Source organism: Papaver somniferum, chromosome 4 (assembly GCF_003573695.1).
Source record: "Papaver somniferum cultivar HN1 chromosome 4, ASM357369v1, whole genome shotgun sequence".
Classification (NCBI taxonomy): Eukaryota; Viridiplantae; Streptophyta; class Magnoliopsida; order Ranunculales; family Papaveraceae; genus Papaver; species Papaver somniferum.
Window position 1 is genome coordinate 52,910,184 of NC_039361.1, and position 72,089 is coordinate 52,982,272.

Genomic DNA, 72,089 nt, shown 5'->3' on the forward strand with positions numbered 1-72,089 from the left:
GGAAAAACTGTGCGTACTAGGTACGGACCCTTCCATCTGGAACGCAGTTTTCCTGGAAAAAGATGTAATCGGGAGTCATACAGCAAGACTTTCTGACCAGGAGTGAAGGATTTTAGGATACGCTTGTCATGAAACATCTTCATCTTCTGCTTGTACAGCTTGGCACTGTCATAAGCCTCATTCTAATTCTTCAACTCGTTGAGTTGAAGTTTCCGTTGTGCACCCGCCTTGTCGAGAGAAAAGTTAATTCTTGATGCCCAGTAAGCTCGATGTTCTAATTCCACAGGAAGTGCACGGCTTTCCATACACAGACGATAGGGGGACATGCCAATTGGTGTCTTATAAGCTGTTCTATAGGCCCACAAAGCATCATTCAATCTCAATGACCAATCTTTCCTGGACGGGTTGACCGTCTTCTCCAGAATGTGCTTAATTCCCTATTAGAAACTTCCACTTGTCCACTAGTCTGAGGGTGGTACGGAGTAGCAACCTTGTGAGTTATGCCATACTTGCGTACTAAAGACTCAAAGTACTTGTTGCAGAAATGTGAACCACCGTCACTGATATAGCTCTAGGGGTACCAAAACGTGAAAATATGTTTCCTTTAGAAATGAAAGTACCACCTTGTGGTCATTTGTTCTGGTTGCTATGGCTTCTACCCACTTAGAAACGTAATCAACTGCGACTAGGATGTACAACTTGCTGTCAGACATGGGAAATGGACCCATGAAGTCGATCCCCCAAACATCAAAAATCTCACAATCAAATGGGGTTCAATGGCATCATGTTTCTCCTCGAAATGCTTCCTAGTTTTGACAGCGTTCACAAGCAAACAATAATCATCAGCTCCTGAACAATGATGGCCAATAGAATCCACACTGCAAGATCTTTGCAGCGGTTTTCTTGGCACTGAAATGGCCTCCACATGCTTGGTCATGACAGAAAGATATCACATCTTTCTGTTCAGTGTTGGGGACACATTCCTAATGATTTGGTCTGGGCAGTACTTAAACAAATATGGGTCATCCCAAAGGAAATGTTTAACTTCAGCCAGGAATTTAGAGCGGTCTTGTCTCGACCAACGTGAGGGCATCCTACCTGTAGCGAGGTAGTTAACAATATCAGCAAACCAAGGAAGGTCTGAGATAGACATCAGCTGTTCATCTGGGAATGATTCTCTAATCAGCTCAAATTCATCAATAGACTCTAAAGTTAATCTAGACAAATGATCAGCAACCACATTCTCACAACCTTTCTTATCACGGATTTCGAGATCGAATTCCTGTAATAATAGTATCCATCGAATAAGGCGAGCTTTAGCATCCTTCTTGGAAAGAAGATACTTCAAAGCCGCATGGTCTGTGTATATGATGATCTTAGACCCTATCAGATAAGATCTAAACTTGTCTAATGCGAAAACGACGGCAAGCAATTCCTTCTCGGTAGTTGAATAATTGAGTTGGGCATCATTAAGGGTTTTGCTAGCATAGTATATCACATATGGTAGTCTATCAACTCGCTGTCCTAAAACAGCACCAACAGCATAATCAGAGGCATCACACATAAGTTCGAACGGAAGCTTCCAATCGGGTGGTCGGACTATAGGAGCGGTGGTGAGAAGGGTTTTTAATTCCTCCCATGCCTTCACACAAGCAGCATCGAAATTGAAGGCAACATCTTTGGAGAGAAGACTGCACAGAGGTCTGGAGATTTTGCTGAAATCTTTGATGAATCGCCGGTAAAAACCAGCATGACCTAGAAATGATCTGATCTCCTTCACAGAGCGAGGTTGTGGTAGATGTTGAATGAGGTCAACTTTAGCTTTATCCACTTCAATTCCTTTTTCTGAGATGATGTGTCCTAGAACTATTCCTGAATTCACCATAAAATGGCATTTTTCCCAATTTAGAACAAGGTTCTTTTCTTTACATCTGGATATCACGAGGGCAAGATGCTTCAAACATTCGTCAAACGAGGAACCAAAAACAGAGAAATCATCCATAAAGATCTCGAGAAAACTATCTATCATGTCAGAAAAAATGCTCATCATGCAACGCTGAAAAGTAGCAGGTGCATTACACAACCCGAAGGGCATACGTCTATAAGCAAACGTCCCAAATGGACACGTGAATGTAGTTTTTTCCTGATCTTCCGGAGCAATGTGAATTTGGTTATAACCGGAAAAGCCATCTAGAAAACAGTAGTGACTGTGTCCAGACACACGTTCTAGCATTTGGTCAATGAAAGGGAGCGGGAAGTGATCCTTCCTTGTTACTGTGTTCAACTTCCTGTAGTCGATGCATACTCGCCATCCTGTGGTTGTACGAGTAGGGACTAATTCATTCTTGTCGTTCTGAACTACAGTAATGCCTGACTTCTTAGGCACAACTTGAATGGGACTAACCCATTTGCTATCAGGTATTGGGTATATGATACCCGCATCAAGTAGTTTCAGGATCTCTCCTTTGACTACATCTCTCATGTTAGGATTAAGTCTCCTTTGCATTTCCCTCGATGGTTTGGCATTCTCTTCAAGGTTAATGTGGTGCATGCAAATGGTGGGACTAATTCCTTTGAGATCTGAGATGGTCCATCCTAAGGCCTCTTTGTGTTCCTTAAGTACTTCTAAAAGCTTACTTTCCTGTTCCGTGTCTAAACATGATGAAATAATGACAGGTAAAGTATCAGAAGAACCTAGGAATGCGTACTTCAACGTACTAGGCAATGTTTTCAATTCAAGCTTGGGTGGCTCAACAATGGATGGAACGAGCTTGGAATCAGAGAGTAAGGGTGGTTCCACTTCATATTTCTTTCAGTGACGTCCATTTGAGGTACAGATTCGAGCAGAGATAGGACGTCACTACAGTATGCATCATCATAGGAATCTGAGTTAAAGTTCTCCATACATGCTTGAAAGGGGTCGACGGATAGAATGTTAGTCAACGAATCTTGTATTAATCCTTCAATCATATTAACTTCATGCACATCATCATCATCAAGATTCACAGGTTGTTGACTAATATCGAACACATTCAATTCTACCGTCATGTTGCCAAAAGACAGTTTCAACACTCCATTACGACAATTAATGATGCGTTGGACGTAGCCAAGAAAGGACGTCCTAAGATGACAGGAATGTGACAGTCTGGGTTTTGTACAGGTTGAGTGTCTAAGACAATGAAGTCTACGGGAAAATAGAATTTGTCAACCTTGATCAAAACGTCTTCGACCACTCCACGAGGAATCTTGACAGATCGGTCTGCCAGTTGTAGAGTGATAGATGTTGGCTTCAACTCCCCAAGACCTAACTGCTCATAAACAGAATATGGCAGTAGGTTAACACTTGCACCTAGGTCTAATAACGCTTTATTGACCGTGTGTTCTCCTATAGTGCAAGAAATTGTTGGACATCCTGGATCCCTAAACTTGGGTGGAGTTTTGTTCAGAATGATGGAACTCACCTGCTCAGCTAAGAAAGCACGTTTGTGCACATTGAGCTTGCGCTTTTGAGTACACAAGTCTTTGAGGAATTTGGCATAAGCAGGGATTTGCTTGATTGCTTCAAGAAAAGGAATGTTGATGTTGACTCTCTTGAACAGATCTAACATCTCATGTAATGGGTACTTTTCTGTTGATAGATCAATCTTTGAGGAAATGGGGCAACAGGAGAATGAGTTGGCAAAGGGACATTCACAGCAGTAGAATTGTCAGGCTTTCCAACTTGCTCAGATTCTTTGGTTTTCTGGGGTTGTGGAGACAGCGTGGATTTGTATCAGATTCATTAGGTTCGCCCACTTTGTTCTCGATGACTTTACCACTTCGGAGGGTGGTAATGGCATGGACTTGATCTGGAGAGGTTTCCTTGCAGGATGAAGAGCCTGTTTGAAATACACTCCTTGGATTTTGTTGGGGTTGGCTCGGAAGTTTACCCTTTTCTCTCTCACCTATGGAATCACAGATTTGACCCATTTTGATCAAGACTTTTCTGACTTTGCACCAGACTCTGGAACATTTCCTCTAGGGCGGATAATCTCTTGTCGGTATTGTGTTGAGGATATGATTGTTGTTGAGAGTTTGATTGTTGTTGAGGGTTTCTCGGGTGTTGATAACCTTGATTGTTCTGATATCCCTGATTGTTTTGATAGCTCTGATTGGGTTGAGATGGTCCTCCCTGAGTGGGTCCTTTTGACCATGAAAAGTTAGGGTGGTTTCTCCATCCTGGATTGTAGGTCTGTGAATAGGGGTTATGTTCTTGTTTTTGAAACATGGCATGTGCCTGTTCAAGCCTAGATTCCTGGACTGCAAGCAAATCGGGACAATTTTGGAATTGATGGTTGGGATCGTTACAAGCGGCACATACAGACGAAGCGACATGTTCTCGGAGAGTAGTGGTGGAAGGTTTTGAATTTTTATGTAGTTCTAACTCTTCTAATCTCCTAACTATTGATGCCATGTTTGCTCTTCCCTCGAAATCTGCTTCAATCCTAAAAGCCTTCGCTTCGGATGTAGTCTTTCTGGGTTCACGGATGGATTCCCATGTTGTTGCGTCTTTTCAGCTACTTCAATCAAGAAGTCCCAAGACGCATCAGCAGTTTTGTCTACGAATAGACCATTACACATCGACTCAACCGTTGTTCGGGTGGACACATCTAGACCTTCATACAAAATTTGCACAAGTCTCCATTTTTCAAAACCATGATGGGGACATTGGAGCAATAATTCATTGAATCTCTCCAAGTATCTAGCTAAGGTCTCACCCTCTAATTGCACAAAGCTATTCAGACTTTGACGAATTGTCGCAGTCTTGTGATTCGGGAAAAACTTTTTGAAAACTCCTTTATGAGGTCATCCCATGTCATGATGGATTGAGGCTGTAAAGCATAAAGCCAGGCCTTTGCCTTATCTTTCAGGGAGAAAGGAAAGAGCCTTAACTTTAGGGTTTCGTCGGACATTTGAGTGAAACGCAGAGTTCCACAAATTTCCTCGAATTCTCTCACGTGGTGGTACGGGTTTTCATTCTCAACACCTCTAAAAATAGGAAGCATCTGTATTGTGCTCGATTTCAGCTCATAATGGCCATTATCCTCGGGTAGCACAATACAAGAAGGTTGACTGGCTCTAGTTGGGTACATATAATCCTTGAGGGTATGGAGTTCTCCCATTGTTTCGGTTTGATCTGGGCTGTCTACCTCAGAACTCAGAATTTCGATAGGTTCTTCTTGATTAATTCTAACAAGTCTGTTTGTTTGGTCTCTATAGGTCACAATCATGTCCTTGTAGGTACCTCAACTAACATGTTGGTCATACAGAGCAATCGGAAACAATTTTGGACCACAAAAAGGCCCAATATTTTGGTTTAAAATGGGTTTTGATGATTTGGTTTTGAGTGGGTTTTGGTTTTAATAAGGGATTTTGTTTTTGGTTTAAAATTGGGCTTTGGAAAAAATTTTGAACTAAACCTAGCATAAATTAGCACAACTCATAAAAGAAAATAAAAACAATAATAATAATTAAGACAAGCCCATAAAAGAAAAAGAAAAAGAAAAAGAAAAATAAAAGAAAAATAAAGACAAAAAATAATTACAGTCCCAAATAAAAAAAAAAGAAAAAGAAAATAAAGGGAAATAAAAATTATTACAATCCCAAATAAATAATTAAAGTAATTATTACAAGCCCGAATTTGAATTTAAATGAGGCCCAAGTGGGTTAACTCATGGGTTAGGCTTACTTGATTTTTGGAGGGAAGCCCAAAAATAGGCTTTTGGTCCCCTTTTAGTTGCACAACCCAGTTGGGCTTTAGGATCGTCCTAAGCAGCTCAGGCACAAGCCCACCTCAGTTGGACGAGCCCAGCAACTTGTTGAGATGAAGCAGCCCAGAAGCCCAGTTCGCAGATGAAGCAGCAGGCTTGGCTTGGCATCAGCAGGCTTGGTTCACCAGCTCCAGCAACAGCAACAGCAGCAGCCAAGGTTCCAGCAGCAGCAGCAGCTCAGGTGGCCAGCAACAACGCTCTGCAGCAACTCAGTGGCACCTGCAATGATAGTGATGAACTCAGACAACTCAGTGCAATGATTGCAGGTCAGGACAGCAAAGGAAATCAGCAGCAGCAAGCACCACTCCCCGGCAGCGGCGCCAAAAACTTGGTGCGATTGGAAAAGACACACAAAAGACTTGCAAGTATACAAGGCCAAGTTTTAGTATAGAAAGTAAGAATGGGATCAGTCCACAGGGAGTGGGAGCATACAAGAAATTATCCTAAGCTATCAATGGGTGCAAAGCACTATGGCAGTGAGCAAGGCAAGGTAATATGGCAGATGCAAAGAACCAAAACAGTTAACAAACCAAAGCAGTTAACACAAGATGGCAAAACAGCAAAGATTAAATGGCAGAGGATATAAAATAAAAATAGCAGGGAACCAAGGCTGTAAGCCAAGGGCAGGGGGAGTTTGTGCACTGATTTCAGTGCACAACAGCTACAAATTGCAAGAAATTAAACAAGCAAAACAGGTAAGGAGATAAACTGAACAGGAAGCAAAACAGAACTGAATTTAAGTGACTGTAAAAGGGATTGTGGCTAAGCTAAGGGCTTAGAATCCACCTTTGTGTCCTAGCCAAGCAATGTGATCCTAGGTTGAGTTGAAAATCCTATGCATACATCTAGAATGGGAGGAAAACTAATTTGCTCACTAGTTTGCTCCTAGCATTGACTGTCTTTTGACAGAACAATCAATCACAGGCACTATGAGCATCAATCTCTTCCCATTGCTCAATCAAAACAGACAACAGGATAATTATCCTAGCAATTCACCATTTGACAATGCACTAGGCTTCATCTGAGCCTCAGCCTAATGCAGTTTAGCTCATGTTAAACATGTAACTAGCAATAACATTCATTGAGTATGATAATTCAAGCAACATTCAACATTCGAGATAATTGAAAACAACATGCACACATTCACTGTTAACTGCATAAGAAGAACTGAAATTGGAATTGCATCAAAATAAATTTGTTTCAATTCTCTACTGGCTAGTCCAGAGATGCCCAATTTTACAACCCCTAACACCCTTTTATAGTTACAGCCCAAAAAAAAAAACTAAAATCCCCAAATCAGTGAAATTAGGGTTTTACAAAAAATCCTTACCTAATCTCTGAAAACGATTGATAGCTCTCACCCATGCTTCCTTGTCGTCTGCTGATACTACCCATGCCTTCGATTTATTCTCTAACCTCACCTATTTCATCAACTCCTAACCTAGGGTTCATGTGAGATGAAACGATTAGGAGGTGATGTAATAAGTGGCTAGAAAAGTAGGTCTAAGTGATGATGGCTCGAGTGGTGATGGTTGAATGATTTGGGGAGAAGATGGTGGAGTGATTTGGGGGAGAAGATGGTGGTGATGGAGACAGCGTCGCTGTTTCAGAAGAGGGGAAGAAGGAGATGGCTCGATGGGTTTTGGCAGAAGGGTGCGTTTGGTGCGGGTAATAGGGTTAGGTTGCTTAGGTGTTAAACGGGATCATCAAATTTGATGTTTTGTGAAGGGAATCCGTGGGATGATAACTTCTGAAACGGATCTAACGGCGAGATGGAGACAGATTATGAGCGACCGTTGGATGCAAAAATACAACGAAACTAACGGCTCAAGATGGAGTTAGGTGCTGTAGTGTTGGTAAGGTGCATCGAAATCTGATGCATGATGACGCAGCGACCGTTGGATGATGGAATGGATCCAATCTTACGGTTAAGAAGGAAAACGGGTTTGGGTATTGAATTTTGGGTTTAGGATATGGATTTGGGCTTAGGAATTGGATTTGGGCTTAGGTAATCTTGAGCCAACTTCTTCTTTAAGAACAATTTCTTCCTTTTTAAGCCCATTTTTATCCTTGAGTCTTCCATAACACATTCTTCACTTCTTTTCTGCTAGAGATTCCACCGGCTTTCTCCCGTGTCTTTGCTCTTTTGGCTCCGCAACTCATATAGTCTTTATTTGGTACCTAAAAATACAAAATTAATTAATAAAAATATTTATTCTTGAAAACAATGAAAATACAGAATATGGGATAAAATGTAGAATTAATGCACAAAAGATGAGTTAAATGCCAAGAAAAATATATAGAAATATGCACTTTTTAGCACTCATCAATGGCATAGATGAATATGTGAATGTATCTTTGTGGAGTGCTCTTGAAGTCTTCGGTGTACATTTACGGATTCATGTTGAAAAATTCCTACGGCTCGTGAAACTTCGACAGTGATGATGTTAAAATCAGAAATAACATGGTTGAGGGGAGTGAAAGCGTTTCATGCTGATAGTCCCCATGTGTATCCTATTTTATTACATCGCCTTGAATCCACGTCCACGTGATTTGATACAAGCTTATCGTACTCTTCTGGATGTGACGTTGGGATTCTCAGGATATCGCATGGACGAAATATTCTGGATAGCGAAGATGTAGGAATGAGAGAGTTATGTTGTTTATCATGGCTCCCTTTGTTTCTTCAAGAAAATGTTTCAGCCGCGTCTCTGGAGTTATCTCATGAGTCTTTGATGGTCGTCGATGGACTGCGAAGAGAAGTCCCCAGTCGCATTTTTCTTCAGTTTCTGAAGTTATTTTCCTCTGAGCAAGCTTGGGATCCTCCGTGGCCTCTTAAAGTGTTGAAAGCGTCTTCTAGACAGAGAGGTGGTGATGTTCTTGCGTTGCACCCTTGAAGAGTAGATGACCTTGTTGCGGCTATGGCCTTTTGGTTGACTGTGTCTTCTGAGATTTGACAGTTAAGGGATTCTGTGTATATCCTCAGTCCTCAAGTATGGTTTACATGTTTCCATATTTGTAGTGATTGCTGTTGTGGTGAAGCTCTGGCTGGTATCAACAAATGAGCGGCAACAATTCTTGGTAGCAGATGTAATCAAAAGAGACTACATTGTCGTGGTAACAAAGTAGGTTGGATGGAATTGTATGGGAATCCGTGGAAGTAAAAGGATTGGATGTAGTTGTACGGGCATACGTGGAAGTAAAAGGATTGGCTGGGTGCGTAAGCGAGCAAACTGTCCATGACTACGAAGATTGGTTGGCTGTGATCATGATCCTTGACATGGGGAGCGTGGTGGTACGACCCTTTGCAGGAAGAAGCGTCGTTGAAGCAGATTCGGATCTTAGAGAAGATATTGAAACTTAAGAAGCCGAACGCTGAAGCCTCGTCTTTGGATCCTGGAGAAGCTTATGGAGAGAACGCTGAATGGAGCGGCTGCTGGAGCGAGCGTTGAAGCGGAGTGGCTGTCGCAGTGATCATTTAAGCGGAGTCGCTCCTGGAGGATGTTGAAGCGGAGCGGCTGCGTTAATCAGTGTGCTTTCAAACTGGACACCCTTCAAACGAACAATGGTTAGGAGTCCCCAGTTCCATCTATCAATCGTGCTTTCCAGGAGAGGTTGGGGTTTGGGAACGGCTTCTCTGGTTGGAAACAACTTCTTCCCTGATGCAGTGCGGTTGAGAGCTGCAAATATCCCTTGACGTTGCGCCTTGGGGAAATATAGAATCTCAAATAAATGTTTCATCATAGACTGCACGATTTTGCGGGCGAAGTCCCCAGAAATCATGCATCTCCTGACAGGGAAAAGAGTCTTTGTGAACTCAGGGGGGTTGATGATTTTTCTTTGCTTCGATTTTGGAGAAGTCGTTCCTGATCTTTTCGTGTAATGAAATTAGATTCCCAATTCCCTTCTATTGGCATTCAAGAGCAACGCTGGAAGGATGCAAGTTGCTGGCGCAGGGAAGATGCAAGCTGCTGTAAAGATACAAGCTGTTAGCGCGAGAAAGGATGCAAGCTGCTGGCGCTGGAAAGATGCAAGCTTCTGTAAAGATGCAAGTTGTTAGCCCTAGAAGGATGCAAGTTGTTTCCGCTGGAAATATGCAAGTTGTTAGCGCTGGATCGGCTTGGAATGGGCGCTGGCTTGGCATGAACGCTGGCTTGGATTTGGTATGGCGCGGACTGTCGGCTGGCATGGCGCGGACTGTTGGCTTGGCACGGCGCTGGCTTGGCGTGGCGCGTACTTCTTCTTGCGGGTCCAGTTGCCTCTTTCCATACGTAGATTAAATAGGAAATCATTTCCTTATTCAAATTCCAAAAGTGTTATGCGTATGAAATGGGTTAGCTCTCCTTTTTATCTCGTATATTTGTTCTCACGTCCTCGTGTTAGCGGTAGCGCGGTAGCAATAAAGTGGGCAAGCATATTCCATCTATGTACTGCAACATTTCTCTTTCAATTTGTTTTCTTGTTTTCTTGTGTTGGTGCAAACCCTAGCCATAGGTATGCCTTCTAAAAATCTGTAGAAATATTGTTCTTCTGAACTGGTGTAAACCCGGTATGCCTTTCATAAACTTGTAGAAACACTTCGTCATAAACAATTCCTCTTCGAATATCACCGTAGTAACGTCGGCTACCTCATGAATAGTGACGGGTAATCATTATTATGCAAAGTAGGCAGGTAAGGGTATGTGACTATTTATTTATTTTTGAAAAGCAAACAAAGCGTTTGGTTTATGGTTTTGATTTTCTGGATTTTTGGGTTGATAGACAAGTATTACCCCTGAGGGTTTTGGATTATTATTTGGGATGAAATGTTTTAGAATATTGATGTTTTTGGTTATGAATATAAGTGGCATGAGTACCCCAGGGAAGTCATGTAATTGTGAATGTTGTGCTATAGTAGAAAGCATGAAACACGTGAAAAATATGGATATCGGTTTTTTATCTCCCCTGTGAAGATTTGAAGTAGTAGACCATGTATTTTTTTCTAGCAATACTTACTCGGTTTTTCGGATCTCCTGATGAAAAGGAATCTCCCGGGTGTAAGACCGAGTTTTGTGGGAAGCACCGCCGTGACTGTGGAAAGTCCCCAGTCATCCCTTGTCGTGTCATGACTGGTAACTGGGCCGTCTGATAACTGAGTCGTCGATCCCTGGGCGGGTCGTTTAGATTCTACCGTCCTGACGTCTGGGTCGAAATATGAGATCGAGGATTGAAAGTTGACATTGTAACCGAAAGATCAATTTCCCATTGTGGTCGCCAATTGTTTGAGGGTGAAAACGATTTCTGCTGATTTTGGTAATTTCGGGTGTGTGGGTGAGAAGCGAGTTTAAACCCTAAACAATGTACTGCAAGGGAGTACTTTAGATTCGAGAGATCAATCTGTACAAATCCGGCCTAAACTAAGAAATGGTCGTTCCAGACTTGCTTCGGTCACAAAGTGAAGGAGAAGGGTTGGTTTTGGGGAGGGAAGCGAAAAGAGTATTGAGACCAGAATAGTTGATTCTGGAAGAGTAGTTGTTTCACGACTTGTATCAGAATGTGGGAAGCTAACAGATGGAAAGCTAGCAAATATTTTCTGAGTGTTGTATCCTCCTGACCTGAACTTGTTGTTCGGTGGAAATAGGTAAGACCTATTTATACAAGTCGAAGTGAAACGTACTCTGGTATCGTAAGAAATGGAAAACGGATGAGTAAATGGGAGGAGGTGGTAACCGGTAACGTCTGGAATTGATGTTCCATAAAAGAAAGCGTTTCACCATTACTCCCTGTATTTACTAACCGCCTCATCCTTATGAAACTGTCTTATAACGGGCGTAGTGTACGCCGCACGCTGTAAACCGCCAAACCAATACCCAATGAGCATCCCCCAGTTTGTGACATGTGTTGATGTATCGAGTGTTTTCGTGGAAAACATGTAGCATGTTATTGTTCGGCAAGTTGAGCATGGGAGACTTTCCGGCTCGGTAGTGACCTTCTACGATTGAGATTTGCATCTAAGATCGAAGGGTGGCCGTTGATTGGCGCACGCCTTCGTTTTGGCAGCCATGAAGGGAAGGCCGGCATGGCATGGCTTAGGCGCGGCAAGGTGGATGGCGCGGCATGCCTTGGCGTGGTTTAGGCGCGTACAAACTAGGGCTTTGGCGTTGGACCAAAGCTTACCATGCGTTGGTTGGTGACCTTGGACGTCTGAGATTTGCATCTAAGATGGAAGGGTGGCCGTTGATTATCGCACGCCTTCGTTTTAGCATCCGTGAAGGGAAAGACGACATGGAATGTCTTAGGCGCGGCAAGGTGGATGGCGCGGCATGCCATTGGCATATGTGGCATGGTCGGCATTCCTTGGCATGGTTTAGGCGCGACCAAACTAGGGTTTTGGCGTTGGGCCAAAGGTTACCATGCGTTGTTTGGCGACCTTGGACGGCTAAGATTTGCATGTAAGATGGAAGGGTGGCCGTTGATCATCGCACGCCTTTGTTTTGGTAGCCGCATAGGGAAGGCCAGCATGGTATGGCGCGGCAAGGTGGTTGGCATGCCATTGGCACATGTGGCATGGCATGCCTTGGCGCGGTTTGGCGTGGCCAAAACTAGGGTTTGGGACAAAGGTTACCATGCGTTGTTTGGCGACCTTGGACGTCTAAGATTTGCATCTAAGATGGAAGGGTGGCCATTGATCATCGCACGCCTTCGTTTTGGTAGCCGCATAGGGAAGGGCGGCATGGTATGGCGCAGCAAGGTGGTTGGCATGCCATTGGCACATGTGGTGCGGCTGGCATGGCATGCCATTGGCGCAGTGGTGCGGCTGGCATGGTTGGCATGCCTTGGCGCGGAGGTGCGGCTGGCATGGTTGGCATTCCTTGGCGTGGAGGTGCGGCTGACATGGTTCGCATGCCTTGGCGCGGAGGTGCGGATGGCATGGTTGGCATGCCTTGACGCGGAGGTGTGGATGGCATGGTATGCCATTGGCACAGTGGTGTGGCTGGCATGGTTGTCATGCCTTGGCGCCGTGACGTGGATGGCATGGTCTGCCATTGGCACAGTGGTGCGACTGGCATGGTTGGAATGCCTTGGCGCGGTAGAATGAGAATTAGGGTTTGGCATAGATGATGTCAGTCAGTGTTAAGGGTTCTGCCGTGGAACATGACCCATGTAAAAAAAAAGGTACCCCGGTAATTCTTACGTAGGCATGCTGATCGATTCAATAAATGTGCTAATGGTCATAGTGACGTCATGTCAGATGTATAGTTTTACGGTTTTGACCCTAAGCTAAAAAGCACCATCAACAACATGTTCAAATTACTCACTATGTCAAAATCTTGAACTTTCCTATTATACAAACTCAATTTCCAAAATCACACGAACCCTAAAGTATACGAGGCATTAGAAATCGGTTTTGTTTAAGGGGATTTGTCCTACCATAGGCAGGGATCATTTCCATCTTTGTTCCCCAAAAAGGTTGGGATCGGTTTTACCTTAATTCCCCATATATGTAGGGATCAATACTGTTAGATCTTCAATGAAAAACGGACCACCAATCCACTTGATTTCTTTCAACTACGAAACAAGTTCGTAAGTCTACTTTGTTAAACTTATGTAATAATCAAACATATTTTTCTAGGCATGAAATCAGTCCTAATATCATTACACAATCTAGTAACAAGTTACAAATATTATGTCTACGTCGCAGTTACGAAGTTCAAAAGATAAACGTTATACTTCTCAATTCAATATATATACCTAAGTTGTAAAACAACTTTGGTATATTATTCCTTGACACTGTGATCATTAATAAAATGATCAAGTCTCTAATACTAGAGTTTCATATATGTAACTTCGGGTGTTATGTCTTCAATTTATACGTCTTCAAAGTAACAATAGAAATGGAAACAAGTCAAGGCTTGTATTATTAACCTTGAGTAGAAGGATGATGTCTTCGGATTCTTCAGGTCTTCGAGTAGTACTTGTATGTCTCAACATTTCTATACTTCCTAGTCTAACCTAACGAAGTTGGATCTAGTAATCTAATCAAGCAACTTTTGAGTTTTGATACTAAAATATGACAACCAACCTTGACATACTAACGGTTGGCGGGTTCAACCGGAAAATGATCTAACAAACACAAATTAGGGTCGTTTTTAGTTGTTGTAATTTTTATATATACGCATAATCATACAAGGATGGAAAACTAACAATTCAGGAAAAAAACTTATGAATTTCCAATAGATACAATACAAACTCCATATATTAATAACCTTGGGAATTCACAAAATTATTAATATAGGAGGGATACCAAAATAAATGTGTTTTTTTGCTAATTTAAAGTATGTAAATGGTAATAGATATAAATGTCTTCCTTAATCATCCAAATGAGTAACAAGTCGTATATGCTTTAATAGAAGAACGATGGAATCAGACAACACGAGGAAGGAGATAATCCCAATGATGATAATAAAAAGATACCAAATGTTTTATGCCAAGAAGATTTAAACACACTCAACAAGTTGTAAATGTTTTGGCTTCAACAAGAAGGTGTCCGTAGTAATGAGGTCTTACGCATCCGCAAATCAAAAAATGTGATAAGAATTAAAAAAGTTACATCATTTTCTCAAACAACTATAGATAAATATTTTGTTTCATCTTAAGTTTTGATTTGATGTGACGAGATCTATAAGTTTCCAATGGTGACGATTATATTAATATATATGAAGGTAAATTCCCATGACTAGAAAAACTTATTAATATTAAAATATGGAGGTTACTACTATTTATAACTGGCCCAAGTTGGGACTCTGATTTTCTATTAATATACAGAGTATCAACATATGGATTCTTACTGTAACAATAAAAATTGAATTGTGATTCCAAGTAAGAAACTCAACAAATGAAAAATCTAGAAAAACAAAGGATTATCCAAATAGAATTATAAGATATATGTAGTATTTTTGAAATGCAAAAGTGTCATATAAATTTTATATTTTTAAACATATAAAATTATCACATGAATCGTATATGAGAAACAAGAAATTTTAAGAGACTTATGTTGTGTAAGGTGTTTGTATGTTACCCATATAAGTTTTTTTATTATTAGTTATACGAATAGATACATGACAGAATAAACATTTCAGCTATAAGTTTCCATTCAAACTCTTGAATGCTAAGAAATTAAGGAAATTAAGAGTTAACTTCTTTTGCGTTACTGGGTATGGCCACATCGTTTTTCCAGATAAGATCCATTTGCCAAATCTCAAGTATATCTGGCTTGCTGGTTTGTCAATTTATGATGAAACACTAACAAGGAGATTGTTGTCGAGTTGTCCCTTGCTTGAAACTTTGGAGCTGCATGACTGTGATATGCGCACAGATAATAAACGAACTTTGACAGTGGATTGCCAAAACCTTCAGAGGTTTGAATATGTCCATCTCTTTCCCCATGTGTTGTCGTTAAACAACACAATGGCCACAGTTCTAAGGTTATCAGGGCCGAATCTCCAAAAATTTACTTGTCGATCTTTTTCAGACAAGCCTATTGTATAGAAAATTGTTATCCTTTGTCAAATGTTAGTATCGAGATGGTATTAGGGGATAAAGATGATGTGAGATATGAAGCATTGGCGAGTTTTCCTGTAGAGATAAAGGAAGTGCATGTGAAAAGAGTGATGCAATTTATGAGAGCAGTTTACAAGGTTAAAACCATGAAACATTCTTCGGGAATCCTTGAGGTACGGATTCCTTTTGTTTCAAAGCTTTATAGATTTTACGTGCAATGTTTCTCAAGCCTTAGTATATTAAATTTGATAGTGTCCTTAATGTTTCTTAAGGTTCTCTCTGTAGCTCTTGGCATGCCTGATTTGCGAACCCCTAGTTTGTGTAAGATTGAAATGGCATTTATAATAAGTAGCTTGCATGCATTATCTTACTGACTCAAGATTACTCTTATCGTAGATTTAGTTTTCCATGTATCAGAGGAATATTTCATCTCTTTGTATGTAATTGAATTGGATATCTCTCGTATTGTCACTTAATGACAACCATCGTTATTGCTTTATATAGTCGAACCTGTAAGATGTTGGAGATGAGTGGGGAAAAGGAATGTTGTTGCCAGTAATGCTGTCTCGCCTCAATTTTGTTCAAATTGAAGGAATGGAAGGATGTAGTAGTAAGCTCGGAGCTCTGGAATACTTACTACAAAATTCGAAGGTTTTGATGAAAGTTCATCTTGTTTTCTGCTCTTCTGTTGATGTTTCTGAAGTAGAGAAATTTGTAGAGAAAATAAGAGGACTTCCTATAGCATTTTAAAGTGTGAAAGTCACGAAGAAGCAAGAAATCGAAGAAGGTTAAACGACATTTAAAATGTTTGGGACAGAATGAAGCAATGCAAACAAATCTTCCCTTGCAAACTCACAAATCAACTTCTTCTTTTTCCCCTTTTGTATAAAGCTAGTGTTAGACTGATTTAAGCCAACCTTTGGTTTCGTTAAGCTTTTGTTGACCGGTTAAATCTTTTTGAATTAGAGAATTTGTACATTCGATGCATTCTGCGCTTACTTATTTGTAGTTGGCATGTCTTGTAATCTTGTAATCAGTTCTCTTTCTATGTTTACCTTTATTTTGAGGATTAAAGTGGTTTTGATTCATCATTTTAATTGTTCTCAGTTTCTCATTAGGTTCTTTTGAGTCTGTTATTAACATGAACAAATGCACCAATATGAGTTTCCAAAATCTGTAATGCTCCCTCCATCTTTTTTATTTGTCTGCTTTGATTAAGCAAAATATTAAGGAGACCGGAAAAAAATGTCATGACTACCCTTCCTAAATGCTAGATTATTACCAAAATTAAAAATAACATGTGTTACACTATATCTAAAATATATATCGTATAATTTTATTATCTTCGAAAAAAAAATAAAAAAAAATATCTTCTCATGAGTTTAAGGAACATTATTAGGAATCTAATATTCATATTCATAAAGACTAATAGGAAAGGTATTAAATAGATTTGTTTCTTTATATACTGAGACATTGTTTAAAAACAAATCTATTTAATATATTTTCTATTCATATTTATTTCTGTCCTATTAGATTCCTAATAAAGTTCCTTAAAATAAGAAGAAGATATTTGTCTTTATCTTTTAAAAGAAAATCGAAAATAATAAAACTACATGGTATATGCTTTTTTATATATTACATATGTTAATAAAAAAAATTAATTTTGGTAAATAATCTAGCATTTAATAAGTATAGTCATGACATTTTCTCCGATTTCCTTAATATTTGACTTAATTAAAACAGACGGATAACATAAGATGGAGGGAGTAGTAAAGTACAATGTGGCATTTTTCAAGTTAACCGAATGTGCACCAAGTCGAATGACTTGATCCAGAACCAAGATGGATAACCATGTACCTTTGGTCGTATCTGTCAAGGTTGAGAAAAACACACTTAATCTGACAGACATTTCAATAAGTGAATGTAAAAAAATTAATTTATTCTCTTTCTGATATCCGAGATTCCCGACCATTTCCATTCCCGTCAAATTAATTGCCGAAGTTTTGTTTCCACGTCCTCCTCCCTTTCTCCATCATGTTTCTTCAAACCTCGAGTCACATGACTTGATTTCCCCGTACAAGATAAAATAAATAGAGTCTTCAACTTTAGTGTGGAGTTAGGACTATTTTTGGTCGTAGGGAACAAACTGCCAAAGCAATGCTAATCCAATGTAAGAAATATTTTGGAATTTTAGGCTTATCAAAAGTTATGGAAATTAATAAAGGGAAACAACAAAATCGTGTTTCAAGTAATTATTTAGAAGGTGTGCCAGAAATCTTTCACTCGACCAGCAGTACTCCGGTGCATGATCCAACTATATCATATATGGAGGATGCATTACTTGATACAGCAAGCTCTTAACAAACTAGCAATATTAATTAAAGTGTTCAACCAAAAGATATGCACTTAAATTCATGATTTATTCTTCTAAAGCGAACTTTATTTTTCAAGAATCAGAAGAAAAGTTCTTATTCACAAAAATCTCAAAGATATATGCCCAAACTAGGGACCTAAATATCTTTCCAAGATGCAAATATCCTTATCATTATATATTTCCCAATGACGTTGTTTCTTAACAATATCAATACAATACCTTGACAGTATCCCCTCCAGATCCAAGATTCATTGTTGCTAAGCACAAGTATTTATGTTTTAGAAATTTAGACGGTAAAACATCTGGCTTCTTGACTATCATCATCAGTTTTTCTAATATTTAATCCACCCTGATGTTTGGGTCTAGTTATACTTTCCCAAATTTTGGGATACCACTTTCTACCACTTCTATCCTTATGCCAAAAAAATATTATTTGTATGCTATATATCTATTATATCAGTCAATTTATTTGGCATAGAAATACAGTCATTTTGTATGTAGCAATACATCCTAGGACAGTTTGAGTGAGGACTGTTCTACCTGGCTGGTTAAGATGTTTAGATCTCTAAGAGGACAACCTGCAATCAAATTTATCAATCATACCAGAGAAATATTCACATTTATTTTGCTGAAGAAGGAGAAGAATACTTAGGTACTTATCTTGTAAAGCTAGTTTATTTTTATGTTTAGGATACCACTTGTATAGCTAGTATTTTTTTATGTTTAGGATACTAGTAATGGATTATTTGACAATGTTATCTGTTTTTGGTCTAAAAGTCATACCAGATTTTTCAAAGTTAATGGCTTGACAAAGTTATACTAAAGTCCTCTATAATAGTATTCAAATATTTTACCTCTTTAGGATTGGCCTTAGTAAAGATCAAATAGTCATTAGTAAAAAAGAAAAATATGAGACAACGGGACTAGATTTAAAGACTTTGGTATATTTTATCACATTACAGGGCTTCCTAAGTCTGAGGGAAGAGATGTGATTTTGGTAATTGTATAGACAGGTTTACTAAATACTCACACTTTGCACCCTTAAGCCATTCGCATACCGCTCAAAATGTAGCCAAGGCCCTCACTCAGATGGTGCTTAAGTTACATGGTTTTCCGGAAACCATTGTGTCAGACAGAGATGCAGTCTTCTTGAGTGGATTTTGGTGAGAGTTATTTCAGACAGTGGGTACTTTTCTTCATTTAAGAACAACTTATAATCCACAGACGGATGGTCAGACGTAACGGGTAAACGCCTGCTTAGAATCTTATTTTCGTTGTATATGCAGTTACAGGACGATTAAGTGGGTTTCATGGTTGTCTCTCGTGGAATGGTGGTTTAATACAACTTATCACACCAGCTTAAAGTTAAGTCCCTACCAAGCTCTATACGGATACCTCCACCACAGTTTGAGTTGCATTCCACTAACACACAGCAACTCAGGGGTACAAGACTACTTGCACCAACGTGGGATAATGGCAAAGGCTCTGAAACAAAAATTACTTGAAGCACAACATCGCATGAAACACAAAGAAATAGTAAAGAGGTCTTCTAATGTAGGATATTAGGTGTATTTACGTTTGCAGCCGTACAGGCAAACATCAGTGCAGTTACACAAGAATTTGAAGCTCGCGGCCAAGTTTCTTTTTTTGTCCCTGCTAGGTCTTAGAAAAGATTGGAGCAGTCGCGTATAAGCTACAGTTGCCTCCTCCTCTCGCATCATTCGATGTTTCATGTATCTCAATTGAAGAAGAAGGCTGGACAAGGACTACGACCACAGACTGAACTACCCACTACTGGAAAAGATGGTTTATTCAAGGTCAAGCCTGTTGCAGTTTTGGACCATCGAGTAATTGTCAAAGGAAAACATCATATTCCTCAAGTTTTGATTCAATGGTGTAAAACTGCTGATAGAGATTCTACATGATACTGCTTCTATCAAATCTAGTTTTTCATCCTTGAGGATAAGGATCAGCCGTAGGGGTGGGTATTGTCATATTCCATGTTTAATCTGGCTATGGGCACCCTGTAAGTAGGCACCCTTAGTTAGTTACTTTTATGTTCACGTGTGTTTGGTAGATGTCTGTTGTCAAACCCTATTTAGTATTCCCTGTACTCGTAAATTCAGTAGTGATTGAAATCTTTATTTTGTTATTTCTTATTTTATTTTTTTTTTAAATTTTCCTCTTCGTCAGAGCAGATCCTGTAAAATTAGGTTTCTAATTCACCAATTGTAATGTAGATCACTACAAATCTACAGGTAACGCCCGCGAAATTTGGCAATTTTTACACCTTTTCTGCTCGCCCATTTGATAACAATAAAATGGCAATTGTTTGTGTGTCAATATATATGTGCCATTGTCTTGTAGGAAACTTGGGACTTGGGATTGAAATTCCGGAGACCAAAAGCAAAAACAAGTGGGATCAGTTGGTACTGGTTAGGGAGTCTTAGGACTATGATAACTGCATCTAGACAGCAACCAACCCCTCATCCCCACCCCCACCACCTCTTGGTCCTCTTTTCTAAAAGATTCTCTCCCTCTTTTTCTTTCTTTCTCTCTTTCCTATTTGCAGGCAGCAGTAGTCCTCTGCAATCAACAGCGACATCATCAATTAGGTACGAACTACGAAAATGGATAACGAAGTAGTTCAGAGAGTATTTGAAGGTGGAGGTCGTGATTATCACCATCACCAACAACAACAACATCAGCAACAGTCTTCCACTTCTTCTTCTTCGATTCTCCAATCCCTTCCTCTCCATGTGGTATAATTTCATCTTGATTTTGTTTAATTTTATGATTCTTTGTTTCATTTTGATTGAGTTAAAGCTATTGTTGATTACAACTAGGTCGAATTTTGGCGCCTTCTCCATCGTTTTTCTCGCCTAAATTATAGGTTTATACTGCTTGATCACGGATAGAGTTGTATTTTTGGGTAAAATCTAGAGTTCGATTAATTAATGTTTGGTTTTGTTGTTGGCACAGACGTTTGATCATGGATATTATTTGTTAGTAAAATCTATTCAAGAGCTTCGAGAGAAAAAAGATGGTATAGTGATAGTTGGCATTGGTGGTCCTAGTGGCTCTGGTAAAACTAGGTATAATGCAATTCTTTTATTTCATTCTTTTGTTTTAAGCCAGTGTGTGTTTTCAGTTCTTGCTGTCTGTGATTGATGATTATGTTTATTATATGTTTTGAAGTTTAGCGGAGAAGGTAGCATCTGTAATTGGTTGTGCTCGTGTATCGATGGAGAACTATCGTAAAGGAGCTGATGAAGTGAATGATCTTAATTCGATAGATTTTGATGCTTTAGTTCGGAATCTCGAGGTTTGGTTCAAGTAGTATTCTATGTTTTTCTAGAAATATTTCCAGTGTTGTCATGGTATTTCAAATTATTATTGATGACTATGTTGAAATAGGATCTGTTGAATGGTAAAGATGCAGTGTTGCCGTTGTTTGATTTCCAAGAAAAGAAACATATTGGTTCAAAAACAATAAAGAGCTCTTCGACAGGGGTGGTAAGATCTTATAGTTAGTGTTGTGAATCTGTGTCTTGTTTATAGGTGTTTCAGGCTACCGACATTTATGTTTGCTACAATTGTGACATTTTGGGCAGGTGATTGTTGACGGTACTTATGCTCTGCACTCAAAATTGCGCTCTCTGCTTGACATTCGGGTTGCAGTGGTAAGATTCTCGCTCCATTAAACAATAAAGATCGAGAGACATGCTTATTCCATCTGATGTAAGTTAACTAAAAATGATGTTTGGTCCAGGTTGGTGGTGTGCATTTCAGCCTGCTTTCCAAAGTACGATATGACATCGGGGATTCTTGTTCGTTGGATTCCCTCATTGACAGCATCTTCCCACTGTTCAGAAAGGATATTGAGCCGGACCTCCATCATGCTCAGGTTGGTGTTTTGTTAAACTTGTGAGGTTTTATCAATCTGGAATTGCTAAAGTATGTTTCATTATGCAGATTAGAATCAACAACAGCTTTGTTTCATCTTTTAGGGAGCCTATCTACAAACTGAAATGCAAAGAGGTCTGTGATATTCTGGCTTGGTAACTTAAGTTTCAAACATTGGATATTCTCTTGTTGTCCAATTACTTTTGCTAAACTGGAAAATGGTACCCTCATATATGGCAATAAATAAAATACAAAAGTCCTTTCACAATTAACACCCAGCAAGGGTGCTGCTATTTTTCTCACAGAAATTGGCTGAAAGTGGAGGGATATGATAAAGACCCTCCAAAGTTGATATCTTTTTTGTTACACACTGTTTTGAATTTAACTTTAAGTTAGTTTTTTTTGTAACAGTCTCCCGATGGACATTCTGCACTCATTTTTCGTGGAATTGAAACACAAACAGACAAGTAAGTGTGCACCGGATGTTTTATCTTCCTGAAGAATAGCTTAAGTTAGTATTGTCCTTAAGATTGCTAGCATTCTAGGCGCTCCGTATTTACTGTATGCGTAGGCACTGTAAGTTTCTTTAATATCTTTTGAAGGAAATAAAAGACTAACCATATCAAAGGGTTTTCATGTTTTCAGTTTTATTGAGATGTACCTCAGGCCACCTTCAGCATCTGAAGAAGCACGGATCAATGATTGGATAAAGGTGCGACAGGCTGGTATAAAATATTACTTGTCACTGGGTGACCAGAGGATCGTCGACAAAAATTACATTATCAGACCAAAAGCCGAGTTTGAGGTAAGTTGTGTATTAAGAAATTGTATCCATATATCATGCCAAGTCCATAGACATGTTTCACGGAGTATCATGGAAATGGTGAAAAGATCCAAGAGGTGCATCACTGTGTCACAGTATACATCTGACATTATGGCTGCACTCAGTATTGACAAATGTTTGCATGATGATCTGAAGAGAAAAATTGCCTCAATCTTGCAAGCTATTTTAACTTCGATCATACTTTATTAATTTTGCACGAGTACACTAAGAAAGAGTCAAAAGGATTCGTATATAAAGGCTCAAAGAAAAATACAGTTAAGTCTAACATCGCTCTCTAACAAAATGAGGCACTTACTTTCATTTGTATCATGCAATTTCTTCTGCAATACCAAGTGAAAGCCTATCAAGCTTCTCCTGCCATTTGGATCTGAAGGCTTCGGTTACAATTTATTGTATGTAAAGGTTGTTTTGATCCTGTCTGTTTCAATTCCTGCAATTTACTATCTAGGATGTTTCTCTTCTCTTAAAACAGGTTGGAAGGATGACTTTAGGTGGACTTCTTGCTTTGGGGTACACTGTTGTTGTCAGTTATAAGCGAGCATCTACATCATTTGATAATGGGAAAGTGTCAATATCACTTGAAACCATTGACACTCTTGGAAAGACATTCTTGGTGTTGAGGGGCACAGATAGGAGGGTACGGATTCTTCGACATAATCATTATAAGGCTGTAATTATTCATTTTTGCTTTGGTGGTATCAACAACTAAAATTATTAACAAAGCCCCCAAGTTGTGATTGTTGCTACATTAGATGGATGATAGATGTGCAGTTAACTGCATTTTCTGCTCTTCTTTTCTTCTTTCACTCGTGATAGGTGTTATTCCTGTTCTCTTTCTCCTCTTTATTGTTTTACCAAGTGAAATCACTGAGCATGTGCTTCCACTACATGGTATCGTACCAGCAAGAATTCTTTATCTTCATCATATTTGGACCATCTGAAACAAATAATCAAGAGCTTCAATATTTTGTATGAGAAATTGCAAACTTCACATAAGGCTAAGTTTTTTTTTTTTTTTTAATCTTGTAATGAAAAAGTGGAAAGATTTTCATTTATTGGTTGCCTTGTAGGTGCTTGGAACAGAAGCCTCTAGGATGAGTATTGAAGGACCATGGATCACAAAGTCGTATCTGGAAATGAGTCTTGAAAGCAGAGGTATTGAACTGCGGTGACTTATATTACATCTTCAATCCATTGTTGCCTGTCGGTAGTTATTGTTTGTTATTTGATTTAGTAGATCTTAATTGTTGCTCTATCAAATCAGTTACTCCAAATTGCAGGTGTGCCTCGTCTAAATACACCGCCACCTTTATCTAGTACATCCTTGACTCGAGTGCAAGAGAAGTCCCTCCAAGCCCCAAAGCCAATCCGTGTTACTCCAAACATTGTTAACAGTCTTGAGGACCTAACTCAGCCATGGACACGGTCCCCGACAAAGTCTCAAATGGAGCCTGTATTAGCAACTTGGCGCTTCACTTCCCCGGTCGCTGGACATACTGACAGTTAAGTCGCAAATAGAAATGATGCTCTATGCTTGACTTTTCTGTTACATTTGCTGGACTCACTAAGCATCAAACAAATAATCTGCTTTTTGACCGTGTTATGTTTCGTTTAATATTATGCTTCTCTCATGAGCAACTGCAGATTCTTCTTTCAGGGGTACCATGCAGCTTGCTCCAATGCCTGATTCATACGACTTGGATAGAGGGTTGCTTCTAGCTGTTCAAGCAATCCAGGTAGCCAACATTTTGAGTAATCGACACGAATCGTATAGTACTGTTTTTCTTCTGAACTTCTCAAAGGTTAAGATTGCATCCATGACCACATTGGCTCTTCTGCTTAATTACAGGCTGTGCTGGAGAATAAGGGGCTCCCAGTTATTGTTGGCATTGGTTAGTGAGTTTGTTCCGTACGATAAATTACATCTCTCACCTACATTTCTATAAAATAATTGAAAAATAAAGAAGTGTTTGATTCTATTGCAATCCTCTGTAATATTCAAGAAACCTCATTATGTTAGCTTTTGAAGAGTTGAGTGATCTACAATACCTAGGGTGTTTGTATTTGATGAAAACACAAACACATCACACAGGATTGAGGCACTGAGTTGCACCTTTAAATCCATTGTCTACATCTTTTTTTTCCACATTCATCAGAGCTTATACATGCTGGTATTCTGATTAATTTATTCATTACTAGCTTATCTAAAACATCACTTTTTTGGTTATGACATACTCGAGTAGTCAGATGTTCTTGTATGTGACAATGCAGGGGGGCCAAGTGGTTCGGGGAAAACTAGTTTAGCTCATAAAATGGCAAACATAGTTGGTTGTGAAGTCATTTCACTTGAAAGCTATTATGAATCTGAACAAGTGAAGGACTTTAAGTTTGATAACTTTAGTTCTATTGATCAGCATTTACTTTCAAAGGTACAATTTCAAATATACAGTTCTATCATCTATTTTGGTATTCTCAGTTGTTTTTGTTATACACGTTTCATCTTATTTGTGGCTGGCTAGTTAGTCATAATGCTATGAAAGTATATATAACGAGTATGTTACTTAAAAGTGAGGTAAACTGCATTTAGCAATTATAGGTGAGGCTACAAATTACACCAGTCTCTCTGAAATCCTAGGGTACCCATACTGTTATCCAGATGAGTGGTGGTTACCAATTAAAAATGCTGATTTTTGTGAAACCTTCTCAACTGTTTGCATGTATTAGTTCTACTGTATACGGTTCTAAAATTTTCATTCCATGCATTGCAGAACATTGATGACATAAGGAACCGTCGACGGACAAAGGTGCCTATATTTGATCTAGAGAATTGTACTCGCAATGGTTTCAAGGAACTTCAAGTTTCTGAGGATTGTGGAGTGGTACATTTTCTATCTTGGTAGGGGATATTATTCATTTCTCGTGTATATTTTGCATATATAGTCTTACGAGCAGTACAAAGGTCAGTATTTCATAACCATTACGGATGCAGTGGATTCCATAGTTATAACTGTTCGATTACAGTTATTCGATGAGCTGTTGTGGGCAGCTTACCATGTCCATTTGACAAAGCATTGATCAGTCAATAAAGAAATGTGCTCTGACCAAAAGATTCATGATATATTCTCCCTAATTCCTTTGTGTTGTGGTACCATTTTGGCTTCTATTGGTAGTGAAGTGGCCCCTGCATACGTGTCTCTGTGCTTTCTATCCTGTTCCTCCATTTGAAAAACCTTTCGTATAAAACTTCCTGTTTCAGAATCCAATCTAAGACATTTGTACCTCATGTCCATTATCAATGCATCTTTTGCAGCTTAATTACTTCATCAGTTTGCCCTATCTCCTGCACCAAAACTTGCTCACTCAACTGATCTTCAATAGTATTCTTATTGTTCCTTTTCTTTTGTCTGTGCAGATAATTTTTGAAGGGGTTTATGCCTTGCACCCGGATATTCGTAAATCACTCGACTTGTGGATAGCTGTTGTAAGAACTAATTATAAGCTAGTTTCTCTTCTTACTCTGGTGCTTTTATTCTCTCTGTCATCTTCCTTTCTGGACACTGCCATCTTATTGTCATCTTCTACTAACAGGTTGGAGGTGTGCATTCACATCTAATTGCCAGAGTACAGAGAGACAAGAACAGGACTGGGTGTTATATGTCACAGGATGGAATTATGACAACAGTATTTCCAATGTTCCAGCAGTACATTGAACCCCACCTTGTTCATGCACATGTCAGTAGACTGAGTTTCATTTGATAATGCATTTCTGTGGAAGTTACTCGATTATGTTTCTTACTGATGTTACTTTTTTGTGTGTGGGTATGGTCATTACAAGTTTTTTTTTCCTGTTCTTATTGCAGCTGAAAATTCGAAATGACTTTGATCCTGTTCTTTCTCCTGAGAGTTCTCTTTTTGTTCTGAAAAGCAATAAACAGGTAACTAAGCAAGATGGTTCTTTTGTGGTGGAGTTGTTTGAAAGGGGTCCGCTGCTAGTATCATCCTGACACATTTTATTGTTTAGGTTGGATATCAAGACATTCTGAAACTACTTGATCGTGCAAAGTTCTGCAGTTCTGTTCAGAATTTCACTGATATATACTTGCGGCTTCCTGGACCACCTAATAACGGGAGCCTCACAGAAAGTGAGTGCATAAGAGTTAGATTATGTGAAGGCAGATTTGCTTTACTGATACGAGAGGTTTGTTGTGCAGCTAGACAAAGTGTTTTTACCGTGTCCATCTTTTGCATTATGTAAAAACCCCTGTTGATTTGTGCGGCTCTTGTATCCTAATTTCCTTCTTAAATGTACATGTTTAGCCTATACGGGAAGGCGACTTTATCATACAACCAAAAGTGGATTTCGATATCAGCATTACCACAGTTTCTGGCCTTCTTAATCTTGGGTAACATCTTGAACATAGCAACCTAATTTCAAGCGGCACTAACTGATTTTTTTTTATTTCTGATGAATATACTCAGTTGTAACCCCGGTGCATTTTTCTTCATCAGCTGTTAAAATGTGTGTTTCCTTGTTTGAAGATTTTTTTTTAACTAATAATAAAAAGAAAAGTTAGATTGAGGCGCCATAGAAGCATATCTTATTGTTTATTATGTTCACCATGTGCAACTACATTTACTGGTTGAACACGACTGTTTTCCTGTTGATCTTATTTGAACCCAATGTTGTGTTATTCCATTTGTCATACCAGGTATCAAGCAGTAGCTTACATTGAAGCATCCGCATTGATCTATCAAGATGGAAAGGTCTTCTTGAATTTTCTTCTCTTTCATAATTGATTATTAATTTTTGGATCGCACCTTATAGTTTAAGCATACACTTGCAAACTTAAGCTTACCTGTTGAGAGCAGAAGTGTAACTCTTATTTGGCTTTACTGAGTTTTTTCATTCTACTTAGATACTGATCGAGGTTGATCATCTCCAAGATATCCCGAGCCCATATTTACAGATAAAAGGAACAAACAGGGAAGTAGTAGCCACTGCTGGTTCAACACTTGATCTAGACGGTTCATATACCACTAAGGTTGTCATCTTTGTGAATATGCTTTAGTCTAAATCCCACTTTTTCTAATTCACATATCTTCCATCTCTTCCATGGGTTAACGAGTTAATTTCACACAATTGTAGAGTTATCTTCAAATTATTCTGGAAAGTTTGCCAGCATTTGAAAGAAGCTCGTCCGGAATCCATCGCCATCAAGCTACACGACTTCAGGAACTTGTTGAATTCATACAAAGTCAGGTACATAAACAAAGGTTTATCCTATTCGAATAATATCCGTCTCAAAGAGAATATTTTAGGGCAAAGTTTTTATTAGAAAATTAAAGAGATTCGCAGTTAGAAAGACTTGACATTTTTGTAATATCATGCAGACATCTATATTGAAGTGGTACTGCAATAGTTTAATGTACTCATTTAGTTGTTTGCAGAAGACCACTCTAGTTAGTCTTGCAAAGGGTGTCATTAATTCTTGTTTATGGCCTTCTACATTTTCGGAAGTTCTTATATGGGTGGATTACAGGGGAACAATTCAGTTGGAGAATCCTCACCAAGCAGGGATAGTTTACCAATGGAAAGCATAATCGAAGACATGCAGTCACGGATCAGAAAGCTCGAACGATGGCATACGGTCAATACGGTAAACTTAATTCTCGTTCTGACATTGCTGTTAACATTCTTTCATTCTCTCATTTCCGTATTTAAACTTTAAACCCCTGGAACTCCATATGATTTATTTTTCTGGCAGGTCCTCTGGACACTTCTAATGTCTGCTCTTGTTGGGTATTCGCTCTACCAACGAAAACGTCAGTAACAATGACCGCACAAGTGAATTTGCTGGAACACCAGTAGCTTTCGATGCCCCTATTTATTTTTTTTGGTATGCTTTTACATGGACCTTGGTAACTCATCAATGATAGGGGTATTAGGGTTCATCTGTATAAAATAAAATAAAATACATTGGGTTTTAAGTAGAGGATCCAAGCATGTAATCTCTTAAAATCAGTACGCACTTCCCATCACCTGTCCCTGCTCGGATTGTGGTTCGGATGAACCCGCCTTGATTGAATTGTATATATATACAATTTTGAAGCTGACTAGTTTTACCAAATGTGTTCTTTTTTTTTTTTGATGCCAAAGATGTGATTCTTCAACTGTTCAGTACGTAGTAGACTAACAAATATAAGAACCAGAAACACAGCCTATTGTAAGTTAAGTTTGAACCTCAGTTGTAGAGGATTGGTGCTGACCTGAGAGATGAGATTAATATCTTGCCATCAGACTGTACAGAGAGTTTACAACATTGATGTAATATGACTTGAATATTTTACTCTGGTGGGAAGCATCATCCGTGGCTAAGAAACTGCCTCAAACAAACATCCCAAGGCATTCATTCTACCACTAACATCCCAAGGAGTTTGAGACAAGTCCATCCCAAGCCGACAACCTGATCCAACTTCACACTACTCATCTCAAACTCCTAAATTGCAAACCAGGTATGACCGAATGTTGAGTAATGCTGCACTTGGATCAGGTTGTCGGCTTTGAAGGGACTTCTGAACCCCATGCTGAAAGGGAGACTTAAAAAAGCCTTCCTCACAGCACGAAGCGTTTTTTGTTTGAATAGAATCAAAAGATGTGAAACCCCTTTTTTTGCAACACTCTATTTGCACTGCAGTTCAGGCTTAACGTAAAAGAAAAACATATTATCCATTACAACTAATTGAAATAAATTTTATTACATTAGACCAGATATCCACACCAAGTACCAGGATCTACTACGTACAAAGATAACGAAAATCTCTACTGGAAAATCCTAATTATGTCCTCGTCTGTTAAATGATAATATCACTGGTTATTTCCCTGGGCAGTAGCTCCTGCAAGTGCAAGGTTGTAATCTCTACCAGTAATGATGGTGTAGAGTTGTGTAAGTCTCAGGTACATGTCAGGAACATTTTGGTTCATGCCAAGACCTAATGACTCCTCCAATAACGTCACAACTTTGTCCTTAATATTGTTCCCCTGAAACAAATACAGTTCATACAAAGCAGACTTTTAATAAATGTTATGTTATACATGCCGAAGAGAAGTTTTAAAGCAAACAATTAACAATGATAGAAGTATCTCAAGAAATTAGGAGGCAGTTTTTAAAAGAGTAAGCTAATTGGAGATATCCACATATACATATAGGCCCTAAACCATAAAACTGCTGGTTTGACAAAGTAAACTGTACAACACAGTGAGTGAACTCTAATTCAAGTTCATCAAGTAAAACTTCAGGTAAAAATATGAAACGCCTATCACTACAACTAGGTGAATGAAACTAACTTTTCTTTACATCTCTTTGTAAGTGTGCAAAAATTGTCTAAACAAGTATTAGAGTTGTAAAGTCCATTTGATAGAGTAAACAATCATTCTCTAGTTCTATGCTCTTTAAATAAACACTAAATAGATCAATGTCAGCTGTACTTGGATCAACTGGAGCCAACACTATTGCAACGACAGAGCCAAAAATAACATACTAGCACATTGCAACCAATTCATGTTCCCTTGAGCATTTCGCAAAGGGTTTGACACTTCTACACATTCTTACTGTATGCAATATGGAACACAATCTAAACTGGCTCAGAATAAAAGATCCTCAGACAAGTAATATATTAAGCACAAAAGTATCCAATATACGTACCACCTTCCTAGCCTCCCAACAGATCTCTTAGTAAGGGTGTAATTGTCTTAACAAGTAATAAAGTTGTAACGTCCATTTGATACAGGTATACAATCATTCTTTAGACTCTAGTTCTATGCACTCTACAGTCATTCTCTAGTTCTATGCTCTTTAAATGAACACTAAACAGATCCATGTGAGCTATACCTAGATATATTGGAGCCTATAACATCAAAATGACAACCTAGTCAATAGCTCATTGCAACCAATTTATGTTTCCTAGAGCATCATTTGTTAAAGGGTTCTACATTTCTACACATAATAAGCAAAATTCGAAATTCAAAACTGGCACAAACTCTCAGACAAGCAATATTAAGCACAAAAAATATCTAAAACTTTAAAAACCACTGATATAGTGCAATAGACATACCACTTTCCTAGGTCTCCCAACAGGTCTCCCGGTAGAAACTGCCGCTGTTTTCTTCACAATACCAGCATCAGCAAGCCTTGCAGGTCTCCCAGCAGAACGCTTAGGCCTCCCAACTGCACCAACTTTCTTTGGCCTCCCAACAGAACCAACTTTCTTTGGCCTCCCAGGTTTCCCACTACTAACTGGCTTCACAACAGCACCATTAACAACAGGAGCAACACCAGAAGCCTCCACATTCACCTTCCTTGGTCTTCCAACACCTCTTCCAGTTGGTGTGGCAGCAGTAATAGAAGTAACTGTAGTCAAAGGCACAGCACCATTAATGGTATTCTCATTTGTTGGAAGAATCACCATTCCAGGTACCAACTGAGGTGCAGGAGGTGCAGACGCAGAAGCAGAAGCATCAGTAATGAGTTTACGTGGACGACCCCTAGGTCTGGATCCTCCTCCTCCAGAAATGGGCTTGGGCTTGGGCTTGGCAATAGCTTTAGGTTTAGCGATTGACCTAGGTGGACGACCACGACCTCTTTTCGCCGGTAAAACAACCTCACCAGATCTATCTTGTACTTCTACTACAACGGTGGTGGTGTTAGGACTAGCTCCTCCGACAATGGTAGTGGTTGTATTAGGACTAGCTCCTCCTACAATGGTGGTGATGGTATTAGGACTAGGATTAGGGATGGTATAAGGACTAGGATTAGGGATGGTACTAGGACTAGGATTAGGGATGGTATTAGGACTAGGATTTGGAAGAGCAACAACAGTGTTAATTTTGGGTGGTCTTCCACGACCTCGTTTAGCTGAAGGAGTGCCGTTATCAGGTGCTGCTGCTGCAGCTGGAGCTGGAGCTGATGATAAGTTGTTGTTGATTGAAGGAAGAGCGTAAGAATTCTTGATGGTAATAATGACGCCATTATCCTTCAATCTTTTGAGATGGTTAGATAATAAAGCTGAATGAGATTGTGGTAGATTTGTATAAGCCGAATCTATGAATTTTGCTATTGCTTTCTTACTTGAACCAGTTTTCTCGTTTAGTGCTTTAATTGCTGTGATTATCATCTGCAAAAATTTAATTTTTTTTTAAAAAGATCCAATTTTTATAATAAATCTAGGGTTAATTCAGTCATTATAAAAAATTAAGAGAGAGATTTGGAGTATTAATTAGTTACCTCATGATAAGGAGGATGGTTTTTGTGACTGTTAGGAGTTTGTTTGGGTGGTGGTGATGGTGCTGCTGTTGCTCCTTGAACTTGAGTGATGTGCAATTGATCTAGATTTGTCTGTGATGGAGCTATAAAAGCTAACGGAGATGGTGGAATAACCACCTGTGGTTGTGGTGGTAGAGCATCTGGTGTGATGAGTTGTGGTGGTGGCGGTGGAGCTGCTGTGGGGAGTGGTTGAGAAGCTAGAAAGTGAGGAAGAGGAGGCGGAGGAGAAAAAAAAGGTTCCATTTTTTCCGTTGAAGAGAGATGAGAGAGAGAGATGGGAGATGAGTTTGATGATGGGATTATTTGGGATGAGGTGGTGGGAGGAGTGAGTGTGTTTTTTGTTTTAATTTAATATAGTAGGAGGAAGGAGTTCGGACGGCTGAGATTGGATTTTTGCCTAGTTCTTTTATGAAGAATCGTAGAGTTATTAAATACACAATGGTTTTGGTGATGCGGATCGATGAGGTGGAGTGTTTTCTGAAATTTTAGTTTGTTTTCTTCGGATTGTTTACTTTGATAATAACAACGACCGGCGACCGGCGACCGGTGACCTTGGAATGTTACGGTCTTCTCAATACTTTGAAAGTGGTTGGGTCCGTCGGGGTCATTGGACGAAAGACTAATTTAGGGAGTTAATGCCCTTTATATTAGGAATAGTAGAGCCATCTAATGTTACGCTATCAATTCCAATACAAATATTGGATTTATCTATTTCTAAAGTATGCAAAATACAAGATGGAATTCATCCCTTCAATTAACAAGAGTTATAAAAGATTTAGTTTTTTTGGCTAGATTATCAGCTACATTGTTTGCTGATCTTGGAATATAGAAAAAACCTAAAAAAATCTGACAAAGATTAAACTCTCTTTTTTACTTCATCCATGATAGTCCGGTGATGCCAAGTAATTTGAGATGATCTTCCATTCAAGTAGTCAAAAAAATTCTTGCAGTCTCCCTCCACACTGAAATTTGATAGTCTCTCTTCTGTTGCCCATTGTGTTGCCTGCAAAAGCCCTGAAGCTTCTACTTCTTCTGGGGATGAGGCTGAGATTAGTCCTGCTCTGCGTTGTTCGAAACTCCCTGCATCATTTTTGAAGATTAAAGAAAAACCTACTGGTACATTCATTGAAATCCAGGCTGCATCTAAATTAATTTTCTTTTGAGAAATTCTGGGAGCTGTCCATTTAGGTTTTTCCACTATACCAGCTGGGACTTGTTTGGCCGAGTATTTGTCCTTGTGCCAAAAGGTTAAGTGTCTTTGTATTTCTAAGGCTAATTGAGTATGTGTTTGTTGTTGCTTTTCGAATGATCTATTACATATTTCCTTCCAAATAAACCAAATTTTTGTCATAATTATTTATATGGGAATAATAAGATCATCTTTACCAATCCAATCCTTACATACGTCTAAAAAGGTAGTAGATCTATCAAATTTAAATCAACTGGGAAAGATTCTGTAGCCCATACTGACTTAGCAAAAGGACAGTGAAGAACGAGATATTCTATGAATTCTTGTTCCAAACAGCCAAAGGTACATTTTGGTGTTATATCCTTCATAAATCTAGATAACTTGAGATTGGTAGAAATAACATTTTATAGGCACTTCCAAGTAAAAAATTCAATCATTTGAGATACATCTAAAGCCCATAAATCTTTCCAGGATGAATCTGGCTAAACCTAGATTATAATTATTAATTGTTCTTTTATTTAACTTGTTATACATAAATTTGACAGTGAATTTCCCTGATTTAATGAGGAGCCATCTAAAAGTATCCGATTTAGCTTCCAAATTACTACCAATAACAATTCTAATGTTGCAGATTTTGTCTAGCAATAGTGACTGGAAACAATTTCAAGAACCAAAGAAGAATTCCACTTTTTAGTGATTGGATCAATAAGATTCTTCACAAGTGTTAAATGAGAGTTAGTAACAGTTTTGCAGAGACTAAGACTTCCTTCCAAGTTAGGAACCCATTTATCCTCCCAAATATAAACGCGTTTTCCATCTCCTACTTCAAAGAAGCTATTTTGTTCTACTGACTTAATTTCCTTACTGATACGTTTCCAAATCCAAGAGCTAGTAGATGGAATTTTAACCTTAAAGGCTGAAGAGTTCTTGAAATATTTGGGTTTCAGTTGTGACACCCAAAGAGCCGTAGGTTCAGTCAGTAGTCTCCAAGTTAATTTAGTTATAAGTGCCAAGTTAAATTTATGAGCATTCCTAAAACCTAGTCCTCCCTTATTAATTGGTTTACATAAACAAGAGTAGGATTTAAGATAGTATGCTTTATAGTTAGTTTCTTTACCCCACCAAAAGTCCCTTTGTAAAGCATCTATTTTGTTGGTAATTTTTTTAGTGAGCATAAAACAACCCATCTGATAACTTGCCATACTTGCCAGAGTTGCCTTGTTAAGGACCATTTTATTAGCTTGAGATAAAACTTTACCTATCCAGCCCTGCACTTTATGTTCCATCCTTTCTATTATTCCTTCGAAAAGTTTTATTTTTGCTTTATCTATAAAGAGAGGAGTCCATAGATAAGTGTCTTTTAATTTTTTTTTTTAATTTTGAGTAACTTCCTTATCATTCTCTAATGCTTAGGTTGAACTTTTTTACTAAAAAATACCCCTGATTTGTCAAAGTTAATTAACTGTCCTGAAGCTTTATTAAAGGTGTCTATGATTTGAAGGATACTATGACATTCTTTAAGATCTGCCCTAATGAAAGGTATACAATCATCAACAAAAAATAAGTGTGAAATGGGACTATTTTTTGGGGTTAGGTTAATGTCATTTATAATCTTCTCTTCTTCACTAGATAAGAGAAGTCCAGAGAAGATTTCCACACAAACTATGAATAGGTAAGGGGAAAGGGCATCCCTTTGTCTAAGGCCTCTAGTAGGTTTAAAAAAATTCTCTGGACTACCATTGAGTAAGACTGCTATGGAAAATGTTGAGAAACATTGGTAAATTAGATTACAAAAATCATTGTCGAAGCCAAAAGCCTTCATGGATGTAATTAAAAACTCCCAGTTAACTCTATCAAAGGCCTTTGACATGTCAATTTTTAACCTTTTTTTTAAAGAGTGAATAAGTTCTTGAGAAATAACTATATTATCAAAAATTTGTCATTTGGAAAGAAAAGCATCCTGGAAATGAGAGATAATAGAATTTAAAAGAGGTTTCATCCTATTAGATAAGATTTTTGCTATAATTTTATAAATGGTATTGCAGAGACCAATTGGTCGAAAATTGCTTGGGTCTTTAGGATGTCTACTTTTAGGAATAAGAAAAAAAAAAGTTTTGTTAAATTCTGGATGTAGTTCACCTGTTTTGAAATATTGTTGAATGGCAGTTGTTACTTGTTCTCCAAATGTTTCCTAAGAAAGCTAGCTGGAAAACAATCAGGTCCAGGAGACTTGTTAGGTTTTAATTTTTTAATGACTAACCAAATTTCCTCAGCCGAAGGAATTGAATTTAGAAAAACATTTTCCTCTTTAGAGATGCTAGACTGAATGTTTTGAAACAAGATTGGATTAGGAGGAGTAGAAAAGAGATTTAAAAAGAAGTCTGAGAGAGTATTCTGCATTTTTAATCTATTAAAGGTGATCTCATTGTTGTTCATTCTTAAGCATTCTATGTTGTTCCATTTTCTTCTTTTTAGGATTTTTGTATGAAAAATTTGTATATCTTTCACCTGGTTGGACCATATTATCTCTAGAATGTTGTTTTGCTATTACTTCTTGGGTTTCGTAAAGTTGTTCTAGTTGAGTTAGTTTTTCCTTTATCTTTTCCTCTTTCTTATATACATAACGAGAATTACTCAAATTATCTATTTAGGAAAGGATTCTTTTAATTTCTTTGGAAGGTAGACCAAAGACCTTTTTTTTCCCAAAAATCTAAGTTAGTTTTAGGGGTTTGAAGATTAAGAATGAAAGAATTAGTTGGGTTTTCCCTGATAACATGGATCCAAGTATCTTGGCGATCATACTGGAAACACGAGATCCAAATTCGGGTTTTGTTTCATTTTATTCGTTTCATGCATAAACATTTTGGCGATCATACTGGAAGCAAAGCAGTAAATATCAGTTATTGGAAGCAAAGCAGTAAATATCGGTTATTTGATCATACCGGAAGCAAAGCAGTTGATATCGGTTATATATGCAGATATTATCCAGATATATCATGTATCGCCTGTGAACCTATATGAAAAGGAGAATTTACCTAGTACACCACCAAATTTTTTGTTTGTGAACCTGTATGAAAAATTTCATATACAATCAATATGTATAAACCTATCAGAATAAGATTATTGCACCTGATTGTAAAATAAGTTCAACCTAATATGTGCCTGAACTGTACGCAAACCGAATAATTAATGTAAATAATAGGTCTTATATTAATATTTATTTTAATATACGATTCCACAAGAACTAGTCTAATAATTTCTTTACAATTGAGCTAAAAACTATCTAGGTTGATTAACGTATTATTTGTGATACTTCTGAAAATGCAGGGGATACCAAATACACCCAACTTTTTCGTCTTTGATAAGAGTATGAACTTATGCAGTACTTTTAACAATAAAAATATGCGCAAATAGTAAAAAGCACACACAATAATTTTGTTAATGAAGACACCGCAATAACGGAAAAATCTCGGACCTCATCCAGGTTTGAACACGAAACTGTATTAAATCGCTACTGATACTAGCCTGCTATAAGACTACGGATTGGAATGTAGTTTGGACCAGATCCACCCTCCAAGCGATTCAGTACAGTCGCGCTCCTTACATATCTTGAACCTTGCAAGGCTCTATGCAATTGACTCCCTTAGTTGACGTCATTTACAACCCAAGAGTTGCTTCAGACGAAGTGAAGACTTTTGATACCAATCTGCCTCTAACAGATATGCCTATTTGGTTTCCGTTTAGATCAAAGATCATTGTGAGAAAATATGTTTGCAATAGAAACATCTAGCAAACCTTATAAATCCGGAACTTACGACTCCCGAAGAGCAGCCTAGATTCTTAACCACCTCTCAAGAACAATCTTCCAAAGATCAGTTTTCAGATTTCTATCTTGAGGAATCACAAAGTCTGAGATGAAGAGAACTTTGCGATTATTATATATCTTTCATAAAAGAGATTACTAAAACCTTGATAACGGAAAAGCAAGATCAGGATTCAAAAATTATCAAGGTAATGATAGTCGTACCTGGCTTCATAAATCCCCAAAGAGAAGTTTTTTAGTCGTAGACCTAATTATGTTTCTCAAAGGAAACCTAGGTCAATAGCGGACGACTCTAGAATCAACTAGGACACAAAGTATCAGGGATTGAATTTCCCAGCTAAAAGAGCATCTTTATTTATAGTTTTTCCAAGAAAAAGGGTTGCTTAGATTCAAGCTAAGATAACTTGAGAATCAAGCAAACTATATTCTTGAAAAATACAATAGAATAATGTTGAAAACGCGGGGTATCAAAATGCACCACCAACTTTTTCTTAGGCAATCTGTATGGAAAAACTTAAATATAATTCCGAGAGTTCAACATAATGAATCCCAATCAAAGAATAATATTAAAGTTATATCTCTTTCTCTCATAATCAAAAAGTTTATAAAGACAAGTCCGTGAACCTGGTTTCCGTGTGAGAGTACTTGGGTGATTTCAAAGATCAATTTCCTAAGTAATCAATCAAGTCGTATCCAACAAACAAGGATGGATGTATCTATTTATATTGATTAACGTACAACCTGTGATATTTCAATTATAAAGATAAACAATATAATGCGGAAAAAGAAATAACACAGACACCATAAATTTTGTTAACGAGGAAACTGCAAATGCAGAAAAACCCCGTGACCTAGTCCAGATTGAACATCAAGCTGTATTAAGCCGTTGCAGACACTAGCATACTACCAATTAACTTCAGATTGAAATGTAGTTGAGACCGAATTAAACCCTCACAACAACTCAGTTACAGTCGTGCTCCTTACACCTCTTTAATCCTAGCAGGACTCCACGCAAATGTTTTCCTTAGCTGGTGTCACACCTACTAAGAGTTGCCTCAACTCAATTGAAGACTTTAAACCAATCTGCCTCCCGAAGATAAGCCTATACATATGATTTTGTTTTTTGATCGTAGATCAAGGTGATGAAAATCGATAGCAATAGAAAAAGTCTAGCTAACCTCAAAATCCGGATTTATGCAACCCGAAGTGCATCCTAGATTATATTATTCACCTGACAAGTATTAAACTTGTGGAACCAATAAAGTCTGAGACGAAGAGAACTTTGAAGATTTTATCTATCTTGTTCAAGTAAGCATCTCAACAATCGAACAGGATCAGGATACTCGAGCTATCAGAAAAACAATAGCTGGACCTGGCTTCACAAATCCTATGAAGTCTTTGTAGTCGCTAAACCCTAGAAGGGTTTTAGGAAAAGGATGACTCTAGTTTTAGAACTAGGACACACCAAGAAAAGTAGTGTCGGGATTCAAATATCCCAGTTGTTTGAGGTTCCTCATATATAGACATTCAAAGCATAGGTTGCTTTAGGTTTAAGCTAAGACAGCTTTGGAACCAAGCAAACAATATCCATCGTTACATGAATCTTTGAACCTGATTAACATAATCAAGATATACACTCTGGTTAGAATGAATCCTAACCAAAACGTGTATATAGACCACGCTCATGAATGGTTAGACGAAGCTATCCAACTGAACTATAAGCTTGAGCATTGTCATAAACACTTTAAGACTTAACTTGGAACACAATCATGTGATCAAACATGTCTATGGTGTTTTTAGAGATTATTCAAATGCTAATTATTTCGGATAAATTATTTTATGTGCGTATAAATTTATTCTAAATGCTAATTATTTCGGAATGCACAAAACTTTTGTGGTATGCGTACTGATATGGATACCAAACCGGTTCTGTAACCAACTGTTCTTTCCTAGTACACGTATTGGTTTGCGTACTGATTTGGATTCACTAGTTCACAAACTTTTAAAGGTGTGCATACTGATATGCGTACCAAAAATATGTTTGTCGACATATAGCTACTTCGTTAAGTGTACTAAGTACATGTATTACGGCTTCATACTTATAACAGTTTTCCCAGTTTGTAAGACTGATATGTACACTTTCTTGTGTTGATACATGAAAAATAATTCCCCTTAACCAGGTTAGGGTGCCCCGAAGAGGGGAAAGGGCACACATGGAACATGGATACTTGGGGACTAAGGCCCAAGTCCACGAAAGAAGTATCCATGAGGTGGAAGTAGGGCTGTCAATGGGTTGCCGAAACCGATAATCCGAGTTCCTATAGGTAATTTTCCGACATAACGGTAATTGGAAATCGGTAATGGAAAATTACCGGTAATTTTTGTCTTACTGGAACGGTATTGGTTGAGGCACTTACCGTTAGGTTAATTACCGATACCGGTAATTTTGTCACACGTGTACATTGCACGTGTTATCTGTATCTTATCTTATCTAGTTATCTTCCCATATTCTTCTTCAGTTCGACTAATCTTCCCATATTCTTCTCGTTCGAAACAAAAAGGAAAAAAGAGAGTTCGAGAGAAAGAGATTGATACCAGAGAGAGATATCGAGTGCTAGAGATGATCATGAGTTAGAGAGATCAGTTCGACTAATCTTTCCATATTCTTCATTTGTTTTCATTCGGAGATCGATACCAGAGAGATATCAAATAAGTAAGTAAATCTTGAATCAAACCCTTTGATTATTTTTGTTAAAATCGATTCCTGCATGACGTTATGATTTAATTTGACATGTTTGTTGAATCGTTTGTTATTTATGAAATTAGGGTTTGTGAGTATCTGAGATTGGAAATCTTTAAATTAGGGTTTGTTTTTTCCCAAATTGAAATTAAATTAGGGGAAGTTGTAGTGTTTTGAGATTAATCAAAGTTCTAGACTTAATTGCGTAGTAATTGAGAGTACAGGGTATCCATGAACTGGTTATCACATCATGCTAACACAGTAATATATAAAAATGATGGTTGATAAGTTTGATCAGTTTGGAAGAAGAAGAAGGTTGCTACATAAATACAGAGCTGCAGTTTGAATTAGTGGATGGAGTGAATGTGATTATAATTAGGTCAACAATTGATTAACTCACATTTTAAAGCAGTTGCTGCTTATTAATTTAGACCCATTGTTAGCATAATTAGGCCAACAATGTTAGCAAGATTCTGATTAAATTATTATTTGTTTTGTTCAAATTAGGCCAATAATGTCACACAGTCAGAGATCATCCAATCATGCTTAAATGATTGGTTGCCAGATCTCGATGACATTGGTTAGTAAACTTTCATTTGATCATTTCCCTTGTTGTACTTTCATATTTCTAATGTTTATTTTCTAGATACAAACTAAAGAAAGGTTATTTTATAACAATATTTTGTTCTTTTGATGTAATATCCCCTTTTAAGAGGAGCATTATAACATGCTTCTGAATTGTCTTATCTGTAAACTCATGATTCCCCATGAGATAGGTAGATATTCATCATATAGCATGAGAACTGATTACCTGACACCATCATTCAAGACCTTTACTTTCATATTTCTTGCATTGCTAACTAACACATTTTACTTTCTTTGAAATGCAGATATACAAATAATTTGAAGTTGAATGTACAAGGATTAAAGAAGAAGGAAGGACCGGATGCAGCAGGCTAAAGCTTCTTAAATGTTTTTGAATTTCTTTGTGTTTTTATTTGCAAGAACATGTAACTAAGTAAATTTGGAACATTGTGTGTGTACACTGTGTTTTGCATGGATTTAAAGCTAAATTTTCTTAACTTGAAATGATTTTAGTTTAAAGTTTCTTATTATAAATTGATTTTCAGTATGAGAAACAGGTTATGTAGATACCGGTATTTATTGGAAAAATTACCGTAATCCGTTAACTTAAGAGAACGGTAGTGGTTTGAATTTTTAGAATTCCACCGGAAATTATCGGTAACGGAATTCCGATAAGAGAAATCGGTAACGGTAATGGATGACCTAGTTACCATTTCGATAGGTTCCATTGACAGCCCTAGGTGGAAGGGACAATGAGGGAATTAACAAGGAAGAAGGAGGTTATATTAGAGAAGGGATGACATTAGTAGTAATTAAGGAGGTTTAAGACACATGGCAAGATGTCATAAAAAGAAGGGGCTTTTGGAAAGTCTATATAAGGAAGGACAAGGTACAATGGAAAGACAACTCTCTCTCATACTATTCTAAGAAAAGTGAGGTCATCTCGGTATACTAGGACGGGTAAAACCTAACGAGAACTCCGGTATTAACATTTGACGACCACACCCGGAGTCTCGTGCCTAGTCTATCATGATGCAGCCGAGTGGTACTAGTCTAAACGCGACTTGCGGTCAGTTGAATAATCCGCCCCCTAATCTAGAAGGGGAATGGATAGGGATAGTGACGGACCCAATCTTACAAGCGAGAAGACCTGAAGCGACACAAGAGATGGATAAGCAACTAGAGGGAGGAAGCACGTCACTTGCGCAACCTACTTTGAAGGAAATGCAGAAAGAGTTGTAAGAACACATACGCAGGGAGAGAGAGTTGAGAAGGTTGCTGAAAGAATCTAGCAACGAGCAAAGCTCCAAGGAAGCCCTAGAGAACGCCGAGGATAAAGGAGAGGATCACGGTATGATGACGCAGGAGGCGATGGCCAAATTTTTCGAAACGAACTACAAAGTGGTAAAACAGAACAATTATGATTTTATGGAAAGCCCGTACACCCCTGAGGTAGTGGACTATCAATATCCAGAAGATTATACTTCACAAAAGTTCAAAGTGTACGATGGACAAAGGAACAAGCGAGAACATCTTAGCCGATTCATCGCTTCTATGAGCGATCGAGCCTCTGATGGGAAATTATGCCTAAGAGAGTTCCCGAAGTCGTTGACTGAGACGGACTTCTCTTGGTATGATAACCTAAAGCCGGGAAGCATAAGCTCATTGACGGACCTGTCCACACACTTCCTCAGAAATTTCCCCTAGCATCAATGTACCATCAGTATGTCAAGACTAACATAGGAGGAAGGCAATTTCGGATACCAGCCACGAGCCAACCCTTTGACCCAGAAGAAGCTTACATGGCAGATGCAGTTTTTTATGATTTGGCTAAGGAGGTGGATGATATCCCCGAGGTGAAACTTACCCCTCTACCAAAATAGAGTGAGGAAGATAAAACGGATCCAACCAAGTCAGTCTTCAGCCCGTCCAGAATGACGTTCCCAGAGGAAAGAAAGCGGAAACACGAAGATCAACCTAAGTTCTAGCGTTTCTCAAGACCAAATGGGGGGGGGGGGGGGGGGGGGGGGACGTGTACCTCTTATAGTAATTAACCGAGGGAGCGTCTACAAGCACGCAAAACTTCGACACACCCGATGTAGAGGGCCCCTCAGACGATCAAACCTAAACGAGCTACCATACAATAAAATTGATGATGAATAATTACGGGAACTACTTAATGCGAGAACACATTATATAGAAGAACGGGGTCCTAAAGACCTCACCATGGATGACGTAGAAGAAATTAACATCTGAACAGAAGATGATAAGCGACCGATCATGATAAGTAAAATCTTGGACGCGGAAGAAAGGGAAGCATTGATCGCCTTGCTCAGGGAATACAGAGATGTTTTCGCTTACGATTATGACGAAATGCCGGGTCTAGATAGCATCCTTGTAGCTCATAACCTTGGAGTGTCTCCGGAATTCCAGCTGATAAAACAAAGAAGTAGAGAGTTCCAGAGGGCTACCGCTCTCGCAATAAAGGAATAAGTGGAACGCTTGTTGAAATCCAAGTTCATCAAACCTATCCAGCACCCGACCTGGTTAGCCAACATCGTCCCAGTGGTGAAGAAGAATGGAAAGATCCGATGCTGCGTAGACTATAGGATGGGTTTAATGGATATAACCAAATAAATATGTCCGAGAAAGATACAAAGAAGAATTCTTTCCAAACTCCATATGGGAATTTCTACTACGTTGTGATGCCCGGGCTAAAAAGTGCGGTGCCACGTACCAGCGCGCCATGACATCCATATTCAACGATCTACTGTATCAGACGGTAGGGGTATATGTGGACGACATCGCAGTTAAGACCTCAGAGACTGAGAGCCACGAATCTCACCTAAAGACGGTCTTCGAAAGATGTAGGAAGTACCAACTCAAGATGAACCCGCTCAAGTGCGCCTTTGGGGTAACATCTGGAAAGTTCTTGGGATTCGTTGTAAACGATGAAGGGATTCAGGTGGATCCAAGTAAGGTCGAGGCGATTATGACTATGACACCACCAACTAATACCAAAGAGCTCCAGGAATTTATAGGAAGAATATCTTACATACGGCGCTTCGTGCCTGGTTTGGCTCAGATAATGTCGGCGTTCTTGCCCATACTAAGGAAAGGAACCATCTTCAAATGAGAGGACACTCAACAGGTCGCGTTTGAAAAACTAATACAATCCCTCGTCATCCCCCAAGTTCTCAAACCACCAACAAAAGGAGTGCCTCTTTACTTATACACGGCGTTCACGAGCTCAGCCATAGGGGAAGTCCTGACACAAGATATGGGAGGAAACGAATTATCACCCATCTACTACGTGAGTCGGGCTTTAAGAGACGCATAATTGAGATACCCAGGAGTGGAACAAGCATGCCTAGCCATAATCTACGCAACACAGAAACTAAGGATGTATCTTCTGACGCATAAGACGATCGTTGTAGCCGCGGAAAACCCCATAGCTTACCTCGCTTCTAAGCCTGTCCTGACTGGGATAAAAACCCGATGGTTGTTGCAGCTATCATAGTTCGAACTCGATTATCAGCGACCTAAAGGCGTACGAGGGCAAGCGATCGCCGACCTAATGGCTATGTTTCCTGGAGAATGAGATGACGAGATTCACGACCGGGTGCCGGGAGAGGTAGCTGCCGCCGATATTAACAAGCCTTAGACCATGTTTTTTGATGGATCGTCATATGATACCGTCGAAGGAGCGGGATTAATGTTGGAAGCACCACAAGGAGAATTGCTCTCATATTCATTCAAGTTGGACTTCCCCTGCAGTAATAATGTCGTCGAATATGAAACTTTGATCTTAGGGCTCAGAATGGCGAAGGAGCTTGGCTTGGGAGGCGTCGAGATAAAAGGTGACTCGAGGTTGGTAACTAACCAAGTCAATGGGGATTTCCACGTCAAAGAGACACATTTAGATCCATATCGAGCAGAGGCTAAAACCTGATAAGTCAGACAGGATCGACCCTAGATCATACGGGCAGAGCCAAAAATAAACACGCAAATGCCCTGTAACACTAAAGAATCTCCTTGGTTGGCATACTTATTGACTACACGAGGAAGTACCCTGATGCGAAATTCCAATTGATGTACACGAGTTCGCACTCAAGCATACTAAAATTCATATAAAGTGACAGAGCTCTACTCAGATAGTCGCATCCAAACTCAGAATCAAACAAATCACATGGATAGATTAAGAAGATGGATATAGAAAAACATAGATGGTTTTGATGTTGACTAAGGTGAACGGTGTTTCTCATATCTGTCTGAAGGCCACTGCCATAATGAACCTATCCTAATGGACTGAGATACGGTCTGACTAATATCAACACACTGGCATATACAAGGGTACCAGTGGTCGATAATCCTAACTCTAGGTCAACACAACTGGCATATACAAGGGTTCCAGTGGTCGACTTTATTGAATTTATTCCAGTTGGTCTGATGGTCTGGTCTCAATTTCTTTTTTTTTTTATGGCTATCTCAATCACTCTATTTCACCCTAGCAATGGTAACAACTTGAATCGTGAGCCCCACCTAATCACTTAGAGAAACATATTTTAAAAAAAAAAAATAAAAATAGAAGTGAAAAGGACTCAATGAGATATGGCGAAACTACCATGTTATTTCTAACACCTGAGCTCTGTGCTTTTATGAATAGACTCTTTAGATGTTTCCATCTAATCAGATTGGTCCTCAACTCCTACAACCAAAATGCTTCCATCCACTTAGATTGGTAGTGCCATCCTTAATAAGGATAAATTTCTAGGCTCTGGAGTTTATTTATTGCAACGAAAAGGTAACAAAAAGTTCTACCCCACCCCAAACTTAAATCTAACATTGTCCTCAATGTTTCTAATTAAAGAACAGTACCAAAAATATAAGTAACATGAGGAAATAGTAAAGAGAGAAGTCGGAAAGATAGTACCTGGGTGAAGTGTAACCAAAAACCTACAAAAATATATACAACATACAAAATCGCCTCGATGGTCAATCAAGGTAAACAGGGTCCTCCAGAGGGACCTCCTCAACATCACCTGTAGGAAAAGGCTCTAAAGGGCTTCAATCGCTGACCGTTAACCTTCGAAGAACTACTACCATCTGGTGTCTCAATCTCAACAGCGCCATGAGAAAAACAGTACGGACCACAAAAGGACCGGTCCATCGAGAGCGCAACTTCCCGGGGAATAGATGCAACGAGTGTCATATAGAAGAACTTTTTGACCTGGAGAAAATGACTTTCGTAAAATATTCCTATCATGCACAAGTTTCATTTTGTTCTTATACTCCTTAGCACTATCGTATGCATCTCTACGAATCTCGTCCAACTCATTGAGCTGGAGCTTTCTTTGAGCTCCTGCCTTGTCAAGTGAAAAGTTTAAGTTCTTAATAGCCCAATAGGCTCGATGCTCTAACTCAACAGGCAGGTGACATGCCTTCCAAACACTAAACGATAAGGTGACATTCCAATGGGTGTCTTAAACGCAGTACGGTAAGCCCATAAGGCATCAGTAAGCCTCGACGACCAGTCTTTCCTATTTGGATTAACTGTTTTCTCTAGAATACGTTTAATTTCCCTATTGGAAACCTCTACCTGACCACTAGTCTGAGGGTGATATGGGGTTGCTACTTTATGGGTAATACCGTATTGTTTCATTAAAAGAGCAAACGGTCTATTACAAAAGTGTGAACCTCCATCACTAATTATAGCTCGCGGCGTACCAAAACGTGTAAGTATATTCTCTTTCAAAAACTGGACTACGACCCTGTGGTCATTGTTTTACACGGAACCGCCTCAACCCACTTAGACACATAGTCTACACGACAAGTATGTAAAGATAACCAAACGAAATAGGAAATGGACCCATAAAATCAATGCCCCACACATCAAAGACCTCAATCACTAAAATAGGGTTCAAAGGCATCATATTTCTACGGGAAATGGTTCCTAACTTCTGGCAACGCTCACAAGAAACACAATGACTATGGGAATCTTTAAACAACGAAGGCCAGTAAAATCCACACTGCAAAATCTTAGCAGCAGTCTTCTTAGCACTAAAATGACCCCCACATGCATGTTCATGACAAAAGGAGATAATACTAGACTGGTCACTCTCAGATACACATCTCCTAATAATCTGGTCCGGACAATACTTAAACAGATAAGGATCGTCCCAAAAGAAATGCTTAACCTCGGCTAAAAACCTAGAACGATCTTGCTTACCCCAATGTTGAGGCATTCGACCAGTAACAAGATAATTCACTATATTTGCATACCAAGGTGATTGGGAAACAGAGAACAATTGTTCATCAGGAAAACTATCCCTTATAGGAAGGGAATTATTAGGGGAACTAACAACTAGCCTAGACAAGTGGTCTGCTACCACATTCTCTGCACCCTTTTTGTCTCTAATGTCTGGACAAAATTCTTGTAACAAAAGGATCCATCTAATCAATCTAGGTTTGGTATCCTTCTTAGACAAAAGGTATTTCAAAGCAGCATGATCAGTATAGATTACGATCTTAGAACCTAATAAATAGGATCTAAACTTATCCAAGGCAAACACGATGGCTAGCAATTCCTTCTCGGTAGTTGTATAGTTCATTTGGGCATCATTCAGAGTTTTGCTAGCATAGTAAATCACATGGAGTAATTTGTTTTCTCGCTGACCTAGCACAACGCCTATAGCATAATCTGAAGCATCACACATAATTTCAAAGGGTAGGTTCCAGTTAGGTGCCTGGACTATCGGGGCAGTAGTGAGTAAAGTTTTAAGCTTATCAAAAGCCTTTAAGCAAGCATCATCAAAGACAAACTTAACATCTTTTGCAAGCAAATTGCAAAGAGGTCTAGAAATCAAGCTAAAATCCTTAATGAATCGACGGTAAAAACCTGCATGCCCTAAGAATGACCTAATATCTTTTACGGTTTTTGGGACCTGTAGAGTCTTAATAAGGTCAATTTTGGCTTTGTCTACCTCTATACCCTTTGAAGAAACGATGTGCCCTAAGACAATTCCTGATTCAACCATGAAATGGCATTTTTCCCAATTAAGCACTAAATTCTTTTCCTTACACCTAGTCAACACTAATGTCAAATGATGCAAGCACTCATCAAAAGATGAACCAAATACTGAAAAATCATCCATAAAGACCTCTAAAAACCGTTCTACCATATCAGAAAATATGCTCATCATACAACGCTGAAAAGTCGCAGGGGCATTACATAACCCGAAAGGCATGCGTCTATACGCAAAGGTACCAAAGGGACAGGTAAAAGTGGTTTTTTCTTGGTCTTCTGGGGCAATAACGATCTGATTATAACCGGAGTAGCCATCTAAGAAGCAATAGTGACTATGTCCAGCTAATCGCTCTAGCATTTGGTCGATAAAAGGAAGGGGAAAGTGATCCTTCCTTGTGACCTTGTTCAATTTCCTATAGTCAATACACACACGCCATCCCGTGGTCACTCGGGTTGGGATTAATTCATTATTATCATTCTGGACTACAGTGATACCTGATTTCTTGGGGACAACCTGAACAGGGCTGACCCACTACTGTATGAAATTGGGTAAATAATACCGCATCTAACAACTTAAGCACCTCTTTTCGAACTACCTCTTTCATGTTAGGGTTCAGTCGACGTTGCATCTCCCTAGAAGGTTTGGAGTCTTCCTCTAAATGAATCTGATGCATACACACAGTAGGACTTATACCCTTAATGTCTGCTATAGTCCACCCTAAAGCTTCCTTATTGTCTTGAAGTACTTTTACTAGCCTACTTTCCTGATCACTATCCAAATCGGAAGCTACAATCACAGGTAAAGTCTCAGATGGGCCTAAAAAACATACTTTAGAGTATCGGGTAGTGGTTTAAGGTCCAACTTTGGGGGCTCTTCTAAAGAAGGAATTAGGGTAGTCTCAGAAACTGGTAACGGTTCGAACCTAGCTTTCCATCTATCAGTGTCTAACACAGGGGTAGAATCTAATAGAGCATTCACTTGTTCAATAGTGCTATCGTCATCAAAATCTAAACCAAAATGGGATAGACAACTTTCTAATGGGTCTTCAAATAAAATGTTTGGTAATGACTTCTGAACTAAGGCTTCTATCATGTTCACCTCTTCAACACATGTCATCTAGCTCATAAGGTAGCTTACTGACATTAAAAATGTTCATCTCTATAGTCATATTACCAAAAGATAAATTCATCACACCATTTCGACAGTTAATGATCGCATTCGACGTAGCTAAAAACGGGCGACCTAAAATCACAGGTATCTGGTTCTCTGGGTCAGGGACAGGTTGAGTATCTAGGACCACGAAATCCACTGGATAGATAAACTTGTCGACCTCAATAAGGACATCCTCAATAACACCTCGAGGAATTTTAACAGACCTATCAGCTAACTGCAGTGTTATCTGAGTAGGTTTCATTTCACCAAGTCCTAGCTGTAAGTACACATGGTACGGAAGTAGGTTCACACTGGCTCCTAAGTCAAGTAAATTTTTTACCCGGTGTTTACCTATTGTACAAGCAATGGTAGGGGAACCTGGGTCTTTGTACTTTGGAGTTGTAGTGTTTTGAATAATTGAACTTACGTGACTAGCTAAAAAGGCTTTCTTATGGACGCTAAGTTTTCGCTTTCGCGTACACATATCCTTAAGGAACTTGGCATAAGCAGGAATTTTCCTAATTGCATCTAATAAAGGAAGGTTTATGGTAACTTGCTTAAAAACCTCCAATATGTCATTAAAGTTCGATTCCTTCTTTGTTGGTACTAATAGCTGAGGAAATGGGGCTCTAGGCACAGAAAGACCTCTCAGGAACTGAGTTGGCATCATCAGAAATTTTATCAGTTTCCTTAGCTAGTGGTCCTGAGGGGTGAACTACAGTATGTTCACTATCGGGCATGGTTACCTGATTGTCTACTATTCTACCACTCCTAAGGGCTAATAGCATTCAATTGATTCGATGGTTTTGTACCTACTTCATGAACTCCTCTAGGATTGGGATTAGTCTGACTGGGGAACCTACCATTATCTCTCTCACTTAAGGTCTTAGCTATTTGGCCGACTTGAAGTTCTAACTTAGCAAGGCTCTAAGCATTAGTTTGAAAATTCTGCTTGGTTTCCTGTTGAAAACTAACATGGCTCTGTGCTAACATTTCCTGAGTTTTTGCTAACATCTTAATAGATTCCTCTAAGCTAGTCGTTTTATTTTCTGGGACTGATGTATTCCTAGTGTAGCCAAAACCTGGGGGAGCATTAGAATTATTAGACTGACCCTGACTCTGACCCTTAGACCATGAAAAGTTCAGATGGTTTCTTCAACCAGGATTATAGGTTTCTGAATATGGGTCAAACTTCTGACGATTATCAAACCTAGTGTTATTATATAGAGCATTGACTTTCTCTTCATTATTCTGGACTTCCCAAAAAGGCTCCAATCTACCACTAGTGTTACCCACTTCTAAAGCTTCTAACCTTTTCGCTATAGCAAGAATTTTGGCATCTGATTCATAGCCTCCTTCTACCCTATTAACGTTTCCTCTGCCGAGAAGAATTGTTTTTTGGGGTCCCCTACTACTTTCCCATTGTTGGGTCTTTTCGGCGACTTCATGCAAATATGTCATCGCGTCATCAACTGTTTGGTTCTCAAATCCACCAGTACACATAGATTTTACTGTGGTTGTAGTGGGATAATCTGAACCCTCATAAAGGATCTGAACTAACCTAACCTTCTCTAAACCATGATGAGGACATTGGGCTAATAAATCATTGAAACTTTCCAAATACCTATACAAAGTTTCTCCCTCATGTTAACGTGCAGATTTGCGTCCTAATAGACGATGTTTTGTGCCTAGGGAAAAACTTGTTCAAAAAGGCAGATGTAAGTTGTTCATACGTTTCGATTGACCCGGAAGCTAAACTATATTGCCACGATTTAGCTTTATCTTTCAGGGAATAGGGGAACAACATAAGTTTCAAAGCATCATCATCTAGGTTTCTAATCCTGAGGGTACTACAAATTTCCTCAAAGTCCCTAACATGGAAATAGGGGTTTTCATTTTCTTTCCCTAAAAAGATTGGGAGCAGCTGTAAGGTCCCAGGTTTAAGTTCATAAGTTGCTTCCGTCTCAGCTAACCTGATACATGAGGGACGAGTAGTCCTAGTTGGATTCAACAAAGCTTTCAAAGTTGCCATTTCTGGCACTATCGGAGCAACAAGGATTCTCTCCTCAGTCAAAGGACGTTCAAAAACAGACTCTTCAAAATTCGTACTCTCTAGATTAAGGTAATCGAGACGCTTAGAAATACTAGGTTTCTCTTTAAAAAATCTACCTAGTGCGTCTTTTACGTTCAGGCATACAATAGAATTTTCTAAATTGGAAGGGTAAGCAAACACAGATCAAGGCCGACTCAACCAAATCAAACCTATTGATTTCTAGCAAACAAAAAGCATGATGGCTCCACTTAGATTGTTTCTAGACCATCTTCTAATCCTTCGAACGGGAATTCTTACAATTTAAGCAAAACCCTCTGGAATCAATCCGAGTTGAAGTAAGTTGAATAGAGGAGAGGGAAGCTCGGTGGAGCTTTGATACCCAAGGCCTCATCGGTATTACAAGGCGGCGCAGTCACGCATTCAACTTACAGAAACCGTCAAGAACTTCGAAGTATGCTTAAAAGAGTAACCAATATTTTTCGAATGACTTTCCTGTTAAGCTCGTTACCCTATCGGTCTCGTTCTAGTCAAAATTTTAGGCTTAGGTTCGCATTTGGTGTCGTTTTCCTAAGACGGGCAAGAAGAGAACGGTGATGAAATCCGAACCCTTATCTTGTATGGCCAGTCCTTGCCCTTTACTAGGAAATTAAAGCATTCGTTTTCAAGTCCTCAACATATATGCATACGAAGGAAGACAGTAACTCGCTGACAGGGGATTCGCGAGTGTTTCGACAAACTTACCTCCCGTTCCAGACGGGGGATGAATCGGTTGTAGTCGACTCGGTCCACTGACTCCGATGTCAAGTGTACGAACCCAAGGTGCAGAGACAATATCGTAATTGTCCTCCTTCTCTGCAAACAGTTTATATTTAAAGTACCCTTCCATAGGGTAATAAAAAAAATAATGTCCCAAAGTCCAAAAGTCCAAAAAGAAAAGAAAAATTACAAAATTAATAAACCCTAATACAGTTTTTTTTTTCTAAAAGAAAATAAACAAACCCTAAACTAAAATTGTCTTCTTTTCTGTTCTTTTTGCTTTAATCTTTAGCTCCAACTCTTTATGAAATCACCAAACTCTTTGGCTCAATTTTCTTTATGATCCAGAATCTGTAGACACAAGATAAATACCCAAAAACATAAAAAAGAACAAAAATACTAATAAAATAAATAAAATAAAATAAATCTAAAAAAAGTCCCCGGCAGCGGCGCCAAAAATTGATGTGATTTGTAGATAGTGGTAAAAAGTGATTCGACTCTCGAACTTGTGAAGGATAACTTTAGACTTAAATTCAAAACTAAATAGAAAACTCGCTAATAATTATAACAAACACCGACAAAGTTGGTAGCAATATTAAAAGAACACCGAGGCTAAGATTCCACTATTTTCCAAGTTCAAAGTGATTTGGTCCAAATATTTATATTCATGCAATTTTCTCGTTTAATTTGATTCTAAAATATTGCAACTAATAGATTTTCAAAAGTAATAATTGTAAATACCAAGTATGAAGCATCAAGAGTCTATAAACTAAGCATACTCCATCAAAATAGATCACAATCACTCAAATAAAAATCACATTCAATAATAGTTCAAGGCAAATAATCATAATAATAATTACAATAAATTAAATAAAATAGATTGTACCGTTTTTTGTTGGAAAAATAGCTTCCTCTATCGCCTAAGCAATGAGGTTTAGCTCCTCAAATTAATCATGATCTCAAAGTAATTGTTTATGGCTCAAAAGATGATTAAAAAGATGAAAAGTGATAATACAGACGATTCGCAACAATTTGTTGGTGTTGTAGAATCACTGTTACCAGGGAGAAATAGTAACTAAATACCTAATGCAACCGCTGTGATGAACGACACATAGGTACTGTTGTGAAACAACGATAGTTTGCTGCGACAGTTGCTTGTGCGTCAATGTTCTTCGTGTTCTTCCTCTTCAGCAGCAGCAGCAGAATATTGTATTTTTCCTGCAACTCGATCTCTGGAGCTCTCTATTCTCCTCTAAACTTCTCCTAAGGTTTCGTACCCCTTATATGAGACTCGAAACAACTTATATATACTTTACAGGTAACGATATTTCGAGAAAGATTTCAATAATCTTCCCGTTCTCTTCTCTGCAAGTCACGGACTTTTCTGCCTTTCCTTTTTCTTCTACGCGTAACCTGAGTTGTCCAAGCCTCCAGAACTCTCTCAAGACCCTAATAAAATCTTTATACAATCTCTTATTTCCATCCTTCCACGTAACTTCCACATATTGAAACAGAAAAATACCCGATATATTATCATCTACTCTGTTTTAAGAAATCTTCTTTCTTTCCATGAATAAATCCCCCAACTTCCCTGTTTTGATAAAACATGCCAATAAACGTACGATCCCGTGAAAAACTCCATGAAACTCTCTTCAATCTTTCCCAGGACCAGAGAAAACTATCCTCCCCTGTGTTGTCGAGAACTGATTATCCATCCCATTTCAATCGATTCAAACTCTCATAATAAGCCTGTCTGCTCTTGATAAGTCAGCCCATCAAAAATCAGCCATTGAATCTCGTTATTTCACGTCCAACTGATGCTCCCAAATTCACGCAGGTAATAATATAGTTTCCCGCCAAAATTGTGTTTGAACGATGAAGAAAAAGGGGATGCCTTTATCCTCTGATGGGGTGTAAATAGCATGCGGCAGCAAATAGTAAAGAGGATACCCCTTATCAGTAAGTGCCCCTTAGTAATTGAAGTGCCCCTTATCCAAACTGTGAGTCCGGATAGTAAGTATCCTCCAGATGTCTTTATCAACTTTTCGAGCCGATTTATCCACACATGTTTATTTCTTCAAAAACACCTATAAAACAATAAAATAACCAAATAAATAAAAAATCGAGAACTAACAATATATACAATTGAGATCAAAATAGACACATAAATGCGTCTATCAATCTAAACGAGTCAATTGGGGACCCATTTTTCTCAAAGGAGATGAGAGATTGTTGTGATGCATTAACAAGTATCTTTCTCTTCATCTCTTTGGCGACGTATTAGATTATAAGAATAAGAGATCCAACAGAGCTTGAAGATTTTACGAGATGAGACTGTTACGACACCAACACCACCTGTTTCTATTTCCTTATTTAGTTTGCTTAAGTTCTCCTTATTTAGCTTAATTTAGTTTCCTAGTTTGAATAGAATTCTTAATATTAGCTTTGCTTGTTTACCAAGGCTTCGAAGCTATAAATAGCATGGCCATAAGTTGTTTTTAATCAATCAATCAATATAACAATTCAGTTTTCTTCTCAAAGCTGGTGGCTAACCCCCAACTCAAAAGGTTTATCCAGTTCTTTTCTTCTTTTTCGTTAGATTACATTTTGTGAAGACTATCTTCACGAATTTTCTCCTGTGAAGACTATCTTCACATCTTTCTCCAGAGTTAAAAGGTCTAGAAGCCTAACACCTGGTATCAGAGCAGGTTTAGATCAAACCCTAAATTCACCAATTTTTTTTCTTCTAATGGGTCAAAATTATACAGAGAATCTGAAACTCGTAAGCGATGGCATTACTGATATGTATAAAAACCTTGATCACCTAATTACTGCTTTGGCTAAACAACAACTTGATGAAGACGAGAAGAGCAAGACCAAGGTTGTTGAAAAACGTCAACAAAGAGAAGAAAAACGAGTTGCTCGTCAACTAGAACAACCGAGAATAATAAAGTTCTCGCAGATACCATTGCAACCAGCATAACAACAGCTCTGAATACTTTGTCCACAACTCTGTCGACAAGTATATCTACAGCTTTGTCTATTCACCTCACTCAAAATCTAAACACAGACCCCACCAATTCGTTGAAAACGATCTTTCCTGAATTTATTCCTCAACCTACCAATAATGGTGATGGTAACAATCGTGGTGAAAATCCTCCACCTCCACCTACCAAAGCTAGTGTCGTTAACCTCAAGTTTCCTTACTTTGACGGAGAGGATCCCGATGGCTGGATTTTTAACGCTGATCAATATTTTTCGATTCATACAGCTGTTGATGCTCTAAAGATTACTATTGTTGCTGCTAGTTTGAAAGGTGATGCCTATGTTTGGTATCGTTGGAGGAAGTCCACGACCACGCCCTCAATAACTACATGGGAAGATTTGTGTTCTCTTGTTCGTGCTCGTTTTTTTGCGAAATTGGTTGATGCTAGGATGGCATTAAGTACCATTAAACAGAAAGTTTCATTGACAACTCAAAAAGCTACTTCTAAAGAGAAAGATGAAAATCAGGTTACAAAAGTTTTACCAGTGACTCAAGAGGATTCGTCGTCATCTAAAGATGTTAAGGATGATTCCGCTACATCGTTAGTTGAAGAGATTTCGCATAATTCACGGGATCCTATTGCATTAGTTGATGATGAATATACAATAGATACCACAGAGAAGGATGATGCGATATTGGTTCCAGAATCAGAAGAGATTACAAGCCGTCCGTACAGAACAAGTCGAGGAAGATCATATTCCTAAAACGGGTCCGTATGATTTTCAAAAGATGAATGGCGAGTTATTGAATCTTAAACCTAATGATTATTAGTTCATGATTTCGGTTCACCGTTATCTGCTGTTGACAACAATCAAGTTGTCATTCATGAAGAAACACAAACCGTCTCTTATGTAAACTCTAGCAAGGTTCAACTTGTAGAGTTATCCCAGGAGAATTATTTTGTGTCTTTTGATATGTCTGTCGACGTGTTTTATTCTCAATCTTTCGAGGATATAACTGTGGAAATTATACCGGACGAATTCGTGGTCGAATTTTCTCAAACGCCAAAAGAGTATCATTGGCATAAGAGTTTGTAGTTAAGCTAAGAGATAACATAAAAACATGTCCAGATATCGATACTTATGAGAAGTACACTTTTGTGCTATGTCCAAGTATACGATGGCAAAATAAACATCTTACACCTACTATTGCATATGACGTCCTAACATCTGTGAATGAGATGGAGCTATCGAGACCAAGTAAAGGATACAATTTATTGCATGGAGCTTATTTCACAATAATAGTTTGTAGTTCATTTCCCAAGAGTCCAAAATGGGAAAAGACACATGAATCTGCATCTCGAACGATTCCTATGATATTTTCTCATGTTGTATCTTTCTGCTCATGTACTCTTTCTATCAAGAGAAGAATTCCTAGTAATGGGAAAAAATTTCTGCTCACGTACTCTTTCTATCAAGAGAAGAACTCCTAGTAACGGGAAAAATTTCTGCTCACGTACTCTTTTACAGAAGGCAGTTTATAATATGAAGACAACTGAGAATGTTTTGCTTTCAGGAGGCAGTATCCCTTTTGCTCTACAGAGTTTGTTTTAAAAATTTCAGTATAGTAAAGATGATGTTTTCAACAAGTGTGACGGTGAAGGCTTACTTGTTCAAGTTTGTCAAGAAGTTTCAGAAGTTAGTCCATTATGCTTTGGTGGAATTAATTCTATAAGAAACTACAAATTATACTCTACTCCTACTGCACTTTGTTCTGACAGTTCGACAAGTAATGGTGTTGCAATCTTATCATCTGTTATGGAATTAGACCGTTTGATGCCAAGTAAATTTGAGTTTTTGAATGGAGAATATTTACCATTAAATAAGCTACCTTATAGAGAAGAGTGTTGGTCAGAGAGTTGCTTTGTTGAATCTGTAATTTCACCAAAGGTTGTTGCTTTCGCAAAACCAAGCTTGATAAAACAAATAAATATGAAATCTGATTGCTTCTAGTATTCGTTTCTTCATGGAGATAATTAATGGCAACTGCAAGATGAAACTCAGCTTATATAAAGACAATTCTCTTTATTGATGTTTAGAAAATCTCTCAAAACTAAACACAAGTTCTAATCTTGCTCATATGATCAACCACAACTTTGGTGATCAAATATATATAGAACTATGAATTCCTTTTCCTAGTCCTATTACCTTATTACATGTCTTTCCTTTTCTTAGAACTAGATGACTTCTAATTCCCTTAGGATTACATCAATTTCCTAATCTTGTCCTAACCAACTTGTTAGTGACTTCTATGTTGAAGTTAATCCAACATTCTCCCCCTTAAGCTTCAACTGTGCTTGTGAAAAATCTTGTACGTATGATGGTGCTCTCGTCTCCCATGGCTCGGTGTAGACAAGCTCTGATACCAATTAATGGCAACTGCAAGATGAAACTTAGCTTATATAAAGACAACTCTCTTTATTGATGTTTAGAAAATCTCTCAAAACTAAACACAAGCTCTAATCTTGCTCATATGATCAACCACAACTTTGGTGATCATATATATATAATTATGAATTCATTTTCCTAGTCCTATTACCTTATTACATGTCTTTCCTTTTCTTAGAACTAGATGACTTCTAATTCCCTTAGAATTACATCAATTTCCTAATCTTGTCCTAACCAATTTGTTAGTGACTTCTATGTTGAAGTTAATCCAACAATAATCAACTTGTTCTTCATGACAAATCACTTTGTTATGCCCTTAATAATTTCATCAAAGAGAAGCTTGCAAGTGTTGTGAAGGGAAGTTGTTGTGAAGTGAAAATAAGCCTGGATACTGGTCCAGTCATGTTTAAAGAATTGAAAAATGCAGTATTTCAGGGATTACTCTCGACTAAGTGGACATCAGTTTTGGATGAAGGAGGAGGAATTAGTTTTGAATGATGGATATTCTTCGCAATGGTTTTCAAACTTTACCATCACTTTAGTTCGTCAGAGATCGTGCCTAGGTGTGCCGGGATGGAATTATTTTTCATATTGCAAACTTATAAATTTAACTGGATGGGACGATCCTATTAACGACTTCAATATTTCAAGTGGATATGTTTCTTTGGTATTCAATATTCTAGCTAAGACAAAGAACAAATATATCGGAGTCTTGGAATACGATGCTCGTAATCTCAATCGAAAGTTTGCTACACACTGGACACGTGATGACGAAAATTTTCGAGTTCACTGGACCTACTTCTTGATCTCTACTATACAAATGATGGATGTTCACATCCACCAAAAGGTTAAAATTGAAGTGGACTGCAATGAAGAAGTTGGTACGGGTCTAGGTCCAATTATGGAGTTTTGTAATTTAGCTAGCCATGAACTTCAGAAACCAGGCGCTGTAAAATGGTTCACCGAGAATCTTAGCTTTATTCGTCGAGTTGGTCACGTGTCGTCTCAGCTATCATATGCGGATTCGTTTTTTCCCAGACGCTTTATGAAGGTTGATGACCGTTTTCAGCTGCTAAAGATTAACATTCATAGAAATGTGTTAATGTGGGTTATATTTAATGAAGTTGCTCGACCATTTAAGAGTATGTTCAAAGGTTGCAACTTTGTTGATATTTACATTTTTGGCAAGTACGGACTAATGAGTTTCATAAGCCTTTACAAAGAGGTAGACATAGAAACACTAAACTTGGGTACGTTAGTTGGAGCAAACCTGCATAATCATATGGAATTAACAATTTTTCTCAAGGATGAGTTCAGTCAGCGTATAATGGGTGCGAAAAGCGCCGACAATTTACCAGGTAAAGGGTCCGTTACATACGAAAAGGTGGCGATTCATACTGCTCGCCAGTTTGGTGACTCTCTAAAAGAACATAAAGATGCACCAATCAGGTATTGTCCAAGAAGTAATGTTCACATTGGTTTTCCTGATTGCTATCCTCATGAGGATATGGGGTTACTTATTCCCAGAACTAAATATCGGGGTGTTGTATTTTTCTTGCTTTGTTGGGAATACACTAAGTTTGATACTCTAAGTCTTATGCAGATGATTTTGAAATTTGAGAAGCTAATCCATGTCTTAAACCATCAGAGGAACGAATCAATTGGATTTGAATTCAAAAGTGTAATTTAAAATTTGGGAGATACATTTTCTATACTCGTGATCGCTGTTTGGATGGTCAACTCCATTACAATCACTAATGAGGTGACTTTGGTGTTTGATCGCGGAAAATTTAAATGCACATCTTCTGATGCGTGGAACAACATTTTGTGGCTATTTCGTTTTATAATATCCAAGGCTATGACTTTTGTGTTCGATCGTGGTAAGCCGTACAAGTTGCTTAAAAGAATTATATGGAGATTACAAGCCACGCGCATTGTCGTGATGTATTTCCAGAATTTCAGGCTCGAGGACAAGTCTTTTTTCCAGCAGGGTGGGATATTATGACACCAACACCACATGTTTTCTATTTCCTTATTTAGTTTACTTAAGTTCTCCTTATTTAGCTTAATTTAGTTTCCTAGTTTCAATAGAATTCTTAATATTAGCTTTGCTTGTTTACCAAGGCTTTGAAGCTATAAATAGCCTGTCCATAAGTTGGTTTTAATCAATCAATCAATATAACAATTCTGTTTATTTAGTTTTCTTCTCAAAGCTGGTGGATAACCCCCAACTCAAGGGGTTTATCCAGTTCTTTTCTTCTTTTTCGTTAGAATACATTCTGTGAAGACTATCTTCACAGCTTTCTCCAGAGTTAAAAGGTCTAGAACCCTAACACCTGGTATCAGAGCAGGTTTAGATCAAACCCTAAATTCACCAATTTTTTTTTCTAATGGGTCAAAGTTATACAGAGAATCTGAAACTCATAAGCGATGGCATTACTGATATGTCTAATAACCTTGATCACCTAATTACTGCTTTGGCTAAACTTGACATTCTCCTTGACATTGTCTACCCAAAATCATCTATACATTGGTTTAAGACATCATGTGGATTTTGACATTTATCTCCACACACATGCCATTGGAGAAACTCTAATATGTGTTACATGGATACAGTCCTTTATATACAATAAGAATAAAGCCATAAATACTATATTGGATCGCACATCTATGGGCGAAATCCGTACAACATATCCAAGATTTTAATCAAATCTTGGATTCTATAAATCGGGCCAAAATACGTCCCGTATCACGATTATTACCAATATATTTGTTCTGATTTCGGGACATATGAGTAACTCTATCAACCCACCATCCATCTACATCTCATATATCAACTTCATCCTTAGTATTAAACTTCGAAACTTGAATTCGCAGAAAGGGTGGGGGTGAGGGCGGGTGGGTGGGGGAGGGGGGATAGCTTGTGTATTTGACATTAACTGTTTTTCTTTATCAAAACCATGTCTTTTTTATCTTCTAATAAAGTCTTGTGTTCAATCTAAAAATTTTCTTATAATTTCTTCGGTTTGTTTGATGATATTGGTTTCATTGTATGAACCTGAAACCTATCTTCATGACCACTCCTCGCTTTACAAATTCACATCTATTTACCTTTGCAGGCATGCTTCCAAGCATTATCCTTAGACTTAACTTCTATACCGTTCCAAACTTACCCTAGTTCTGAGAAGGGTATAAAGTCGTACAGGTTAATGCCGATGCATTCTTGCATGCATCACTAGTCTTCGAGTCCAGTCCAGGCGTAACGCATGCCTTGGAGCACATAAGTCACTGCAAGCCTATTTCTGTTTCCTCACTTCGCTTTGGCATTGATGAAAACATGTATTGATCTTGCTCATGCCAAGGATGCATCAGACAGGCTCATGCCGTACTTGTGTTGCATCATCCTTGTGATGTCAATGGCTTATGCAAGCACACCTAACTTAATACCAAGTAGCTTTCGTTCCTAGCCATGCCCAGCCATGCCCAATACACAATTGGTGTCTACGTCGAACGGCTTGATATGAAGTAGGAGCATCCAACGAATGGATTGCAACTTGCCTCATCAAGTATGGAAATAATCATATATTGCCATGCTTTCCTAAGGCAGATGATATGAGTTACATAATATTGCAATCACCTCGTAATTAGATGATATGAGCGACAAGGTGTTGAACCACCAGTGCTGCGACTCATTGCGGCTGCTTCGTACCCTCCTCCGCTCGAAGGAATCAAGCACTGACCATAGTTCATCAACATCGGGACAAGCAACTAAAGTCAAGTCGTGTTGCAAGGCCAAAGCCAAGAAATTGTGTAGTCTGAATAGGCCAAATAGTCTTTTACAAATGATGCGCAAAAGTGTGCATCATTGGCCTTTCCATCGTTTTGCACCATGGTGATGCATACTTAATTCGCAACGCCGCAACAATGGTGCATAAGCATCATGAATTTATCGAGTATGCAACACGTCATAATAATGCTTTCACATCATATAGGCTTTACCGGCCAAGCTTTGAAGCTTAAGGCGCATTCCTCCTTAATGCACCTTCAACCAACTACCCCTTTCTATATATGTTTTGTTGACATTTCTACATATAAAAGTTGAGGAGCATTTTGACATGCCTGTTTCACAATTCATTGCAATTATGTCATGCACCATGATGGCACGTATCTGTTCTAGCCCATTGGTCAACTTGAATATTGCACCATGATGGTGCAACATTACTCTTAGCCAGCCATCACTGGCGTGATGCAGCACGATGGTGTGATATTTGACTGTTGGCTAATATAACCCGTGTAATGCACCAAGATGGTGTGATATTGGTTCTAGAGTCTAGACCAATATTCCTCTTAGCATGCAACATAAGATTGAGATGAAGCTTCATCTCATGCCAATGACACGTCTTTGAACATGCACCATGATGGTGCGTTATTCAGTTCTAGCCCATTGGCCAACTTGAATATACTTTCGGCCAACCACCACTGGCGTGATGCACCGTGATGGTGCGATATTGACTCTACACCAATACTCCTCTTAGCATGCAACATAAACTTGAGATGAAGTTTCATTTCATGCCAATGACGCATCTTTGAGCATGCGCCATGCGGTAAGTGCGGGTATTACAATATCACAAATTCGACCAAACCATGGGTAGATTACATGAAAAACATCACCCATTAAAGACTAAATCATATAAATTTTTCCAGCCGTATCTGGGTTTGTTCTTCGATGGCGAAGGACAAACACAATTATGGCTAGGAAATTCATGTTTGGCCTAGCTATAGATAGGTCAAACACAATTATGACTAGGGCATTCATGTTTGGCCTAGCTATAGATAGGTCTGTAACTGAAATCAAGTTCTTTCTTCAGTGACTCTAACATATATCAGTGATCAAAGACAACAAAAAAGAAGTGATTCGTCGACTCTTATCACATGTAATGTAAACAATGCCTGGATTTTGAACCAGTTGTCCAGGTGTTTGAAAGTATTGATCAATTTGTTTTTGATTGATGCAATTGTTCTTGATCGATGTATTCATAATTGTTCAAGGGTGAAAGGAAATACGGTAATATGATTCAATAAAGGGCATATCTTAGGACACCCTTTATCCTTCTACCTATATATAGAATAATCCCAATGCAACCCCTTCAAATTTCATGCAGGTTTCTAGTAGATAAATCAAGTTGGACTTTATCAACAACCCCTTGCCATTGCGTTTTGGATAATGCTGCCTCAGCCTCCTACGCCTTCTTCTTGAAGCACCAGGTTAAGAAGTAGCCCCCATGAAAGACTCACTTCAGCAAGGGTGATGGGGTTCTGGGTGTATTTAGGACTTGTTTGGTCTCATTGGTTCACTATTATATGGTACCTAGTTGAGAGCACACAGTGAGGTTGAGAAAAGCCGCAAAAAGAAAACAAGTTCGAGCTTCTAAACGATCATAATCTAGCAACATAAATAGATAGGAAATTACTATATAGCAGGCAACGACTTGACAAAAAGAGAAAAAGCATGTTATACCTATAATTACCTCTTACACCATTTTCATATTATGGATTAAGAAAAAGCTAAACAGTAACCGAATTCATAATTTGTGAAAATGTGTTCGAAAAAATGAATCGTTAAATGTAGAAACTAAAGACTATATATCTGGAACCGGAATATGGATACAAGATCTAAAAAAAAGGCTTGGTATATGTTGATCATTTGCTCCAGTGATTTTTCTGGTGAAGATTGAAGAGTTGCGAATGAAGCTTGTATCTCTCTCACTATATTGGATATTAAACCAACTTCAGAAGGAAGGGGTTAGCTTTCTAATAAGCAAAAGGAAGGGGTTTGTCATTCCAGTGGTAATATGCCAGAAGAAAAATTATGGCGATCATCATTATAAACCAGAAGCCTTGAAGTACAAAAACCAAAATCGTCAATCCTGTAGAACACACACAAGTCTAATTAGTGCTTAAGCAAATAACCAAATATTAGATAAATAAATAAAACGAATAACTCTCACGCCGATTGCTGCATGCTAGTACAAGATATCATGTCCGATCCAACAATATATTTATCGGTTCCTATAATGTCCAATGAGGTGATCACCTAGTTTGGCATCCTAAATGAACGAGAAGGTTTTAAAAGAAAAAGCATACCCTTAAGTGTCGTGTCTTCTTCGACTTTGGTCACCCTAACACTGGAGTCCATGGATGCAGAGACCAGCAACCTGCAGTTAGATGACAAATGAATCACGTTCAACACTACTTGACTAGCTTAAAATTAGCTACAAGGATATAATAGGGGCAAGTGCTACGCAGCATTGTTTATGAGAAAACAAAATAAAATTACAACCACTGATAATTTGAAGCAAGGATGCTGACCTAGAATCTTCAGAGAACTTCAATGCAGTAACTAGACCAAGGTGTGCTTTCTTAATTATTGATGCCACTCGTGTATTACTGGATTTATATATAAATACATCTCCTTGGATTGTTCCGCTGCATGTTTACCAATTTGAAAAAGAGAAAAGGCCAATCAGATTCCTGATTAGATTAAATGTCAAGTGATAAAGTAGATTAATATCTTTATAACATAAATAGATGAATTCAATCCCAGAAGTGAGCTCCACTTGACCAGGGGTAATAAGAAATATATGCAACACATAAAAATGCGACACTTTCATGTCAGTTTCTTTCGGTTTTTCTGATAGAAGACACTTAATTCCTGGTTTGCAGAAGATCCTACATGGGTTAATAAGATTAATATTTCAGTGAAGTATTATTAGAAGAAATGCCAGATACCTAAGGACAGGAAACTAGGGTAACTGAATGAACCATCAGAAGTAGAGTTTCTCTGAATAAAGGCAATACAGTCAATTCTATAAACAAGATCACTGTGTTTAAAGGAAAAGATTAAATTTTCATCCGGCAATTCTATCTGGGGCCGAAAATGAGGGTCATGAGACTAAAGACACCTTAGGATAAGGACAAGCAGTAAAAAGAAAAGGAAACTTTTACATTGCAAGGTGTTCTCCGTCAGGAGATACATTGAACGCAGAAATAGGGTCGCGCACTAGGTGCTTCGATGACATTCTCGTCCATGAGGATGTGTCGAAGGACACGATACTGCCTCCACGATCTACACCAACAATATAAACAATAATCAGCCAAGTAAATAAGACTGAAGATAAAAAAACAACTTTTGCATCCGGTGACATTTTACCTCTCATTGCTGTAATGTAAAGAATCTGGGTGCCATTACCATTCACGGAAAATCTGCAGGAGGTGAAAACCTCATCCTGGAATGACAAATATATAAAATGAAACTCAAGTTTCATGAGCAGAAAACAAAATCAACTGAAGGGAAGCAGGCATTTCTGGTCTCCAAGCCAATAACTAACTTCTCACATTTTCCCTCAGTAAAGAAGCTACAACTGTTGCTGTTTCTACATCCCAAATCCGACACGGACCACCTCCCAAGGAGACAAGGAACCTCCCATCAAGACTGTTTGACAAGAAAATAAATATCAGATTTTTCTACGTACAATAAAGCATAGCTTAATGCCGTCCAATCTTGTAGAAGAAAAAGTTAACCTGAAATCCAGATCCTTCAGAGTTGGGTGAGCATCAGCTTTATCAATAATAAGTGCCATACTAGGCCGCTTGAAGACTCTCAAGTGGCCATCCTGCACAATTTTTTTAAGGGATTGTATAAAATATCAACTGGATCTTAAGACCCCTGCTCAATATTACCAAACTTTACATTTTATTAAACATCCGTATGCCATATGGGGAATGGCTAATGAGAGAGCATGAAGAAAAGAAAGAAGATAATTGTTTAGTGAGATGATTATATTACCTCACTCCCGACAGCAAGTGCAGAACCTTCCTTGTTAAATGCCAATGCTAACTGTTGCCCAACATTTTCCAATTCTGTAAGCACCCTCTCAGAAGCTCTCAGGCCCAAATCATTTGTTTCCATGCTCGTTGGTACATTCCACTCGAACCATCTACATGATAATTTCACTATATGAAGTTGACAGAACTTAGTAATTTGATAGTTACTACTATCCTAGAGGAAAGAAATCGGTAGAATTTATACCAAATACATGTTCCTCATTAGCTGGAACCATTGTTCATATCCAAAATTCCGTGAGAGCATGAATATGGGACGAGACAGTGACAGGGAAAACTCAAAAATAAAATACAAGTGAGCGCGATTCCAACTAAACCTAAATTGAACAAAGATACACCGTATCAAAAGAAATGGTAATCCGTAGTGCTCTGTGATTCTTCTCTAAACTAGTCATAACATTCATGACTAAACATGATAGTGAACTACGCCATTTAGGAGAACCTTGTACAAAATCTAATTATGGAAGTGACCATTGCTTGTAGATAATAGACTTCATCGGAAGCTACTTGTTGAATCTAAAAATACTTGTGTACGACCGAATGAGATCTGTTCAACACTAACTAACATTACGTAGTTGTTACAAGTTGAAGAAATACCTGCAACTTTCGGGGAATGCACAAATAAGGCCATCTCCACTTGGATGAACTGCCATTCTATAAGGTAAAAGATCACCAGTCCCATGCCTAGCCACCTGAAGCTCAAATTACAACCCATCTTACAAAACTTGAAGACAACAAAATCAAATTTGACCTCTAACCAACATAAAAACCCATGAATTCTCAGCTGACGATTTGATAGCATAAACACTTCTCAGCTGACGATTCAAATCCACATTACTTCATAAACCAGTATAATTTTATGAAGGGAAACATGATTGTACACTACTAACGAATCAATGAGGAGATCTAATGTGATCCTAATTTTCTAAAAGAAAAAAAATAATAACTTACCGGAGTTTCGGAGAGAGAATTTGAAGAGGAATCGAATTGGGTTAGAAGTAAAGAATTTGGAATCCCACTACTTCCTGCACCACCACCACCAGAAAGAACCAACCATGAATTCTTCTTGTTAATTGTTTCTTCTGCAGGTTCACTCTTTTTCTCTTCTTTTTCTTCTTCTTTTTCTTCTTCTTGTTTTTGAGGATGGTTTTTCTTATTATAGAGATCCCTCAATGGAACCCAAGCAGCTCCATAAAGAGGAACTCCATACTTTTGACAATTTGCTTCCCCCATTCTTTCTTTCTGGGTCTCACTTGATCGCTGGATTTGGGTTTTTTACACTGACGAAAGAAGAATAACAGCTGGGACTGTGAGTTTATTTCAAGGTCAATTACTGAGTTAACACGGTGTTCATTTCCACCGATCTTATTAGGATTTGCTATAGGCGCCTGATTTTTGATAAATGGAGCCGGAATCAGTTCTTCTGCAACCGTACTGTAGTTGACGGTTGTCACGATAAGTGGGGCGTTTGGATATCAGATATAGAAGCACTTTCAGAAGTAGAAATCAACCCCATAAATTACAAATAAAAATAATTTGTTTCACAAAAATTGACTTTTTTACTTGTAGAAGTGTTTCTGAAATTATGTACCCAAATTAATTTCTGACTTTTTTGCTTTAAGAAGTCAAAAAACAATTTCTTAATTGGAATCTAAATAAGTGAGTAACATTTGTAAATCAGAAATGAATTGAGAATGAAGTTAGAGTTTTAAATGCTATAACAGTAGGGTTTACTGATCAATAGCTTATGATGTCCAATTATATTATTCTCATTTAGTTACCACTAAGTATTAAGTTTCCAAAGTTCATTTTTTGTTCTCTTTGATTGCCTATTCGATTGACATGATGAAAAAGTAAAATTTTATTTACCGGTATTTTTTTTATGTTGATAGTGCTTGAATATGTAATACATTGTAAATTGATTAGCATTGTCACACATTGTTGTGATATGTAATGAATATTGAATACTGCAACCACAGTATATTTTAATGCATGTAGAAAATACAATTTTCTAGCTACTTTTTTGCAGTACCATGTGTGTTTGGAAGTGTATCCTCTTGTTTTCCTAGTGTTGTTTGAGATGCTAGTGTAAAAAAATTAGTGTGAAAGTGCTACTACATATAAAACCAACATACAACAAGAAAATACAGGTAATCGATTTTAACTGTGTTTGAAGTTGTATCCTCTTATTTGCTTAGTGTTAGATGAGAGGAAGATACATGGTTAGCCATGTGTTGTTTCTCATTGTCTATATACCACCAATCTATAAGTTTATAGTCTTATTCTTTTTCTTTTGATAATCAATCTATAAGTTTCTTTGGTCTTTTTCTTTTGAAATCAATCGATTAGGGATACATTATCATGGCTCGAGCTTTTGTTCAAAGATTTATATTTTCTGCCGATAGTTTCAACGAAGATGATAAAAGTGATAGCTGTGTGAATCACCAACCCTCCATTGAAGCCTTGACATTGGATTCCGGTAACCTTAATTCCCATATCCTATTATACCCCTAGTTTATTTGGACACGTTTTATGGTTTCAGAAATAACCACCGAGATGTTGGTTTACAAGGTCAATTTGGTCAGAGACGATTGAGAGTGGTTCATGTGGGTATATCCGGTTATGGCTATATAGGCATAGAAACTGGAGAACCTCTTATGTGTTTTCAAAGTTGTTGTACTAGTATGATTCGTTCAAGACTTGTGAAAGCAGATTTTTAGACTTAATTTTTATAAATAAAAATAGCAAACTAAATTAAAAATATGTTGTGAAAATTATGGAGAGAATGGGGTTAGGATTCCACCATTGGTCGATATTAGTGATTTAATAAAACAATAATTATGCAACTCAACATTTAAATTGATTCTAATAGTATTGCCTAGACATGTAGATTTCCAAAAGAATAGATGTTAATCCAAGCATAGAATATCAAAACCCTAAAACAAGCATATTCTATCAAGAGAAAATACACCTAACTAATCAAAATCATATAAAAAAAATTTAGTTCAATGCAAAAATCATAATAGAGTTGTTGTAATTAATTAATGGAAATATTTCACTTTTACCGAAACAACGGCTTCCTCCATAGCCCCAAGGATTGGGTTTAGCTCCTCACTATTACAAAGAAAACTAAATAGAAGAAATAAAAGAAAATTGTGAAACTGGCTACCGGCTCACCGGCTCTCCCTTGATTGTGCTCTCTTGCTCTCTATTTATACACACAAACCCATTAATCAAATATATTCTTCCATAACTCCAAAATCTTCTTCTTTTTAATTAAAAATATCTTCAAGAATTTTTCTTCTTCTTTATATTCTCTAAATTTCTTTATTATACCCAAATCTTCTTTAATTCGCAGAATCAAATCCAAGAGAAAATCCTCTAAGATATCTTTCATGTTTAATAGAAGATAACTTCCTTTTTTTCAAAACTCCGGTAATTAATACTCATAGATTTCCTGTTTATAAGGAAGAGATATTATTGTCTCAAAAATTGTAAATCCTTTACCGTTGAAACCCAAATTTCTCGCCAATATTCTGTTTGAAAATGAATAAGAAGGTGGTGCCCCTATCCAAAGTACAGGTGCCTTTATTAATTTTCTCAGAGAGGTGCAAGCATCACTATTCGAGCAACTTTTTTCCACACAAGTGTATTTCTCCAAAAACACCTACACAAACATACAAACACCATAATTAGTACAAAATCAAACACTAATAATAGAGACACTGAGCACAATTCAGACACAAAAATGTGTCTATCAAATACCCCCAAACTTATTATTTGCTAGTCCTCGAGCAAATCTAATCTAGAAAATAAAAATGACTACACTTAGCACGTGCAGCAAGCCGTTAAACCGCTAGGTGGCCCTAGCGGCGGAGTGTTGTCTCCAGAGGGTTTACCAGAGGTGTACCCACAAAACCATTACTCCAGACCCTAGCTATCTATGCAGAACCTTGGAAGGCACTAAAGAATCTCCTTGGTTGGCAAACAATCATTGAATATAGGAGGAAGTACCCTGATGCGAAATTCCAATTGCTGTACACGAGTTTGCACTCATCATACTAAAATTCATATATAAGTGACAGAGCTCTACTCAGATAGTTTCTGTACATCATAACCGGAGTCAACCAATCACATGGAAAGATTAAGAAGATGGATAAAGAGATGGTTAAAAGTGAACGGTGTTTCCCATATCTGTCTGAAGGCCTCTGCCAAGGTGAACCTATCCTAATGGACTGAGATACCGGTCTGACTAATATCTACACATCTGGCATATACAAGGGGACCAGTGGTCGATAAACCTAACTCTAGGTCAACACAACTGGCATATACAAGGGAACCAGTGGCCGACTTTATTGAATTTATTCCGGTTGGTCTAATGGTCTGGTCTTTCTTCTTTTTTTTTTTCCTATTTTTTTTTGTGGTATCTCAATCACTCTATTCCACCATAGAAAAGGTAACAACTTGAATCGTGTGCCCCACCAAATCACTTAAAAAATAAAAACAGAAGGATTAGGATTCAACGAGATATGGCAAAACTACCATATTTTTTTTTTAATTCTAACACCTGAGCTCTGTGCTTTTATGAATAGACTCTTTAGATGTTTCCATCTAATCAGATTGGTTCCTCAACTCCTACAACCAAGATGTTCCCATCCACTTAGATTCGTTAGTGACCTTAATAAGCATAAATTTCTAGGCTCTGGAGTTTATTTGTTACAGCTAAGAGCTAACAAAAAGTTTCTTCCCCACCCCCAAACTTAAATCTAACATTGTCCTCAATGTTCTAAAGATGAAATTAAAAGCATGAACAATAAGAAACTGTTACCACTTGATGGATGGAAAAAGAAATAAGGAAGGATATTACCGTAAGCATGAGTACCTCCCAGGAAATGCTAAATTTAAAGTCTTTAGCTAGACATCAAATACCTCAAAAAGGATTGTCACCTTCCAAAGTCATATATCAATAGTCGAAACAATTGTGGGTCCATAATACCAAATAGAGCTGACACCAGTATGAGACAACTGCACTGATTCAGAAAAATGAAAAGAAGGAGCACGTCCTCATCTAAGGTTTCTGTCAAGACAACTGTGTTTAACCGCGGCGCATAATTGAACTTCATATGTGTGTCTCGATAAATAGATTCATCCGAAAAACGGGTCTCTAATACCTGGGTTACCTCCTGGACAGTATCAGGAGGATCGGGTTGCGGAGTCTGAAAAGACACAAGTAATGTCTCAGATGTACAAGGCTCGAGTCCCAAGTTAGGGACTCTAATTAGGGATACGATGCAATCACAAGAACCATCACTACCCCCGAACTTAGGGTTACCAGACAAACCTCTAACTATTTCTTGAATTTCCGGATCTTCAGAGTCCTTAAAATACTCAAGAGATTCTTCTAGTTCTCTACCCCCAAACTTAGGGTCATCATTATTCTCAGAAAAACCTAAAACTATTGCCTGAATTTCTGGGTCCATAGAATCTTTAAAATACTCAAGAGCTTCTTCTAAAGATTGATCACATATCTGATCTAAGAGAATGGTTTCCTCAAAATCATCTAAAGAATCTACCAGTAAAGTGTCAAGCCAATTATCCTGAACCAAATCCTGAACTAAAGTGCTAATCATATTCACTTCTTCTAAATCATCGTTCTCAGAAGGTTGTCTAGTAATATTAAAGACATTTAGTTCAGTGGTCATATTACCAAAGGATATGTTCATAAGCCCAGTCCTACAGTTGATGACAGCGTTAGCTGTGGCTAAAAATGGGCGACCTAAAATCACTGGGATTTGACGACTTGGGTCCTGAACAGGTTGGGTGTCTAGAACAACGAAATCCACAGGATAAATAAATTTATCAACCTCAATCAGAACATCCTCTATGACACCACGAGGGATTTTGACAGACCTATCAGCTAATTGTAGTGTCATTTTAGTCGGTTTCAACTTACCAAGACCTAGCTGGGTACATACATGATACGGGAGTAAGTTATCACTAGCTCCTAAGTCAAGTAAAGCTTTATCGACCATGTGATTACCAATCGCACAAGATATGGTGGGGCATCCAGGATCCTTATACTTAGGGGGTGTTTGGTTCAGAAGAATGGAACTTACATGACCAGCTAAAAAATCTTTCTTATGGACATTAAGCTTACGCTTTCGTGTACAAAGATCTTTAAGGAACTTGGCATAAGCAGGCATCTGCCTAATTGCTTCTAATAGAGGAATGTTGATGTTAACCTGCTTAAATGTTTCGATTATCTCGTTGAAAGTCGACTCCTTCTTTGTTGGGGATAAAAAATGTGGATATGGGGCTCTAGGCAAAAAGGTAGACCTATCAGGAATTTCTTGGGAATCCTTAGAGACTGTTTCAGTTTCCTCGTCTACGGGATCCTCTTGGGAAGTAGAAGGTGGAACTACAGTATGTCCACTAGGCATGGCTACCTTATTGTCTACCGTTCTACCACTCCTAAGGGTTGTTATCGAGTTCACATGGTTTGATGATTTCTCACCAGCTAAAGATATTTGATGGACTCCCCTAGGGTTGGGTTGTGGTTGACTAAGAAACTTTCCTTTTTCTCTCAATGTCTCATTTATCTGACTAACCTGGGTTTTCAACTCGGAAATAGCCTGAGAGTTAGCTTGTACCATATTTTTATTTTCATCTAATCCTTGTGCAACCGATTGTTGAAATTCTAAAGTGTTCCGAGTTAACAAGGCAAGAGACTCTTCTAAACTCATGATTTTCTTATCTGAAGGGATCTGAAACTGTGCCGGAGCTGAAGGATTCTTAGTATAGCCAAAACCTGGGGGAACCTGAGCATTACTAGACTGACCTTGATTCTGGCCCTTGGACCAAGAAAGGTTTGGATGGTTTCTCCATCCAGGATTATAGGTTTCTGAATATGGGTCAAACTTCTGTTGGTTATCAAACCTAGTGTTGTTATAAAAAGCATTGGCTTGCTCTTCAACAACATGGCCTTACCAAAAAGGCTCATTTCTTCCACTACTACCACTATAATGACCTAATTCTAAGGCTTCTAACCTTTTGGCTATAGCTGCTATTTTGGCATCTGACTCATAAGATCCTTCTACCCTATTAACATTTCCTCTACTTAGAAGAATTGTTTTCTAGGGTTCCCTACTATTTTCCCATTGTTGGGTCTTATCGGAGATTTCATTCAAAAATGCCATCGCTTCATTAACAGTTTTATTCTCAAACCCACCTGTGCATAATGACTCAACCATGGTTGTTGTTGAATAATCTAAACCCTCGTAGAGGATCTGAACTAACCTAACCTTCTCCAAACCATGATGAGGACATTGAAATATCAAGTCATTGAACCTTTCTAAGTACCTGTATAAAGATTCTCCCTCTTGTTGGGCAAAAGTACATATTTGTGTCCTAATAGACGATGTTTTATGCCTTGGGAAAAACTTATGTATAAAGACAGAAGTAAGTTGGTCATAGGTTTCAATTGACTCAGATTCCAAACTATACAGCCAAGATTTGGCTTTATCTTTTAAGGAAAAGGGGAATAACCTAAGTTTCAACGCATCATCACTTAGGTTTTTAATTTTCAGAGTACTATAAACTTCCTCAAATTCCCTAACATGAAAATAGGAGTTCTC

The 72,089-nt window shown here is 38.2% G+C and overlaps 3 protein-coding genes across 3 annotated transcripts; 1 reads left to right on the plus strand and 2 right to left on the minus strand.

Annotated features, from left to right (window-relative positions):
- The first annotated feature begins 20,201 nt into the window (after positions 1–20,201).
- LOC113275494 lies at positions 20,202–28,602 on the plus strand. Its single transcript, XM_026525009.1, has 26 exons — positions 20,202–20,486; positions 20,707–20,819; positions 20,923–21,049; positions 21,142–21,240; positions 21,339–21,407; positions 21,497–21,631; positions 21,700–21,765; positions 22,042–22,097; positions 22,276–22,435; positions 22,947–23,111; positions 23,545–23,629; positions 23,755–23,976; positions 24,119–24,210; positions 24,324–24,366; positions 24,746–24,903; positions 25,243–25,353; positions 25,887–25,955; positions 26,063–26,206; positions 26,335–26,409; positions 26,496–26,672; positions 26,792–26,877; positions 27,184–27,238; positions 27,391–27,516; positions 27,621–27,734; positions 28,015–28,131; positions 28,240–28,602. Exons 1-26 carry the CDS (start codon positions 20,355–20,357, stop codon positions 28,303–28,305), a joined length of 2,862 nt encoding a protein of 953 aa, XP_026380794.1. The 5' UTR covers positions 20,202–20,354; the 3' UTR covers positions 28,306–28,602.
- A 541-nt stretch (positions 28,603–29,143) lies between these two features.
- On the minus strand, positions 29,144–32,120 carry LOC113275495 (mucin-2-like). The gene is made up of 3 exons (XM_026525010.1): positions 31,756–32,120; positions 30,587–31,645; positions 29,144–29,513 (listed from the first exon to the last, which is right to left on the minus strand). The coding sequence occupies exons 1-3, from the start codon at positions 32,035–32,037 to the stop codon at positions 29,340–29,342; spliced, it is 1,515 nt and encodes a 504-aa protein (XP_026380795.1). The 5' UTR covers positions 32,038–32,120; the 3' UTR covers positions 29,144–29,339.
- Positions 32,121–62,042: 29,922 nt separating this feature from the next.
- LOC113275496 (SEC12-like protein 2) lies at positions 62,043–65,742 on the minus strand. The gene is made up of 10 exons (XM_026525011.1): positions 65,407–65,742; positions 65,053–65,147; positions 64,400–64,550; positions 64,135–64,226; positions 63,949–64,045; positions 63,764–63,839; positions 63,559–63,679; positions 62,923–63,039; positions 62,698–62,768; positions 62,043–62,480 (listed from the first exon to the last, which is right to left on the minus strand). The coding sequence occupies exons 1-10, from the start codon at positions 65,686–65,688 to the stop codon at positions 62,365–62,367; spliced, it is 1,218 nt and encodes a 405-aa protein (XP_026380796.1). The 5' UTR covers positions 65,689–65,742; the 3' UTR covers positions 62,043–62,364.
- Between the last annotated feature and the right edge of the window lie 6,347 nt (positions 65,743–72,089).

Excerpts from the sequence above, each read along its gene's own strand:
- LOC113275495 (XM_026525010.1), bottom strand. The coding sequence starts at position 32,037 with ATGGAACCTTTTTTTTCTCCTCCGCCTCCTCTTCCTCACTTTCTAGCT. Across the intron at positions 31,646-31,755 it reads ACCATCCTCCTTATCATGAG|ATGATAATCACAGCAATTAA; the intron begins GTAACTAATTAA and ends AAATTTTTGCAG. Across the intron at positions 29,514-30,586 it reads TTGGGAGACCTAGGAAAGTG|GGGAACAATATTAAGGACAA; the intron begins GTATGTCTATTG and ends TATTTGTTTCAG.
- LOC113275496 (XM_026525011.1), bottom strand. The coding sequence starts at position 65,688 with ATGGGGGAAGCAAATTGTCAAAAGTATGGAGTTCCTCTTTATGGAGCT. Across the intron at positions 63,840-63,948 it reads CTTCTTTACTGAGGGAAAAT|GATGAGGTTTTCACCTCCTG; the intron begins GTGAGAAGTTAG and ends TTGTCATTCCAG. Across the intron at positions 62,769-62,922 it reads AAGTTCTCTGAAGATTCTAG|GTTGCTGGTCTCTGCATCCA; the intron begins GTCAGCATCCTT and ends ATCTAACTGCAG.
- LOC113275494 (XM_026525009.1), top strand. The coding sequence starts at position 20,355 with ATGGATAACGAAGTAGTTCAGAGAGTATTTGAAGGTGGAGGTCGTGAT. Across the intron at positions 20,487-20,706 it reads AATCCCTTCCTCTCCATGTG|ACGTTTGATCATGGATATTA; the intron begins GTATAATTTCAT and ends TTGTTGGCACAG. Across the intron at positions 27,239-27,390 it reads TGATCTATCAAGATGGAAAG|ATACTGATCGAGGTTGATCA; the intron begins GTCTTCTTGAAT and ends CATTCTACTTAG.